The following is a 72,089-nucleotide window of genomic DNA, read 5'->3' as shown; positions in this document are numbered from 1 at the left end:
TTTGTTGTTACGAAGGATTAGTTTGCTAGAAAGGAAAACTTCAAGTATTTATAGACAAGGAAGTTTGGACATCAAGGAATTTCCAAAACCGAAAATATTCTCAAGATATTCGTTAAAGCACAAATTCGGTTTCCATAATTCCTGGAAATGCTCTGTCCAAAATAATGATCGGAATCTCTCGGAAAATCTAATTAGTAAATGCACATTACTAATTCTTGTATTTCCCTACAAAATGAAATTACTAACCTTAATTAAAATATTCATAACTTACTTATGTTTCGTTCCTGGGATTTTCTTCCTTTAGCTATTAAGGAATAACTTTGAAAAATTAAAGAGATAAACATTCACAGCACGTGTTCAAAGTATGTCGACATCTTTACTTTGTAAGTTCTCTTTCACACTTACAACCTTTAATCCGATTTGCCACACTTCCACACAAGTTTAGAATTGGTTTATCTGACTTTCAAGAGCTATGTGATTGATCAAACAAACTTTCAATCACAATCACGGGTTTAACGGTTCTACCAAAACAAGTTTCGGTTCTACCTCCATGTGAGTACTGTGCAAAGTCACACTAGATTTCCAAATATTCGGTTGACTAGGTACTAGGATCGGTTCCCCACATATATATGGTATCTAACTTATATGTGTTGCACATGTCCATAAGATCGGTTCCCCTTTGCCTGAAAACGTGTTGCACATGTCCATAGGATCGGTTCCCCTTTCTTCTATAAACCTTGTTGCACCTCATACAAGGATCGGTTCCCCATTGTGATGTACTGCACCTCTTACTAGGATCGGTTCCCTTTTCCTAAATTTGGTCAGACATAACACAAACCCGATTATACCATCTCAGGTGATTACTTAAGATCGATTTTACTAATAAAAGTCATACCAATACATAAGTCAGGCCTTTGTGAATAGTTCTACCAAGAACACAAACAAGTTGTCAGCGGTTATACTCAATCACGCATATTGGTTGTTCATAAGATATGCAATGAATAACGAAACCAATAACACCTGGAAATTTATCTTTCGGTTCACAAACAAGTTTATGAACTTACTTCCTTAGAACACATGTAAACATTATTCCCTGGGATGAAATCCTCACCTCATACCCATACATAATCACAATAGCATTCAAATGATTATGGCAATGTATTATTTACAAAGTTTAATGGTTAAGCATTAAACCTCGTATTGTATTCCTTAATACTATGTCTATCTAGAGGTCAAATATGCTTCACAGTTATGTTTTCAATATGCACGACTTGAAAGATACGTTAGGGAATGAAACAGTTCAAGTCAAATATCACTAACCTCAAGTGGAAGGATGATTGTTGTCGTTGTAGCTCCTTGCTTCTTCACATATTCAAGTGTTCGCTATACTTGTAATGTCTCATATCCTAATACTTTCAAGCTAACCTATACGAAGTTGGCTCTAGTACATAATCAAGCGACTCTTAACATGAGTTTTGATTCACTAAAATATGACAACCAAACTTGACATACCAACGCTTGGTGGGTTTAACCGAGCAATGCTCTAACAATAAAAAATATCTTATTGATGTTTGTCCTGTTTAGATGATTATTTCTTGGTGGATTAATCACCATCACCACCTCCGCTACCACCACAACTTCCAGCTCCAGCACCAAAATACTCTCGTACAATAATGTTGTACCAAAATTTATATAATGAATAAATAAATTTATTCAACTAATTAAATATTTTGGACTAGGTATTAGTTATGATTCAAATATTTGCCTCCGGAGAGGGGCGACGATAACGATAGAAAGAAGTGGGAAGAAAAGTGAACAGAAAGACTAGAGCAGGTGGCGGAGAAGATAGAGGCGACATTAGAGTTTTAACTTAACACAACCAAACATAGAATAACAAGTTTTGGGGTCCCGGATAGGTGTCTTCTTTTCTCATGATAAGAAAACGTGTCTTAGTGCAAGCGGTCATCTACAGAAGTGCGGCCCAAATTTCTTGACACTGCTAAAGTCATGTTAACCATCAGTAACCACCGTATGTTCTATTTTCTCACAAGTTTCGTACTGTCACGACATGTGGTATACTTTCCGTCCCCTTGCTATTATGGCACGAGCAATCCACTAGTTGAAAATACAACATGCGAAGCTATATTTATAACGCTCTAGTGACTAGACTTGGTCATAGCATTATGATCAAAGTATCAAAGAATTATATTGAATTACGAAATATAACGCTTATCTTTTGAACTTCGTAAATACGACATCAGCATAATCAATGTATATAATTATTTGATTATGTGTGGGATATAGGTGTGATTTCATCCTAGAAAACTATGTATTATTCCATTGGTTTAAGGAAGTAAATGTATGAACTTGTTTCATAATCGAAAGGGAAATCATAAGTGTGTTGGTCCGGTTTTTCATTGAATAATATTTGGATGACCAATGCAAGATGACAAGGTAGAACTTATCTTAACTTATGTTGAGAATCAAGGTAGAACCGGTTATAGCCTATATTGTATGACAAGGTAGGACCGATCCTAACTAGTTTTTGGAATCAGGGTATAACCGGTCATAACCTATATACAATGACATGGTATAACCGATCCTAACTAGTTTTGGGATGCGTCGTATAACCGTTTATAATCTATATTGGGAAGCATGGTATAATCGATCCTAAATTAGTTTGGGAGTCATGGTATAACCGGTCCCAAGAGCAAAAATGAGTTTCCTATATTTACATATTTCTTTATGTTATGTGTGAATTTGGAATTAGGGTTTGCTAAGATAGGAAATTTCTAGATGTCGACATTATTTGAACAAGTGCATGACTCTTATCATTAATTGTTCAAAGATATTCCTTGATGCTCAAGGTGATCCCAAACCGAAATATTGAAAAGCAATTAATTACGATTTTCAATTTTATATGTCTTAATTACCAGCAATTAAAGCATAACCTCCGGAAAGTTAAGGATTATTAGTTAATATGCTAAACTAATAATAAAAAATTTCTAATAGAGATTTCAGGAATATTGTTTGACATTTATTCGAAATAGGAAAACCAAAATTAGATACTTTAATGCATATCTTGAGAAAATTTTTGGATTTGGAATTTCCTTGTTGTCCAAACAACTTTGGTCTATAAACACTTGACTTTGCATTTCTTGTAAACTAACCTAAGAGCCAGGAAAACTTCATTCGTGTTGTTTCTGGTTGATCCATCTATCCGGAGAGGAAAGTACCCTAATTAGGAGAAATCTCTTACGACTTCTCGTTTAAAGACTTTTTTGGGATCAAGAAGCTCTACGAGCACCGTTAGTGGGAAACTAGATAATCGCATTGTTATTTTAGTTTTCGATTATTCATTTGATTGACTAACGATTGTTGAAACTTTGATTGCACCTAGTTTGATTATTCTTGAGAGCCTTCTCTTCTGACATAAGGGTCACTCAAACTAGATGAAAGCATCGACGGGATCTTTAGAACTATTTGTAGATCTAGAGACATCTTGTGATAATCCGTTGTTAACAGACCCCGTTCCGTGTGTGATTGGTCACAAGAGGATTCAAGTTTTTGTATGAAGGTAATTGAAGATGAAGAAGATGAAAAAGATTTTCTTATTAATTTCGTATCTTGTGAATTTGTGCACACATCTTGATCGGCTGGGATCCGACTTAGATTAGATTTATCTAATCAGAAAGTCGTATAGATCAACAACTATCATTTGGTGGTATTCTTCAATACCTGAATCTGATAGTTGTGAATCTGAATCTAAGTTGCTGATTCGGATTGATCTTACCCGACAAAGCAGTTTATTATATTAAACATAAGATCCTTTGTCGACTACTCAACATATCTTTTATACTAAAGATAATTGAAGTGATTACCAAACAGATTTATTCGTTTACTTTATTGAATATGATCTAAAGGAATTAAGCACATAAATACTTTACTTGGTAAAACAACTTGACATATAGTGATTTCTGTCTTGAGATTCACGTGCGCGACCAAAAGGTCGAAGATGCAGGGGTACTAAGGAAACTAAGTAACTAGGGGTAGTTTACTTGGTCTCAACTAGACGAAGTTGACTTTGTTCTTTGTATAGCGGCTTAATTATGAGAGTATTCAAAACTGGACTAGGTCCCGGGGTTTTTATGCATTTGCGGTTTCCTCGTTAATAAAATCTTGTGTTGTGTTATTTACTTTACTTCCGCATTATAATTGTTTTATTAATAAAATAAATTACACTTGTACGTTAATCTGAATTACTTGATATTGATCCTATAGTCAATCGGTTTTATTACCGTAAATATTATCAAGTGAATATATTATTATCGTATTATCTCAATTTCATCCATAGACAATCACACAAGTTATATGACTTATAGGTTGAAATTAAAAGATTGTGGTGTATTTGGGTACCCTCGTCTTTTCAGTTGTTGGTTTCACTTTCTTTCTTTTCCACACAGATACATATGTCTTGCTTTGTCTGAACTAGAAATAACCCGTGCTATAACGGCGGTGGTCAAAACTGAACCAATGTAACGTGTTCTTAATAAATTGGTAGTAGTTTTGTGGGGGAAAATGGTATAAAAAATATAGAAATTCATCTGATGAATGTTCCTTTGATCTGTCCTACAATAATTTTGGCAAGTTACTAAATGGGTATTTGAATTTTTGATATACAGTCTTCAATCAAGTTCGAAATCTAGAATTATAAGAATCTCAAATTACAATATCCAAAGCCATGTGTTCGTCAGTTTGGCTACCACGTTTATTATTTTGAATCAGTAACCTAACAATATTATAAAATGTGAATATAAATAATTTAATAATAATAGGAAAAACTTGACTTAATACCCAGCCCTCAGTCTCAACCAATATTACATATAATTGTTACTGCAAAAATAATTGGACTCCTTCAAAAAATCCTTATAAACTGAGTTGTACTTGGATCAAATTAAAACTCCTTATATTTTTGTCAATATGAGCCAACCGCGAAACCATATGACTTCAAACAACATGCTCGAATTTCTTAAATTAGGTTGTTTATACATTGACTCAGTTCACCGAATAAGTTTATTAAAAATCTACCTAAAGTATGAGTTAGAGATGATTATGAAAATATTGAAGGAACTACTCAATTTGTATAGGTATCTAGTCATTATAGGTAGTTACTTCTGTTTTCCGAGAAATTTCGAACGTTCTTTTTTTTTCTTTTGTGTATATTATTAATAGAAATCAAGCCATTAAATATTGGTCGTTGAAGACAATGAGTTTTAATCCCACTGTTTCTGATTTCTTATAAATATAATCGATGGTAAATATATTTGGTTGATATTGAAGACTTTGTGTTAGCTTAGGCTGCTTATTTATACTGGTGAAATATAGAGTGCAATTTATTAAAAGTTCACATGCCGTGAAGGTATAAAAGTTTGTAAGTGTTAGCACAACCTAATTAAGATCAATATCTTCATAAGAATGCAATAAAAACATATTTTTTGGTCCCATTTAAGTGGCCATTAAGTAAATTAATTTATTTAAAGGGTTAGAAAGATATTTGAATTTATAAAAATAAAGTAAATTAACTAATTAGTCCATTTTCTAGTTTAAAAAATTAAATTAAATATTTAAAAATATTTAAACAAATTAATTTACTTTTAAACTTTAAAGTATTAATAGTTATTTTTTCAAATTAAAAGATTTTTCTAAAATAGAAGTAAAAAAGAAAAGCTCACATATATATAAAAAAAGAATCAGATATTAACAAAAAATTAAAAAAACTTCAACTACTTAAAAAAAAAAAAAAAACTTCGGTGGATTGACCAGTCAGTGACCAGAACCAAAATATACTTGGGAAATGGTGAAGATTTACCCAAATAACTTCAGATTAAGGAACTCGGATCAGAAACAATTTCCTTCCTGAAGAGAATGAGGAACTGCATGGCAAGGCATGATGGTAATTTTAAGATAAACAGCTCACTCTTTCATAGGCTAGAGATTGTTATTCAAAAAGGTGTGGGAGCCCAGCTTGCCGCTAGGTTGTCCACCATCTTTTGTAACCACGATCTTTCTTCTCAATAAAATATCCTTGGGGTGCCATTTATTATTATTATTGTGAAGATCACTGCTTCTTCACCGAGGTCACCTAAAGTGGTAAACACAAACACACTGAAGCCGTAGCCGAGAGCCGTGCATTTATTCAGATACTTCTTGCGTTTGCGAGTGACAGCTCTAGAGATGGCCAGACCCGGAGTAAAATTATGAGCGCCATCACCTGAAAAAGGCGAGACCCCTGTAATATCGATGCACGTGTTGCGACCATTCTCCTAATTATATACCATAATATCCGCTGACCGTTGACTGACTGAATCTCTAAAGCAACTTCTTTGCGAACCGCTACCCCAGATTTGAAGCAAATATCAGCAAGTACGTCCCGAACTAGATCGTGCCTGAACTTGAGCCATACCTCGTTTACACAATGCAATGCGTGGTATCCAAAAGCATCCATCAAACTACCGCAGCAAGGGCAGGGGCTATTTTATTCAAAAAGCGGTATATGCCCAGTCTGTAGCACAAAACAGATCTGAGTTGTCTCCGTCCCATGCACTGATTTAGTCCCTCTATAGGTATGGCCATCAAATAATCCTGGGCGTGAGCACTTTTATTACACTGCCATAGTATTGAATCTCTCTGACAGAGTCTTCATAGAATGTGGGGAAGTTTCATTGATGTGGTGGTTAGAAGAGAGTAAGCCACATACTTGTAGGTATTGCTGTAGCACTTGCTGAGAGATGAGGCTGTTTTCAGGGACAATTGCGCTGTTGATGATAGTTCGCCGCAGAGTTAATATATGAAATTGTGAGGCTATGTAACAGTAATATATAGTGTCGGACATGGTATAGATGACGAGGCCACTGTGCTTGATCGGTAAGGTAGCAATGCGTTGCTGTAGAAGACCAAATCCGACACCATCTCCGGTAATTATCTGTCTCAGATACTGTAGCAGGTGAGTGTCATATCTAACTTGTGCTTGTTGCAGTGCTTTTGGGTGAGTTGTGCGCATGCTGAAATATATCCTGGACACTCTGGAGCAGTTGCACAACAATAAAAGTTTACTTTGAGGATCCTTTAGTTTTCTGATGGTGTCCATTAAAGTGATTGTTTTCTCAACCCTGCATTGTATCATTTCGTCACAAAACTGCATGTCCAAGCTCACAGGACCACCTAGCAGCTTAACTCCCAATGATTGTCTGCTGATGCTGTGGGGGAAGACACCTTCTGCATATCCCGAGGATCAGGTGTTGGCCAAAAAATTCAGTTTTGCCGACACTCAAGTGCAAACCCAAGAGCTTACCATCACACTTTATAATTTGTAGGGCTTTATAGACTTCATTGTGTCACCCACTACGGTGCCATCGTCCAGGTACCATGCCTACAGGTCAAGTGTGCAGTTTCTTCACTAATGGATGTAAAGCCAAGGCAAAGAGTAGAGGTCCAAAGGGATCTCCCTGTTGGACACCTCGAGATAATGACAAGGTGAAGTTGTTATAATACAGTCTTGCATGTTTGATGTAACAAAATTCCACCCACTTAGAGATGGATAGACACTGAATACGCACTTCTTTGATGATATCTAACCTGTCGACGAGGTTGAAGGCATTAGAGAAGTCGATTAACAACATGGACATGTCTGATTGATGTCCTTTGTGCTCCAAGAGTCTGTTAATTGTATGTAAGATGCTTTTTCCACCGTAGAGGATTCCAACACCAAATTGGTGACCTCCCAAGTAAACAGACATTTCTTTGCAGACTGAGGATGCTGCTAGTTTAGAAACTAACATCTCCATATAGTACCCACTACGATGGGCCTAATGCCACCTCCAGGTTTCAATGATGGAGTTAGTGGTGCGCTGGCGATGATTTCACCCAAATCTGTAGGGCGCATCGAGCAACAAGTTAACAACACCGATAATAGAAGATGTTGTGCGGGCAACTCGTCACTTCCACATGAAGTTCCCTTGGGGAAAACTTTGATGGCCTTCAACACAACATCCGTATTGACAGAAACTAATGCAGCCGTAATGGGTTCTGGAGGCAATGTTGGTGGCTGTGCATATGGGTGTTTTTTTTGCAAATCAGTTAAGGTAGCTTCATTAGGAGGTGCTATATCATTTGATGGTAGGATACAGATCGCTGCAGTGTAGTGGCCGTAACTCAACTTCTTTCGACAAGCCTGTAAATTTTGAGTCTCTTGTTTTTTCTTCTTTTGTTGCCTGCCTGCAGGTTTTGTGTTTGATTTCTCCAACAAATTTTGAGCCATAAGAAGGCATCATTTGGTTCACGCCACTTTGAAAAAGCCTGATTAATGAAGGCAACTTGTAACCTATTTATGTTTCCAGATCGTTCCTCCGCAGAGCTTTTAGGAGTATATAAATTGAGGGTGCAGGTTGGAAGCAAAAGTAAGCGTAACCAGACAGATAAGTCCTTAGGGTTTTGGATTACCTTGTCAAGTGTATCTTTCGGAGTACGCGCAAAATTCAATCTGCAGTTAGGGGTATGCAAGCAACAGTTGGGACTTGTTTGATGAAAATTTGGTTAAGTAAGTCCAAGGAGAGGTTGATGGATGTTTCATCAACATGTACTGCAATATCTGACTCAGGGATGTTGGTTGGTGGTCTTGTAATACCGTGAATGAGGAAATCAGCACCGGTGCCGTTGAATGGGCCTGCTGTGACATCACCTGTGTGGAGACGACATGATCTCTTCCATGCATTTAACGCATAGCCACATTTGAAGATGATTCATCTCAAGCATCATAAACCTCGACAATATTGTGCATCCTTTCTCTACAGATTTCCTTAGCCTCCGCTTTTGGACAATGCCTGTCCTTTAAGTGCTTGTAGAAATACGGTATGTCATATCCTCTTCTACCTACACCGTCAGTACTCCCATCATAATTCTTGAAAGGGAAATGACATCTATCACCCTTTGATACGGATGCTGATAGGGTTTGTAATGATGAAGGAGGTCTGGAAGGGGAGAGTTATGTGTTGACATCATTATCCGTTGTAGGATGATTTCTATGAATCACATGTGACTAAGAACGTGTTCTAGGCATGTTACCAAAACCTAGAACAAGTAACTGTCAGTAACTACTACCCAAGTAACTGTTATTATTATTTATTTATTTATTTGTGGTAACTTCCATCAAATAACAATTTCATTATTAAAAAACAAATAAGGATGTTATTACAATGAGTTAGTTGGTAGCCTAGCGACGAGATGGGCACCAACTCCTTTTCTAATAACTATACCTAGTCTATGGAAAAGAAAACGACGCACTCTCTGACTAGCTACACAATTTCTAAATCTCTTCAAGAAGACTACCGTATACTCGATGAGCTCACCCAAATTAGTGAAGGCTAGAGTACCAAAACCTTAAATACTGCCACCCGGGGGTTTTATTGAAAAACAAAGAGTAAATTACACATGAAAGGTTGGGAGACGGGAAAAAATATGTGCACTAATTCCCTTCTGGATAGCCAAACAAATAGGAAAGTAATTACTCGCAAATGGAAGAAGTACTTGGATAAGTGCACGACTCTCGGTTATGGCTTATGTGTGTTTGTTTTCACCACATTAGGTGAACTTAGTGATGATGTGGTAGTTTTTATGAAGAGACTTAAGAATTGTTTGTCGAACCATGATATGAATGACAAGGTAGGAAGGTCTCTTTTTCACAGGTTAGGTATTGTTATTCAAAAGGGTGTGGGAGCTCAGCTTGTTGCGAGACTCCCAATCAGCTTCTTATAAAACTTTATTTTTATTTTACACAATAATAATTAGGGTTATAATAATAATAATATGCCCTCAGTGGTACCATTTCTATTATAAAAAAGGACATCCCAAAGGTATTTTATTAAGAATCGAAATCGAAGTTAAAGAATGTTTTCAAATTTTATTATTGATTAAAGAACATTATTACAAGAAACTAGTTGGAAGCCTAACAAGCTAAGCTCCAACTAGTTAAAGAATTTGGGACGATTTATTGCAAAACAAATAACAAGGTCTTTACACAGTGTTGATTGGTAGCCTGGCAATAATCTGGGTCCCAACACCTTTTTGAATAATAACGCCTAATCTATGGAAGAGTAGGCTGCCTATCTTATAGTTGGCATCGTGGCTGGATAGGCAGTTACTCAGCCTTTTCAGAAAAACAATAAAATCTTCACTTAGTTCGCCTAAAATGGTGAAATCCAGACCCCGAAACCATAAACATTAGAAATACACTTGTCTAAGTATTTGTGTTTCTTACGTGTAACTGCAGCAGTGATGGCCTGACCAGGCACAAAAGAGCGAGTTCTTGCTCTTGCGAATGGAGAGACCCGGTGACATCGAAGCAGACATTTTTCCCGTTTTCCTAGTTATACACTAAGATATCAGCAGGCCAGTTGGATTGTTAGAAAAGAAACCAAGCGAAACCTATTTTCGTGCAGCAACACTGGCCTTGAAGCACATATCGTAAACCCCGTCTCTAACCATATCACGTTTGAATTTAAGGCCCACATCTTTAGCACAATACACGGCGTGATCTCCATAAATGCCCATAGGTTTGGCGCAGCTTGAACATGCGGAGTCTGCTGAAAACATAGGAATGGCTAGACGATATTGGAGGACAGCGCGAAACTTTCTAGGGCTGACATCTTGATTGAGTCCATCGATTGGGATAGCCTTTAAGAAGTCCATAGCGTGTTTGTCCCTATTACACTGCCAAATGAATGACTCATGTTCATTCAAGGTGAAGATTGAAGGTATAGAATCCTTGACAACACCAAAGTAAATTACTGGCAATGACTTCATAAAATGGGGGTTACTGTCGTTGATGTTAAACTCGGATTGTGTTAACCCACAGGCTTGTGTGAATGTGTGCAGTGCATGGTCAAAACAGCGGCTCGAAACGTCAGTAGACGGAAGCTGTAACATTGCGTTCTGCAGGTGCCTAGTTTGAGCAAATGAATCAAGGAAGCAATAAGTGCTGGTGTCAGCCATAGTAAGCACACCTAGTCCACTGTCTTTAATGGGCAGACTGGCAAGCCGTTGCTGCACCAGACCGAACCCTGCTCCATTTCCAAAAATGAGCTGTCGCGGATAATTGAGTAAGTGATGATCAAAGTGCAAGGCTGCAGTGTGTAAAGCATGTGGAATGGTTTTCCTGAGTGTGAAATAAATCTTCGAGACGCCAACACAATAGCGTAGTAGGAGAAGTTCACACTGGGGATCGTGTAATTTTTGTATCTGCTGCATCAATGCAATGGTCTTGTCTACTCTGTTAAGAACGATGTCACTGCTGTACTCGTTGTCTAAGCTGATAGGACCGCCCAACACTTTAACAGATGGCGTAGGTTTGCTGATGTTCGCAGGAAAGACCCCTACTGCGTTTCTTCTAGGGTCAATAACATGCCAAAAGATTTCGGTCTTGCTGAATGATGCTCAATGCTAAATGTAAACCCCTCTTAGGCCCCTCTTGTTGAATGATGCTCAATGCTTTTGCAACTTCTAAAGTGTCACCGGAAATTGTACCATCGTCAAGGTACCAAGAGTGTAGGTCGAGGTGGCACTGCGACGCAATCTGCAGGACAAGGGGGTGTAGTGCAAGAGCAAATGAAAAGGGACCTAATGGGTCCCCCTGTTGAACCCCTTTAGCTGAAGAGATGACAACGTCATTGTAGTATAGGCGAGCAGGCTTAGAGTAGCAAAATTCGACCCATTTGGCGATGCTCAGCACTGTGTACGAACTTCATGGATCAAAGTGGATTTATCTACCAAATTGAAGGCGTTGGAAAAATCAACGAACATCATGGTTAGAATGTTGCAATTACCTTTTAACTCCAGCAATCGATTAGCAGCATGTAGGATGGCCTCGCCACCGCATGGAACACCTACGCCAAATTGATGTGTTGTGTTCCGAGATAAGGTACGATGTCCTTACAGGCGGATGTAGCAGCAAGCTTAAAGCAAAGGCGCCGCCAGATTGTTCCTACAACTATAGGCCTTACACCGCCATCTGGTTTGAGCAGATGGGTTAGATCTGCACTGGCTATATACTCGCCAAGAATGGGAGGGCAGACACCTGATAGCCATAGGTTGACTACCCAGCTATTGACTGAAGTAAATCATCTGCAACAGCCGCGACATTTCCACTCATTGCGTGGAGAAGGTATTGAGCACGAAGCCCATCTCTAACGCATGACGTTCATTTGGGGAAGCTTTTCAAGGCAGCAAGGACAGCCTTTGCATCCACTGATAATGAGGGGAAGAGATGGCTTCAACAGTTATGCGCGGTGGTGGACCATCTGGGTGTTTTTGCTGAAGTTGGTACAATGTATCTGGGTTATGGGGAGCGATACCGTTGGAAGAGAGAATCCTAATGGCGGCGATGTAGTGGCCATAACTTAGTTTCTTCCTACAGGCAGGAACATTGAATGTGTCCTTCTTCTTCTTCTTCTTCTTCTTCTTCTTCTTCTTCTTCTTCTTCTTCTTCTTCTTCTTCTTCTTCTTCTTCTTCTTCTTCTTCTTCTTCTTCTTCTTCTTCTTCGTGCTGGATTGTCTAAGCTTATTGTTTTGTAAGTTCCAGCACTTTCTCAATTAGATTGACGCAACCATTGGGTTCACTCCATTTTTCAATGCGTGGTTAATAGCAGCAGTCTGTAGTTTTCTTCTCATTCTATAACGCTCCTCCATAGAACACTTAGGTACATAGAGGTTTAGGGTGCATGTTGGAAGCTGAAGAAGTTTTATCTATGCATCCAAATTGCTGGGATTGGATAACACATCGTCCAGAGCAGTCTTAAGGGTTCTAGAAAATTGTAAACGACATTGAGGTGGTATACTCACAATGGTTGTGATTTGTTTCTGGAAGACCGTTTTAAGCATATCAATGGTGAGGCCACCAGTTTCCGCAACATCATTAATAGGGGCTTCATCTGAAGTCGGAGAAGGTTGTTGGGGTTTTTCAATGTCCTGTATCAAAAAGTCCGTACCCAGACCATTATACGGACCAACGATGATTTCTGCAGGAAGATGATTCCTACATGATTTTCTCCAAGCATACGTATGCATGCATTTAATGCATAGCCAAGACTGCATGTCATTTAGGCTTTTCCCCTAGGCAATGAAACAATCCAGGTTATTTCGAATTCGATCTCTGCAGGTATCTTTGTATTTCATCGTAGGGAAATGGGCATCAGTTAAGTGTCGATATACTGTACTTCTGGCATATCCCCTCCCTCCAACACCACCGTGACAACCATCATAATTTTTAAAGGGGCAAGGGATTTTATGTTGGGGTATATATTTAAAAACATAGTTTTGTAATAATATGCCAAAGTTAGAGAGATAGTATGGTGGCATTGTTTTGAGCTCCCACACTATAGGCATGGGTTCAATTCCCACCCCACACAATTTCACTAGGGTATATACTATTTATACTATATATTATATTACATTAGTCCGGGAGCGGGGCCTTGGGGGTCTTGGGAGGTCTGCTGATCCAGAAACAATTTTTTTGCTGTTTTTAACTTAAATTTTCAAAACGTATTAAGATAATTATATCATGATTAATTACAGTTAATGTTGAAATTTTAATACGGCCGTTTTTTTGCTGTTACAAAGAAATTTAATTGGCATTTAATCGAAAATTAATTTTCCATTAATTCCATTGATTCTTTTTGATTATAAAAAAAAAAAAAAAACTGGTTTCTGGAAGAAAAGATATAGAACGTTATTTTTATTTCGTCAAGTTTTTCTGAGCAAGTGTTGTTGAAAGAGTTATTATTGATTCGATTTCTCAGTGCAGAGAAATCGAAAGAGATAAGCTGTTTTATCCCATAGGGTTTCGACAAAAAACTGACTGCTAGCACAATCAAGAGGCAGAGTCGCGAAACACCTTAAAGATAGCGACCTAGTACGCGACTCAGCGGTTTCTTTGTGTAATTTGATTATAGTGCTTTGTTTCCAACATTTTACCACCCTGTGAAGATGATGTAGTTGAGGTTTGAGAACACAACGAAGAGCGAGACCGTGGGTCTGAGTCTTCATCATCTTCCTCGACCTGTGTACGCGGGGTGCAAGAGGTGGAAGATCTGGTTGAAGGCATCGTATTTTAACGCCAGGAAACTCTAACCGCAAGTTGAATCTCTCGAATGTTGAAAAACGTTGAATTGAAGGGCATCTATGAATGCATAAAACAATAATAAGGATGAAGGGGAAGAGGATAGGAGAAGATCGAATCAAATTTTCCAAACAACTGGGGGGAAATTCTGGTTTTCAATCACCATAATAAAATCGCCCAAAAATCGTCGGACTCTCTCTCCTCCACCGTTATTTGGTAAAGCCGCATTTTTTTTATTATTATTATGTGATAGAAAAGTACATGAACACCATAGCTACTATTTTGTTGATGAAATCTACCAAATGTTAGTATAATTTAACAATAAAGGGAGGTTATAAATCATACAATCGTCCCATATTTTTGGCTGGAGTGAGACTAGGATGGTCAGATCTAGTGTTTGTCTTTCAAAATATTATCCGTCTAAAGATCAAAAACTCATGTTGCTTTGTATTATAAATTTTTGATATCATTCTCATTTCTATCATAGAGTCTTCTCAAACCTGGCTAGTTTGGAGCAGAGAGAAATTATTTTAGGCCTACCATTTTCTTTACCCACCTAGACTAAGGGGTAAGGGATGTATAAATTGAGTAAAAGTATTAAAACACCCTCACTGTTAAAATATAATCATAATCCTTATCCTTCTAAATTTGAAACCTATTCAAATCCCTCCAAAATTGAAACATATTCAAATCATTACCCTCAAAACTAAAATTAAACCTAACTACATTGATCGTTTTTGAGGAAATTTCATTATATATTATTTATTTATTTTTCAAACTAAATGAAAAAGCGGGGGTCTAACAACCACACCCAATATTACGCTTAGCAACCTATATGGACTAACTCAATAAAATTTCAAGAAAATCAACTAGACAGTCAGACTCAATCTTAAGAAAAGTATATCCAAGAGTAATATCTCAATTTTTCAATTCAATCTGAAATCAAACAAATAGGAATTTACGAGCCTGATTGAATATAAGAAATAACTTGGACGATACCAAAAACCAATATCCAAGTGTCAATTAATTTAATCAACAACCCAAAGGTCGGATTCACAAAATTATTGAACTTACGCACAACCTGTGATATTTCGATTATATAAACAAATATAGTGCGGAAAAGAAATAACACGGACACTAGAAATTTTGTTAACGAGGAAACCGTAAATGCAGAAAAACCCCGGGACCTAGTCCAGATTGAACACACACTGATTATAAGCTGTCACACCAATTTCCTACTACCTATTCGGACTAGATGTAATACCTGCTTCAGCTGTATTCAAGCACTTGTAGAACTCCTAGCAGAACACCGATTCTCTTTTAGGAATTCTTCTCGTATAACTTCTAGCAGAACACAAATTCTCTTTAGAAGTTATTCCCAAAAATCTTCTAGCAGAACAAGGTTCTCTTTAGAAGATACAACAACACGGTTAATACTTTTCGATCTTTTGTTTTCACAAAACACCGAATCGATTTCCCTTTAGATGTAACTCAAGGTTTTGGAAATCTTGTGTTTGTTTTGAGAAAAACAATTACTAGGTAAAAGTAATATCAAAATAAACTTGTAGATTAGGGTTTATTATACTCTTGAAAAATGGAAGAGAAAACCGATTATTCTACAACAAGAACAACTAGAATAAATCTAGAGATATCTTGTTTAAAACTTCTTAAGGATTTTTACGAGATACCTTAATCGAAGTTTTCTTTCTAGCTTCCGATTTCGATTAACAAGTGTTGGTATATATTAGAAGAAAAGACCTTAGAATAGACAAGAGGTGAAAAACCTATATTACAAGTTGTAAAAACAATCACGAAGATTATTATCAACTTGGATTTGTGATCCCCAATACAAAGACTTTTATCTCACTCTTGTTCACGAAGAACAGAAGATGTGGAAAACAACCTGTGAAGCTTACGCCAATTTTCCAAAGGGATGAAAAACGTGTAACACTCACGAACCCTTTATTTATAGTGAACAAGGTATCTTGAAATCTAACCAAAGCTATTTTCCTTTTTCAAGACTCTCCTAATTTTGGGAGTCTTTCCTAAGTTACAACTCTTGCCAAAATAATTAAATAAATCATTAATTTAGCAAATATTGTATTTATGTGAATAAATCACAATTTATCTTAGGAAGGAATCACGAACACTTTAATATGGTAATCAAATGTGTTTGGAGTAATAGCTATCTTTCCTAGATAAGAAAACAACAAATACTTTACTAAAAAAGGCTTCTAGTCACGTAATTAGGCTCAAGTCCGTGAACCGTTACAAACAGTTCATGGATTGTTTCCTACTAACGAACTGTAACAATTACATCAACACTTATAATTGTTACTTTAATAAATCAATCATAACTTCATCGTTATAACTCAGAATTGAGTGATTCTTGGCTTGTTGAATTCGTAAGCTCATTCACTATAACATGAGAACCTTTCCAGGGATATAGGTTATTGTCACAAAAGTCGTGGCTCAAATAACCTCGATTATATATACATAAATGTACAAGTAGAATTGAACAAGAATCCAAATGAAATTAATAACCACATACATTTTTTTTATGAATTTCTTGTTGATGTCTTCTTGTAGTATTCAAACTTCATCCTTCAAGGATAGCTTCGATTCTACTTCTTAGACTTAACCTAGTCCGAAACTATCTTTAGTATACTAAATCAAGAATGCATTTTGAAAACTAAAATTGACAACTGACTTGACATACCAATGCTAGTGGGTTCAACCGAGCAATGCTCTAACACTAAAAATCGTCGATTGCAACTCATTACTCTTAATTATACATGTGATTGGTTTATCCATTTAAAATTGAAAACTATAAACAATCTTAGGTTTCTGTGTTTAACCATAATCGCTCGACGTTCATGTCCATATTTACCGATTACTATGATAATTGGTCGATATTCATGACCAGATCAACCGATTTATTTTGTATGTGTTTTCTGGTTGAAGAACATTGAACCAGAATCGGTCGATGTTCATGCATGTATCGCCTATTTATGGTATGAAAGTAATATCCAGTTTTCTATTTTTTGTTGTTGCTAGAATCAGATTATGTGAATGTTCACATAAACCGATTATATAACCTTTGATTTCTTAATTTCTAACCCTATAACCGGTTCATGCCCACATAAACCGATTCTTAGTGGAAAGTATGCCTAACTATTATGTATAATTTTTAACCTAGAATCGGTTTTTATGAGCACTTGTATGTATCGATTCTTTTAGTACAGTGTTAGGGATTGGTCTATGTGTCTACCGTGCTTAATGTTTCTATACTTGGAATTCGTAAATATACTTTAATTTGGTTATTGTTAATCGTGTATCCGCATACTCTTTAGGGACAACAAGAGAAAGCAAAAGCAAGCCAAAGGAATTGCCTTTGGGGAGTTGGTCAAACGTACTCGGAGGTTGTACTGAGGTGCGAGATTCAAGAATCCGCATACGGAATTATACTATGCAATGCACTAATTTCATAAACTATATAATGTGTTGATTTACAAAAACTATGAATGAATGTTTTTTTATGAAAATATAACATAATTGGTTCATATGTATATTTACAATATTAGTTTCTTACAATCGGGTTATATAGTAAGTATGTGCACCGATACTGATTGTTCTTTGTGAACTAAAATTATCAACCAAGAATCGATCTACGAGTGCATGAACATCCACCAATTCTGGATCGATTTTTTCAAAAAAAAAATTTTTTTTTCATGTTTTGACGATGAATTAATATTATTTGATTTCTAGGTTAACAAAATTAAACATCTTTTAATCAACCAAGTTAATACTAATTAATCAGGGGTAAATTATTCATTAAGGAAAATAGTTGGTTAAGAAGTTTTTCATTTTATTTCAAACTGTCTTATTTTATCTTCTAGTGATATCCCTCAAAAAAATTTCTCTAAGTCAGAAACTAACTAGGTTCTCAAACATATAATTCGTTCAATATTACCATTATTAATGGGTTAATTGATCGTTCACCTAATTCTTGTGGCATGAATGTGGATATAATTATCGCTTTTGATATTTTGCGGATACAATTGTTACAATACTTGTTTAGAGGCACAATGTTTCTCTTTGGTATCTTAATTAGAAATATACCTCATATATTATTCCATTAAACTATCCCACGTTTACAACTTTAATATTCATTTTTTCTCTTAAGGCATATTCATGTGGTCCCACACCGAATCTCAGTTTAGTCCTAATAGAAAATCCCAGATATCTAGTTTCATTATCTACCTCGTTCTTTCAATTATTAGAAGGTTTTTTTCCCATGCCAATGTCCTAAGTTTTTACAATCCTACAACCCTCTTGAATATTCAACTACCTTAGGTGAGGCTCAATACCTACACAACTATTGTAAATCTGTTAAGATGTACTATGCAAACTCCCATGTTGTTGGGAATTATGATGTTCGCTCGAATGCTATTAGATCTCCTGCCTTAAGTCATACTTATAATTTGGCTTGTGATAAATATTTGCCTTCCATGAAATCTGAGTCATGGTTTTCTCAAAAAAATCAGAATCTTCTTGAGATTATCTACCTCCAACATAAGCTTAAACTTCACTATTATAATCTCCTGTCTTGGCTATACTTTAAAACCCCATTATATTGATCATATTTTTAAGGTTTTAACTACCTGGTCTATACCTCAATCGACCAATGTTAGCTGTCACTTGAAATGACTCTTTATACTTACATGTGAAATTAAGTTTTATATAAATTTTGAGCAAAGAACCCTTTTAACATTTGTCTTTACCATTCATTACAACATTATCTTGTACCTAACCAATAATTTCACCTATTTTTTTCATGTAACCCTGGTTAATTACTCTGCATTTTAGGGCTCACCCAAAATTTCAAAGTATGTCCCACTTTTCCGAGAAAGATTTCCAAGACATTTCCTCTCAAATAACTGAGAAACTTGTTTTACTTCCCACCTTACTATCATGTCTCACCGAACCTGTATTTATAGACAAAATTAGGACCGGACATAACCGACTCAGCAAGGAAACGAATTGTGCACCAAACGTTGATTCAACAGTAGAGGAAGGATTTCAAATTTAATAAGCACTGAACCTACGGTCATAAGATTGCACAACTGACCAGTGAAACCGAAACCAATCGATCTCACACGTTTAATCAATAGTCAAAATTTAATTATTTTGGAATCTATGACTAAAAAGGGTACTAAGTTTATTTTTTAGGAAATCATCAATGAGGATACCTAGATCACATGAATAAAATTGTATCAATAGGGATACCTGGATAACAGAGAAAAAAAAAATTCTCGATTAAACAAACATATGTTGTCAAGGAAGAAATGTGTACCTGAATCTCAAGAACACTATCGGGATAATACACATTTTGGCCTGTTAAACTCTAATCTTGGCTGACAACGTGCAATCTTGGAAAAGAAACTTTTTAGTCTGAAGAAGATTCATCTAAAGTATGGGAGTCTTCAGAAAAATAGATTTCTTGTGGAAGTAATCTATTAGTCTGATCTGGTTTGCTTTTCCTTATTTTCTTCAAGTATTATTTTTTAAGCTTTCAGTTTTCCTTGGTTCTTCTCGTTGATTCATTTTTTGATTTTCCCCCCCAAAAGTTTAGTAATCTTCTGATTTAAATCCTATGGAAGGCTAATTTTATTTCTGCAGGATCAGTTGTGTGTCCAGGATACTTATCAGTAGTGGTAGCATGCAGCAATAGTATCATAGTAACAACAGTAGTGCATATAGAGCTTTTCATAAAACAGTGGTGTTTTACTCCATCAAATTGTGTTAATCATGAATTTTGTGGAGAATAGTGTCAAAGTTGCAGCAGTAGTGCTTCCGGCAATCAATTATAGCTATGTGATAACCATTATATGGGATTTTTATCATTGCTTCAATATTGCTAACCATCAATTTGTCAAAGTTAGAAATAACTTCATCAACAATCACAGTATCTCATCTGTTCAAGATCTTTCCTTGAAACTGTTCAAGGATAATTTTGGAAAATTAGCAAACCAAAAGGCGCAATTTCCTCCTGAATTAAAGGCTGATTGTCCTGAGACGTTTACAATCAGTTTCCATCTGTTTTAGGAAAGTATTTCGCTTGAAAGAAGTGTGGAAACCCTAAAAAACATGTTCATATATTCCATCTAGAGTCAAAACCTAAAAACCATTACCCAAAACCTTCAAAGTATCTCTGCAATTGCTCATCAAAAGCTATGGCATCCAGTTCTCAATCTCAATTAATCTCAATGACTAAGAAGTTGAAAGGAACAAATATAAGTGGTGGTTTCTCAATACCACCAAGGAAGACTCTCAATTCTCCGGAGGATGTTAAAGTTGCGTCTGCAAAATGGGCTAATAGTCTTATTGGAAAAATAATCCATGAAGATGAGTTGAAGCTGGACAAAATCAAGAAGGACCTTTACATTTCATGGAGGGGTCTGAAAAAGTGGGAAATGAAGTCAATGGCTACCAATACTTTTGTTTCAAGTTCAAAAGTAAGGAAGATATGGATGAAGTGATGAAGAATGCACCCTGGAATGTCTTGGAGTACTTGATGGTGCTTAAAGAATATGATTCAAATAAGGAGGTATCTGAATATGATTTCACAAAACAAGTTTTTTGTGTAAACTTCTGAAACCTGAAATTGGAGCATTTAGATGATGATACCTACGATAAGATGTGTAAAGAAGTTGGAAGGAAGGTTGATAAGGAACTACCAAATGCAAGACCAAAAGTTGGAAAACAAATGAAAGCTTATATTGAGGTGGATATAACTAAGACTTTGAGAAGAGGCACTTGGTTACTAACAACATCTCTAAAAGAATTATGGGCCATTTATCATTATGAAAAATAACCAAAAAAAATTTGTTCTGAGTGTTATGTAATCCAACATGATGCTGCAAAATGTGATGAATATGCCGACCAACATAGAGTGCTACGAATGACGATGGAGCAATGGAATGCACACTGGGAAAAACATAAGCATCTGGTGGAAGGAGTTGAGAATGAAGAGACTGTTATTGTGCAATCAACTAATGGGCCTGATAATGGGCTGTCAGATAGAAGTAATAATACGGAATACTCGAGAACTGAAGACTCAAAAAACAATTTTGTGTCGAAAGAAGTTCTCACTGCTAGCCAAATCCCTAACCCTATCCTAAATCCTCTCTTCCAGAATAAAATCAAAACTTCTAGCAATATTGAATCATCCGGATCTGGTAATGGTTATCACATAGCTGGTGACACATTCTCTGCTAATGATTGTGATATACTCATGGAAGGAGCAGGAAAAGATGATTATGAAATTGATGCTATGAGCTGTTGTATCCCGGCGAAACAACTTGATTCTGCAAATCAGGTTAGTCTTCTTTTTAATCATATTTCGAAAAACTTTACTACTTAGTCTCCTATTTTCGAAAACTTGGTGTTTTTATTTAAATTTTCACAATTAGGTAAAAGTGAGTTAGGGTTCTTTCGTAGATTTGGTACAAGAATGAAATTGTTAGCTTGGAATGTTCAGGGTTTTGAAAATAAGACAACCAGACAACATCTAAGAGAGTTAATTAGGGAAAATGATCCCGATATCATATTTCTTTCCGAGACTAAAATTAAAGACAGAAAAATGGAAAATTTCACTAAGCCTATGAGCTATCCTAATCATTTGTATGTCAAACCAATAAGTCTCTCTGTTGGCTTATATCTTTTATGGAAAATAGCATATATATTGATTTAGTGGACATGAATAGGAATTTCATTTCTGTTATTGTTAACATAGATGCTAGATCAGGTCATACTCTTTTAAACTGTATGTACGGAGCTTTATCTGAAGAGAGGTGGGTGAACCAATGGGCTTATCTAGATGCTTTGTCCAACAGATATAATTGCCCTTGGATTATACTTGGATACCTAAACTTTATCCTTAGACAGGAAGAAAAATTAGGGGGGAATCTTATAGCCCAATCCCATTTGGATGATGCCAATGACCATGTAGGAAAACTAGATATGAGTAGTGTTAATTTTGTGGGAAATCCCTATACCTGGTCTAATAAAAGAAGTGGTACTGACCTTATTTTGGAGAGACTAGACAGGGCCATGGCTAACACTGAATGGTTTTCTTATTTTCCTAATGTTATTGTATATCACCTTGTTAGTATAGGAAGCAATCATATTCCAATTTTACTTGTTACTTCTAGGAATGATAATCCTACTAGGAAGCCCCAAAGATTTAATAAATGTTGGTTATTGGACCCTTCTTGTATGAATGTTATTAATGAGTCTTGGAATTATGATGATGTTGTTGGTTCCTTTGCTTATAAACATGTTAAATGCCTTCATCATGTGAAACAAAAATTAAGGCTTTGGAATATACATACTTTTGGTAATATCCAAACAAACATAAATAAAATAAAGGGCGAACTTGATGATTTACAACAGCAACAAAATAGCATAGCTACAACTACCCAGATTACTTTGCTAGAAGATAGGCTTAAACATTGGTACAATGCTCAACATGAATATTATCCTCAGAGAGCTAAAGAAGATAGGTTGAAATTTGATGATATGAACACTAAATATTTTCATGACAAGGTTAACTACAGGAAAAGGAGAACCCAAATAGAATCTGTGCAAAACAACCTAGGGATTTGGTTAACTGATAGAAGCATGATAGCTCAGGAACTGAAAGATCATTTTTCGAAAATTAGTAAATCAACAAATCCCCCTGTTGCTACGGATTTTCTGAAAATTTTAAGTCCTTGTATTATTGATGCTGAAAATGAGCTTTTAACTTGTATACCTTCAGATGAGGAAATTAGAAATACCCTTTGGAAGATGCATCCTTGGACTTACCCTGGTCCAGATGGGTACCCTCCAGGGTTTTACCAAACCATGTGGGATCTGGTGGGAAGTGACACTTGTAAAATGGTGAAAGCCTTTTTTCATACTGGCTATCTTCTCAAACAGATGAATCATAGTTTTATTACTCTGATTCCTAAAACTAGTTCTCCTAAAACAGCCACAGACTTCCGACCTATAAGCCTCTCTAATGTGAGTTATAAAATTATCTCCAAGATTTTGGCAAATAGACTTAAAACTGTGGTGGATAAGTTCATTAGTCCTTATCAAGGAGCTTTTTTGTCCTCTAGGCAGATTACTAATAATGTGGTTATTGCTCACGAAATTGTTCATACTATGAGAAACAATAGAAGTAAGTCAGGGCTTATGGCTATTAAACTCGATATGTCAAAGGCCTTCGATAGAATTGAGTGGCCTTTTCTGATTTCCATTCTCAGTCAACTAGGTTTTAATGAATCTTGGTGTGGCTTGATAGAACAATGTGTGTCTACTGTTTTTTATTCCATCTTATTGAATGGATCTCCAGGTGAAGTTTTCTATCCTATAAGGGGTCTTAGGAAGGGATACCCCATGTCTCCATATTTGTTTATTATCTGTATGGATGTGTTGTCGAAAGTTTTGGTTTTAGCTGAGTCCAAAGGGGATATTCAAGGAATTAAAATTACTAATGACTGTCCTTGTCATTCTATTAGCCATCTTTTCTTTGCAGATGACTGTTTGGTATTTGCAAAGGCGTCTGTAAAATGTGCTAGGAATTTGTATGCAATGCTGCAGCAGTTTAGTAAGTATTCTGGCCAGGCTATTAATTTTGATAAGTCAGGTTTAGCCTTTAGTCCTAAAACTGAACCTAGCATCAAGAACCAAATAGGCGACATTCTTCATATTAAGAGACTAGGATTACAAGACAAATATTTAGGTGTTCCACTGCTTATCCAAATAAACAAAATGGAAAACTTTAGTCACCTCATAGATACTTTTGATAATAGGCTTGCACCATGGATTCGTAAATCTGTTAACCAACCAGGGAGGACAGTTTTAACCCAATCTGTATTGGGATCACTAGCTAATCACCACTTGGTTGTATTCCCAATTCCTAAGAAAATTACTGATAGGTTAGACTCAATTCAAATAAGATTTTGGTGGAATAAGCGAAATGGTGGCATAGGTCTCTATCTTAGAAGTTGGGATAATGTAGCCAAACCTATTGTTCTAGGGGGTTAAATATAAAATTGACAAAGCACTTAAAAACTGCCCCCTTAGCCAAATTGGCTTGGAGGATGATAACTGAATCTAATTCTTTGTGGGCTATTATTCTTAAATGCAAATATTTCCCTGATATTAACCCCCTTCATGTAGTAAAAGAGAGTCCTGGATCCTTTATTTGGAAAGGAATTCTTAGAGGTCTTGAAGTTGTGAAAAATAATTATTGTTGGGAGATAGGGATGGCAGGAATTTCTCAATTTGGAAGGAAAAAGGGGTCCCCAATAGAGATGGTCTGGTCAATTCTCGTTTTGTATCTTCTAATACATCTACAGTGGATCAATTGATTGATCAAACTGAAGGTAAGTGGAACATGAACATTTTAAACTCCCTTTTTGATTAACTACAGTTAATGACATTTGTGCAATTAGAATTCCGTATACTGGCATGGATGTTATTAGGTGGACACCTTCTCATAATGGATTACTCTCTGTCAAGTCTGCTTACAGGGTAGTTATTACATTAAACTGGTTATCATCCAAGCAAAATTATTTCAAATTATTTCATTAATTTTATAATTATAAATAAGAATCTATCTTACAAAAATAGATGTGTTTTTCCTGATCCGACGACTTTGAATGGGCCTTTGCCATTGACGACTTTCATTGCTCTCGAACTAGAAAAGATATATTGTGGCTAAAATAATTCAGTTTTTTATTCCCTAATTTAACTTACACAATCGAGCCACGTTAGATTCCTAATCTTCTCTCGCCATAACAATTACTCTCAATCAAAAAGAAAAATGAATTCTCATGCTAATGGAGTCCAAACAATTGGGCCTTGTTAAGCCATTGGCGTCTTTCATTGCTCTCGAACTAGAAAAGATATATTATGGATAAAAGAATTCAATTTTTATGCCCTAATTTAACGTACACAATTGAGCCACGTTAGATTCCTAATCTTCTCTCGCCATAACAATTACTCTCAATCAAAAAGAAAAATAGATACTCATGCTAATGGAATTCAAATAATAATAATTTAAACAAAAGATAAACTTATTGAATTTTGGATACAATCTCCTCCTCAAGCCCTTGCACTCCTTGAACACCACCAACACCAAGTACAGAATAAATATGAGATGTCTCTCTTGTGTATAATTTCTTTCTTTTTATAGACTCAATTCACTTGCTTTCATATCCATTTACGAGTAGAATCCTTGTCCCATAATTAGTCTTATTTCTCCACTTTCCATATACAAGTCAATTTCCTTTAATCTTCAATTTCATCCAAAATCCAAGTCCAAGTCAAATTCACTGTGCCCATAAGCAAAAAAATATCCATTATGTGTGTCAAATTTGGGTCGTCGGATTCTACTTGTCCTCCCCATAATTCGATCAATCCAGAATAGTATTTCCAGCCACTTGTCAAACTAACGTCCGGTCATTAAGATAACGGTCAACTAACGGTCAAAGGGGTCAAGGGAAAGAGTCAACCAGCTTGAGTCGGTCTGTCTTAATCGGGGCTGAGTTGGATGGAGCAGTTGACTCGCTGAGTTAGGGTTTCCCGAGTTAATGAGTCGACTCAGTTTAATGTAATAACTTCGGCAACATTCTGTCAGATTTCTGGCATTCTTAAATCACTCATTCTCTGCATAACTCAGACACGCATTCACTTTATTTATTTCAAACAAATGAAACCCAACCCCCAATTGATTTTCTGCGATCAATTTGTCATTTAATCTTCTTGTTAATCTTACTTCACGACCATTGAATCCGTCATAGCAACCACTACCTCCTCCCTGTTTAATCCACTAAAACTCATCTCAATCATTCTTGTTCTTCAAACAGATTCAAATCCCCTCTTTGAACTCGAGTCTCAGATCTCTATAAGTTCGTAACCAAATCCTGTTTCTTATCGGCCATTAGAAATCTATCTTATATTCTTCCTTCATTTTTCAATCAATCACCACCTTTTTTATCCCTCAATTTCCAACAACTGAAACTAAATCAAAGTTTATTTTAGTATTTTATTCATAAATTCTTTGTATGACTTATAGACACATTTTTGTGTCTGATATAGTCTCAATTGTATATATTGTTAGTGCTCGATTTTGTATTTATTATGGCTTTTTATGTCTTTGCAGGTGCTTTTGAAGAAATAAGCTTTTGCGGAGAAATTGGCTCGAAAAGTGGTCCTAGAAGAATACTACAGGCACCTCGGAAGTATGTTGGAGACGTCCCAGAAAAGTTATATTGACATCCCAAAAGAATTGCTAAAGGGACCCCATCAGTGGATAGGGGGTAACCAAATTACTAAGGGGAGACCACCTGTCTATTCGCACCACTGGTCTGGATAAGGGGTGCTCATCCCCTAGCTTTTAAAAATTCAATTTGGCAGGAAAATTTCCTTCGCGCTGCATAATTAGGGTTCGAGATTTTGGCCTGTTTTACAGAGATTTGTGTTAGGATGGACTCGAACTGACCAAACAAGGTTGGTACATGTGTTTGGATCGATTAGGTTTGGCTGGATCAATGATTTGAAGCGAAACAGAGGTTAGAGAATAACTCGGGTTTTAGTTGTGAATTTCGGGCAAGATTCTGTAGGAGTCTGGCGTAGAAAAGGATTGATATGATCCCGTTAGAGCATCTCCAATAGAAGGTGGAGGACTTATTTTTTAGTGACACATAGGATTTTAGACCTTCGTTTTAACTAAATTCATCTCCAACAGTAGGTCCTACAAAATAGGAGGGATAAAAGACTAATTTCGAAGGTTTTGAAGAAAGTCTTATCTTGATCTCCGGAATGACCTCCATGTCATATTTTTTTTTATTTTTAATAATTAAATAAAATACAATTAAACGGTTAAAATTTCATCGCATAAGGTTTTATAAGGGTCAAACCTCTATACTATTGAAGATGGTTTATCATTCATGGGGTTTTATATTTACTACATGTGCAAATCCTCCTAAATAAGGGTCTTAAAAAAATTCGACGTATGATTTTTAACACCCGCTATTGGAGATGCTCTTAGCATAAAACATGAAAGATATGTATACCAGATTCGAAAAAATAGAGACAAAAAATCGGTTCTAACAAAACAGGGAGGTGGAAATAATATCGGGTCATACAAGGAAGTTTTGGTTCAATAATTGGCAGTTATGTAGAAATCATGGAAATATATCATATGTTTGATTCAATAGAAGGTTAGGGAAGATATTTGACGACTCATGGACGTGGAAAGAGGAAAGAAAATAACATTACTCTCGGGACTTGGCCGAGAAGAAAAAAGGATGAACTGGAGATAGTTTTAGAATTCGTGGACCCTGAGGTGTATATATAGAGTGCTGGGAGGTCTGATAAGAGAGATCGAGTGATTGGGGGTATTTAGGAGGTTGCAGAACGGATAAAGAAGAGTCGCATGAAAGTATTTTGCTGGTGCAGAACTGAAGAACACGAAGAACATTGGACGTCATGTGTCAATCGCATAAATTGTCGCAGAATTAACTACACAAACAACTATTGTTCTCCAGCAGTCTCATCTTTTCTGTTTTCACTGTAACACTCAGTCTGTAACTCTTATAAACTTTGCAGTTAAGCCGCTTTCATTCTTTTTCTCATATTTCTTCAATAAAAACACCTTTTGAGTGATGAATTATTATTTTGAATGTGTTTTCACTATGAAGAGCTAAACCTCAATACTGAGACGACGGAGGAAGCCATTCTTCGCGCGTGTGGTAATTCTATTAATTCTTTTATGACTTATTGCATGGATTTTTATTGAATGATTGTTATTTAAATTGATGGGTCATGCTTTCTTAAGTGTTTGATGTCTCATGCTTTAGATTTGCAGTCATTACTTTCAAAATCTACTTTCGACAATGAATTAAAGTCAATAAATTGTTATTATTTGAGTTATAAATGTCTAGAATTACTAGTTGAAACCACATGATTAAGAGAATTGGTGGAATCCCGAGTTTCAATAACTTCTCGATATTGTGACAATATTTTGTATATATTTTCTAGTGTTAAGTCTAAAATCAATCTCAACAAGTCTGAGTGAACAACAACTTATTTACCACTTCTACAATCACATCAATGGCCTCGTAATAACACCCCCCCCCCCCCCAATTTTTTTATTTTTGTTTTCTTCGTATTTTTATTCTCTTTAAGATGATGATAAGAAATCCTGGATTTAAACGAGTTATTATTGGTCTTCATTTCTTCTCCATTAGCAGACTTCAGTTCCTTGCTCTTTTAAAGAAGGATTAATTGGGGGATATGGAAAGTAATCGGGGGATATTTGACTGTTCATGTCGACACGGTTTTTCCATGCCAATTTTGATTGTTGGCATTGAAAAACCATGCTGACATGAACAGTAAAATATCCCCTAGTTACTTTCCATATCCCCCAATTAATCGTTCCTTTTAAAGTCATTTCCACTTCTTTTGGTTGATTCACCATCAATTGAAAAGGAGAGAGAAACTAGTACGCCACCAACTTTTTTCTTCAAGAACCTATATGGGAAATCCTCGTACAATGTATACGCTCGGTTACGAAACTATATACAAGATTGTTTTAACAAGGTAAACTAGTATGTAACCGAACTGTACACGAACCGAATTACAACGAGAAATAGTCTTCTATCAACATTTCAAGTCGCGAATTTAACAAGAATGAGTCTTGTAGGTCCTTCACGGTTGAGTTAATACTATATATATTTAACGATGTACAACCTATGATATTTCAATTATAAAGAATAATAATAATAAAATACGGAGAAAAAATAATACAGACACCAACATTTTTTGAACGAGAAAACGACGTTCTTATATAAGAACCCCGGGACCTAGTTCATATTGAATACACATTGATTTTAGATGTTACACCAATTAGCTATTACCAGATGTCGGATTTGATGTAATATTTGCATCAGTTGTATTCTTGCACCTGTAAAACTCCTAGGAAAATATCCAATTTTCTTTAGGAATTGCTCTTTTAAATCTTCTAGCAAAACGATAATTTTCTTTAGAATATGCTCGTCTAAATCTTCTACCCGAACATTAAATCTTTTTAGAATATGCTTTTTAACAATTAGGGTTTTCACGTTCCGTAACCTAATTGATTTTACCTCACAAGATCAACTAGAAATTTTCTAGGGATATCTTGATCTATCGAGTTTATCTTTAGAAGAGAAAGACCTTAAGATAGACAAAGATTATAGTAATCACCTAGATACAGGTTCCGTAACTACCAAAGAAGATGATAGCTAACACGTGCTTTACGATCCTCAAGTAAAGTCTTCAAAATCCCACCCTTGTTTGTGAAGAACATCGATTTGGAAAACAACCTTATGCAATACACACACAATTTTCCAAGGTATGGTTTGTCTAACTACATGAAACCTCTTTTTATAGTCAATGACCAAGGCTAAGTTGCTTATAATTCAAACCACCTTGTTTAAAAAAGGAAACATCAAAAACATGACCAAATGGGGATTAACTCACATTTTGCGTTTTAGTTCACGGACTGTCGCTAATAGTACGTGTGCAGTATCTTATTCACGAGCTGAACCTTTAGCAACAATTTTTACTTTAGTAAATTACTCATAACTTCTTCGGTATAACTAGGAATCAAGTGATTCTTGGCTCGCTGGTTTTCATTCACTATACCATGGTGACCTTTCCACGGTCAATGGTTATTCTCATTAAAGTCTTACGCTCAAAATTCCAACGGTGTACATGCAAAAATATATTTAACATCATAGAAATTGTTCCAAATAGTGAGCACTTCGTTTTGATGGATAAATAGATAAAATAAACAAGATAATCAGTTACTTGTTACTAACCTTTCATGAAGTTCTCGATGGATGTCTTCGTCTAGTCTTCAATCTCCCGTCTTGAAGGATAGCTTTAATTCCATATATACTATACTATTTAAACCTAATCTAGTCTGAAACTAGTTTTAGTAGACTAAATCAAAAATACCTTGTGGCATCTAAGTTTGACAACTGACTTGACATACCAACACTAGTGGGTTCAACTGAGCAATGCTCTGGTGATTCATTTGATTTCTCTACTTTGGCGAATGGTGCAAGGTATATTATGGGAGATTATGTTAGTAAAACTTTTTTTTTTGTGTTCCCAATGTTTTTAAAGTCTTTTCCCTAGCTAAAGCTGAGACTCATGCAATTTGGGTTGTTTTAAAGAGGGATTAAATTCACCATTTCATAATTGAAGTGATGCTAAATATTTGGTTAATCAATTTGCAGTTGAAAATTTTGATGATGATCAATGTAAAGATGCTCTTTTCATATAATTTCCTTTTCAATTCTTGTTTGGTTGCTTGTAACTTGTAAATTTACGTGTATTTTTAATAATGTAGCTCACACTACTATCCATTAGGCTAACATAAACTCCGCAATTATGTCTTGGTCTAAATCTTCGATTTGGCTCATATCAATTGTTGAGGCCGATTGGGTGACCTTTTTCAGAGCATTCATTCATTATTAAAAACAAAAAAATCAAAAAACTATGGCTTTCCCTATTCGCCATATGTGCTTTTCCTACTTGCCACTCACATAAATTAGCACCTCCACTTATCCTATTTACCACCCATATAAATTTTTAAAACTTCCTAATTACCACCTCTTGACTAGATGTTTACACCCAACAATAAAATCAACCTAATAACTAAAAAATCGAAAACCCTAAGTTTCGATCTATTTGTTCTTCTCCATCATCACGCAATAAGCACCTTCTGTTACTCCATCATCACCGATCAACACCCAATTTGCCTTGTTTGATTAATAAAAAATTGAATAGAAACACATTTGGAAACTCCACTTAACAATATCGATTTTCAAGTGGACACACGAGTCATGACTTAGAATTTAGGTTCATATACAATACCTTTAGGTATTTCGTTTACCCTGTTTGAAAATTTCGAATGAAAAATTAAAAGGGTTTTGTTATCTTGTGCATGACATGAGGAAGTGTAAAATGCAATAAAATATAAGAGAGAGAATGGTTCTTTGCATTAGAGAGTGCATTTGTAGAGAGAGAAGTTCAAAAATCCATGAACATTTACACTCTCCAATGCAAAGAACCATTCTCTCTCTTATATTTTATTACATTTTACACTTCCCAATGCCAATGATTGGCTTTTATCTTGTGCATTAAAATAAAACCCAAATTAAAAAAAGCAAGGTATTTTGGCATCACTAATGAAATTAATTGGAAGGTCACCATGTTTAGGGGCTTGGGTCAACAAAGCCAAAGTAGCCAACATGATTAGTTCACCCATTTTCTAGGGTTAACAGTTTTTAATTAAGTGGAACTCTAATGTCTAGGGTTAATAATTTTCAATGGTCGTGTAATGAAAATGGTAACCAATGAAGAAGAAGAAAAATGGTGCTCTAGTGAAAAGGAAGATGAAGAAGAAAAATAAGAGTGGTCAACGGTGGTAACAACTGTAGGTGGTAAATAGGAAAGATTAAATTGAAAACTAAAATTACTTTTAATATTATAGAGGTGGTAAATAAAAAAAATATGGGTGACAAATAGGTGAAACCAAAACTATAAAGCCACATCTTCGGCAAGAACTCAGATTTGGATGCCATCCCCAAATATTTTCAAGAACCCATTCACGGGAGTATGGAAGTGGGTGTAAAAGTAATAGAAGTGGGTGTAAAAGTAAAATGTTGTATGGTTATAAGTTATAACCTATCCTGAGATCTTTAGAAAAGCAAGTATATGGGGCGGCTATATCAAATAAACCCTAAAACAGTAAAACCCTAATCAAATTCTCTTTAAAACCACTCCACTACTTCTCATTCTTCGGCTCCTCAGATCCATTCTTCCTTCATTTCTAGTTTCGTAACTTCCTGTTGTATTTCTAAGCGTTTTAGATTTGTTTTGATATTTGATTCACGATGCGATGATGATTTTTTATGCAATCCCAGCTCATTACGAGACCTTACTTTGTGGAAGGTCAGGGAATTAAACCATATCCATTATATATCTGAGCATCCAAATTTATATCTGTCAACTTCTTTGTTTCGTTTCTTTTTTAGGGCTTCAAGATTAGGGCTCTTATCAGGTTTTATGAAAATATTGATTTCCCAGTGATGATTAACTACCATGCTAATTCTGAGATTCCTTTTGATATTAATGAATTGAATCCTTTTGTTTATCCAGAACATCTGAGGGAACTAGTTAGTCTGTTTGTTTAACTGGCCTATTATTTCATTCATTCTCTTTTGTACTTTGTTGATTTTTTACTAAGTTTCTGTTCAATTTCTGTTGAGTTTTTCTGTTCAATTCAATTTCTGTTGAGTTTCCGAATATATTCATGTACGATGAGTAATGGAATAGAAATTAGGGTTTGGAATAAACCTCGAGCTGTTTCGGTTTCTGTTTTATTTCTGAGGTGTTACTTGCTTTTATTTTTGAACTGTTTCATACTTGAAAATGATCTAATGACTAATTTCTCTGCAGAGGATGATTTCTCTATCATGAAATTCAAGATCAAATCTTATGATAATACAGGGAATGATCTTGATCTACTTTAGAAAATTATACCATGTGTCATCTCTTATGAAAAGGTGTTAGCAAACTGTTTAGAATTGTAGACTGGACATTATATGGATTTGAAAAAATGGGCAAAGAGATCGGCCTGTACATCTCTTGTGCAAAGAGCATAAATTAGTTCACGGTATCGGTATATATGCATAATATATCCTTTACTCATTCAGTAGTCTTTGCAAAATATCGGGTGATCTGGATAAAATACAGCTAGTGTAACATATTGTTTGTAAAGATATTTTTACAGTTTTCTTGCTGGCTTATAGTTTGCTGTTGAGGTAACCTTTTGTTTTTGAGGCTAAGGTAGTTTTGTTTGTTGCAAGAATCTACTAATGGGCACTGCTAATGTGGGCTTTGTTAATAGTTTAATTGCCACCACCATGGTTTTATGATTCACATTCTTTGAGCAGTTATTATGTTAACGAATTAAGTAACGAGTGGAAATTCAGGCAGCCCCCTTGCGAATTGAAAAACCATGGTAAGGAGGGTGTTGTTCTACTCGGAAATTATTTTCTTTGGCTCTTCAGATTTGCTGAGAAATTTATTTCTCTGAAGCTGGTCTAGTAAGCTTAAGTACATTTTGTTCTTTCCCAGCTCTTTCTGTAGCTTATGATTTTTGGCAAAATTCAGATATTACAATTTGGAATAGAACTGGTAACACAATATAGATATATGTGGTGCCAATGATGTTAGAAATTGTCCGTACCATCTGAGAATCTACTCTTTGATGAGACTTTTTACATTTTTTCTGAGGCCACATATGTTTATATTGGTCTTAATGAATCGAATCCTTTTGTTTTATCCAGAACATCTGGGGGAACTAGTTAGCTAACTATATCTGTTTGTTTAACTGGCCTATTATTTCATTCATTTTCCTTTTTACTTAGTTGATTTTTTATTATGTTTCTGCTCAATTCAATTTCTGTTCAGTTTCCGAATCGATTCATGTACAATGAGTAATGGAATGGAAATATCAGGGTTTGGAATAAACCTTGAGCTGTTTTGGTTTCTTACTGATTTTTTTTTTTTTTGGAAAATTCCATCATGTTTCAATGGTTTTACAATTGAGGTGTTATTTGCTTTTAACCTATTGCGTTTTCCTTTCATACATGAAAATGATCTAATGACTAATTTCTCTGCAGAGGATGATTTCTCTATCATGAAAATTAATATCAAATCTTCTGTTATAAATACATGGAATGATCTTGATCTACACGATGAGGAGATCATAGTTTTAGAAAATTAAACCACGCGTCATCGCTATGTTGGGTCTTATGAAAAGGTGTTAGCAAACTGTATTTAGAATTGTAGATTCGACATTATATGGATTTGAAAAAAATGGGTGAAGAGATCGGCGTGTTCATCTCTTGTGCAAAGAGCATAAATTAGTTTACGAAATCAGTATATATGCATATCCTTTACTCATTTGGTAGTTTTTGCAAATATTGTGTAACATATTGTTTAACTTTTTTTTTTTTTTGAAGCTAAGGTAGTCTGACCTTTCTTTTGTTTGTTGCAAGGATCTACTAATGGGCACTGCTAGTTTAACTGCCACCAACCATGTTTTTTATGATTCACGTTCTTTGAGTAGGGGCACTGCTAGTTTAACTGCCACCAACCATGTTTTTTATGATTCACGTTCTTTGAGTAGTTAAATATGTTAACGAGAGGAATTCAGGCAGCCCCCTTGTGAATTAAAAAACAACGGTAAGGAGAGTCAGATTTGCTGAGAAATTTCTTTCTCTGAAGTTGGTCTAGTAAGCTTAAGTACAATTTTTCCTTTCCCATTCGCTCTTTTTTTGTAAAAGTGTATCAGGATCTATTTGTAAATTGATATGGGTGTCAAGAATAATTTAAATGTCTTTGGTTTCGGTTTTACAATGATATATTTTTCTACTAATGCTTAGCTTATGATTTTTGGGCAAAATTCAGATTACAATTTGGAGTAGAACTAGTAACAAAATATAGATATATGTGGTGCCAATGATGTTAGAAATTGTCCGTACCATCTGAGAATCTACTCTTTGACGAGACTTTTTACATGTTTCTGTGGCCACATGTTTATCTTGTATTAAATTAGAAAACAATTTCTGATATCTGCGTCTGTTTTCTAAATTTCTAGGCTAATGTATTGTGCTCATTTAACAATGGCGATTTCATGGGTGAATGTTGCCCCTATTTGTTGTCTGCTTTTACTCTTATATATCTGCTATTCATTTCTAGATTTGGGGCAAGGGATTTGGTTTTATTCTTATATATCTGCTATTCATTTCTATATTTGGGGAAGGGATTTGGTTTTATGAAAAAACCAAACACTTCAAAGAAACCAAGTATACCTTACCTTGAGTACCACCTTGAGAGTTTTCATGTTTAGAAAATCTCATAAGCTTATTTGAGTATGTGGTAAGGGAATGTTCTTGGGTCGTCATCTTTGGTTTTGAGAGGACAAGTTAGCAAACAAACTTTGATAAGTTAGCAGGATCAACATCACAAGCTATCCTTCGGTTGTACTTAAGAAGGGGTACCTCAACCAAGTGAATACAAGCGGGAGTAAAAAAATGACGTGCAATTCACCAAACTCTCCCAAAACAACAAAAAATCAAGCTCACGGCACATGAGCAAACCCAAAACAACAAAAATCAAGTTTAGAAAGGCTGAAATAAAGAGTCACCTTGTGTTTGATATTAAAGAGGAAATTATGGCGGGCTATAAGATGGAGCGCTTTGGTTATAGCTACATTTTTGCAATTGCAGTCTGCTTGTTAACATACCAGCCAATGGACACACCTGCGGTAAGATATGACTTTAGTTTGTTCTGCTTTTTTACAGATAAACATTTACCTGCCTTCGGACTTGCTTTCTAAATCAAAAGCCTTGGTTCGACCGACGTATGCTATTTTTGTCAAAATCTGGGAAAAAAAGCAGCCTTTGTGCGTCTTTATGTGTATGATCGTGAGTCATCCTAATTCAACAACCACTTGGACATTGCATGTAAAAGGGACGTTACATTCCAATGAAGCTAGACTCCATTTGTTGTCCTGTAGCTTGTAATTGTCTTATGCACTTTGGATTATCTCTCTCCTCCTGGGTGTTCTTTCCCTTCACCTAATAGTCAGTCCAAACGAAGAAAAAAAGAAAACATCCAAATTTCAAACTTACACTTCCAAGCAAATTCCACTTCATGTAACGCATTTTCCTATTAAGCTTTACTGACTTTGAATGCATGCATCCGTGAAAATTCTAAACAACCACCACTACAGCCAACAGCATAATTAACTCTTCATCAGACCATTAATGCCTTTTGTTCCACCCCTAATTAATCCATACCTTGTCCTCTTTTTCATGCCATTTTCTTTACACTACAAAATGAGTCTTCCTTTGTTACTATGTTAGTATGATCAGACCTTTCCCAACTCTCTCCATCTAGAAAATGAGTCTTCTGGTTTGGTCGGCACTGTTTTCTTCTATTCTTCTCTGTTTCTCTGTTATTGTTTCAGATACAACAACCAACTCTGTCAATCTCAGTGACCAGTTTGAAACCCAAACATACATAATCAGAGTCCAAAACAACTTAAAACCTTCAGTTTTCTCAGATGTTGAACATTGGTATAGTTCTACACTCAAAAGTCTCACTTCTGATCAACTAAAATTAGACCATGAGAAAACCCAAAACAAGAACAGCAAAAATGATTTTCTCCACGTCTACAAGACTGTTTTTCATGGGTTCTCAACAAAATTAAATCAACAACAAGCAGAAGAGATTAAGAATCGTCCTGGTGTTTTAGGTGTTTATATAGACCGAGTTCGGAAAATTCATACAACTCGATCACCTCACTTTCTTGGACTTACTGGTCCCAGCGCTCATAGTGCAAATGGCCTACTTAAGGGTTCAGATTATGGTTCGAATGTTGTAATCGGTATTCTTGATACGGGTATATGGCCTGAACGACGAAGTTTCCATGATCGTGGTCTTGGTCCTATACCTTCCCACTGGAAGGGTGAGTGCATGAAGGAAAAGAGTTTTCTAAAACGCTTTGTAACAAAAAACTAGTCGGGGCAAGGTAAGCTTTAAATATAGGGATTTTTAACGAACTACCACACTTACAAATCCCGATTCAAGAAAATGCCACCGTTTTTTTCAGAATTTATTTAATGCCACGACCGTTATCAATTCCGTCAAGGCCCACGTAATTGGTCAGCCCTTATTGACTTAATTAATTTTGCCCTAAATCAGAAGAGTTTTTGATGAGTAAATTACACAAATATCCTCTAAATTTCTACTACTGCGCACGTTTTTCCTCTTCCGTTTCCATCGAAGTGGCACAAACACAGACTAACTCATAACTTTCTTCTTCCTCTTCTCTTTCTCCGATCGAATAGAAAGAATTAAGTTGTACCAGAAATAGTGATGATGGTGGGTTGTTTAATGCAGTTAAAATTGGTGATTTAGAATGTATTGAGAGTCTTTTAAGAAGAAACCCAAGTTTGATACATCAACTTACTGTTTGTGATAAGCTTTCTTCTCTTCATATTGCTGCCGTTAATGGTCAGATCCAGGTAAAAGACACTAGTTGCAGTTTAACTTTTTGTGAAGTTGTCTGTGAGAGGATTTTTTTTTCCTGATTTTTTGTTAATGGGGTTTTTTTACAGATTGTTTCCATGATGTTGGGGAAATCAGTTAATGTTGATTTTGTTTCCAGATATACTGACTCGAAATAAACAAGTAAGGATCTCTGTTTTGGTGATGATGTGAGCAGTTCTGTTTTGGCCCTTTCGGGGTTTGTTTTGATTGGTGTAGACTCCATTAGAAACGGGGACTTATTGTTGATTGTGTATGATATTTGGTCAGATACTGCTGTTTGATTCGCTAAGTGGAAGAACTTGTTTACATTACGCTGCTTATTATGGTCATTCTGACTGCTTACAAGCCATTCTTTCGGCAGCACAGTCGACCCCAGTTGCAGATTCTTGGTATGCATTACTTTTGATTTTTAACCACTTTTAGAAATGCATTTGATTTTAGGAAAAATATTTCACTGATTTAGCTGATTTGGGGTTAAAATGAAAACAGGGGATTTGCAAGATTCGTAAATGTTAGAGATGGTAAAGGAGCAACTCCACTACATTTAACGGCTCGTCAAAAACGACCTGAATGTGTTTCGCATTTTATTGGACAGTGAATTCCATACTTAGTTGCAGTCAAGTATAAACATGGAGCATGTGCTGCATTGCTAAACCCTTCAGCAGCAGAGCCTCTTGTTTGGTCTTCCCCACTGAAATTCATAAGTGAGCTTAATAGACCCGAGTCAGACAATTTAAGGGTTGAACAGTCTTTTACCAAGACATAATTATTTTCACTTAGACACTAACGGTTGTTAGCTGTTTTTCTAAAAAACGGGATGGAAAAAGTCAAGAGTATGGCATTTAATAAACTCTGAAAAAAACGGTGTCATTTTCAGAAACTGCATATTGGAAGTGTGGCACTTTATTAAAATCCCCTTAAATATACACGGGTGATTTTGTCCAAATTGAGTTCGCCTGTACTGAATTGCATATTCATTATTCATTAATAGCTAATCGTGCCTGATTGTTTTGATTTTGATCATCTAAGTTCATGTGCTGTGCAAATTTTTAGGTACTTCCCTAATGGGTACACAGCCACAGCTGGAATAATTAATGAAACGACAGAATTTAGGTCTCCGAGAGATTCCGATGGACATGGTACTCATACAGCGTCTACAGCGGCTGGACGTCACATACATCATGCATCCTTGTTAGGTTTATCTAGTGGAGTTGTTGCTGGAATTGCACCAAAGGCACGAATTGCAGCCTACAAGATATGTTGGGAAAGAGGTTGTTTCGACTCTGACATACTTGCTGCCATTGACAAAGCCGTTGAAGATGGTGTAGACATCATTTCTCTCTCTGTTGGCTCTGGTGCTGTACCTTACTATCAAGACCCAATTGCCATGGGATCTTTTGGTGCAATGGAAAAGGGTATATTTGTTTCGGCTTCAGCCGGAAACGAAGGTCCGGGAATAATGACAGTAGCCAATATAGCTCCTTGGATAACAACAGTAGGTGCCGGAACTATCGATAGAAGCTTTCCAGCTGATCTTATCTTAGAAGATGGGCGCGTTATCAAAGGAGCTTCTCTTTATAGCGGTCCACCGTTACCTGAGAATACGTTTTTCCCTCTTGTTTATGCCGGCAATTTATCAGCAAATGTGCATAACGGTACCAATACATCCTCGAAAAGCAGTGGGTTTACTTCTGCTATTTGCATGCCGAACTCGTTAGCACAAGAGCTTGTCCGTGTGAAAATTGTTCTCTGTGATCGCGGCGGGGTTCCACGAGTTTCAAAAGGAGTGGTCGTGAAAGATGCTGGCGGGGCGGGGATGATCGTTGCTAATGTGTCGCCTGAAGGATTAGGCTTAGTTGCTGATGCACATGTGCTCCCTGGGTTGGCTGTTACCGAAACTGATGGATATACAATTCATGGTTATATTGCCACTTCAAAGAATCCCCGTGCCAAGTTTGTTTTCCATGGGACTCAGTTGGGCACGAAACCAGCTCCAGTTGTTGCGGGATTTTCATCAAGAGGGCCAAATCTGGAATCGATTTACATCATCAAACCTGATATAATAGCCCCAGGTGTCGATATCTTAGCTGCTTGGCCGGATAACGTGAGTCCTATAGGTTTAGCATCTGATCTCAGACGTACGGAGTTTAACATACAATCTGGTACTTCTATGTCGTGCCCACACGTGTCGGGCCTTTGTGCTCTTCTGAAAGGGGCTCACCCTGATTGGTCACCGGCAAGGATTGGATCATCTTTGATGGCAACGGCTTACATACACGACAGCACAGGGAGAGTTCTTCTAGATGAAGTCAACTACAACACATCAAAGGCTTGGGATATGGGTTCTGGGCACGTAAATCCGGAGAAAGCCCTTGATCCTGGCCTTGTTTACGATGTAATGGTTGATGATTATTTAGATTTCTTATGTGCATCTAATTACACCGCTCGCAACATAAGATCCATAGCTCGTAGACCGGTTGATTGTACCAAGAAAGGATTACAACCTTGGGATTTGAATTATCCGTCAATTTCTGTTGTGGTGGACCGATCCAAACCGTCAAAAATTGAGATTGAAGTAAAAAGAACTGTGACGCATGTTAATGATGGAGCATCAAGTTATACAGTGAAGATAGAGAATCCACCAGGAGTAATCGTGATGGTTGATCCTCCTAAGCTTGAGTTCATTCATAGGGAAGAGAAAAAAAGCTTTGCGGTAAAGATTGTGACGGAGAAATTTGCAATGACACCAGGAAATACTAAGAGTGAATTTGGTAGGTTGACGTGGTCAGATGGTGAACACATGGTTAGCATGCCGATCGCAGTGACATGGCAGGAATCTTACTGAGATGTAAGAGTTTCATGTTCTAATTAGTAATTATCAAGTGTTCATGAGAATGAATATATTCAAGTGACAAATGTATAAGAATTTTCGTTCAAAAACTATCTGGTGTTGAATGGTTATTTCTATCTATATAATGAGAGAACAACTGAATATAATTCTACCTTCGTTCTGCATAAGAGACACTATGCAACTGTTAGGTTAAACTGAAAAGAATAATAATATTTCTTTTGCAAAGATGAAAGGAATATTATCCTTTTTGTGATTTAAATTTTACTTGATGAATATTTGGAGAGATTGTACCCTGCAATAACAAGTCTGGTATGGATTTGGCTGGGTTGGATGTGAAAGAAGAACCAGAAATGTCACAGAGGACAGCGCAAAGAGAGGGTTTTTCAGAAATTCAAATTATGAAGTGGGAAATACGAACAATGCTATAATTCGTTATGACTCAAGAAATAATAGCCAATCTGGGCATGTAACTACCAGATTAAGTGGGATGTACCAAAATTAAGATAAGACAAAACAGGTTTCTATATAGGACAAAACAAGTTTTATCTTGGCTTGGTACACCCCAACTAATCCTGGCACTCCCATTAACAACCTTGGTAACTACTATCACATATCTTTTGTTTCAATAATATCTAGTTCTCTCTTTTGCAAAAAAAAATAATTAAATAAATAAATAACAAGTTTGGTATACCACTATTAAATTCTACACTCTATAAAATTGAAGGGTGGTTTGACTATTATATCCATAAGAATAATTTTTATTTTTATTCTTAGATCCGGAAGTGTAATAATCTTATAAGGCAAAAAGTAAAAAGTAAGAATAATTTTACCTTTGACTAAAGATCAAAAAATTACCAAGCACAAAATAAACATAAAGGACAAGGGGAAATATCGTTTGGTCCTTTTTTAGGTGGTCCCATGTCTGTTTGGTCCTTTTAGAAATCACCTTTTCCATTTGATCCATATTTATTTAAAAATATTAAATGGACCAAAGTACCCTCCCATGTTAATTCCTACTTACTTTTTGTAGAAGTTCATTCTGTGTGATGAATTTCCGAGTTCATTCTTTCAAATGAACACCTAATAAAAACCTAAAAAATTCTGATTACTTATTTTTTTGTAGCATTTCATTCTGTCTGGTGAACTCCGGAGTTCATTCCTTCAAATGAACACCTAATAAATCACATATGAAAAAAATAGAGTTCATTCTGTAAAATGAACACAACACAAAACTTCATTATTCATGATAATAAAACAGAGTTCATTCTTTCAAATGAACACCTGATAAAACCTATATGGAAACAGAGTTCATTCTTTCAAATGAACACCTGATAGAACCTATAAGAAAACAGAGTTCATTCGACAAAATGAACACCTATCAAAAACTAACTAATTCAAACATAGAATTGAGTTCATTCTGTAGATGAACACCTAACAACTCAAGATCTAAAAACATAGTTCATTCTTTAAATGAACCCACAAAAAAATCCATAAAAAGCAGAGTTCATTCTTTAAATGAACCCACAAAAAAATCCATAAACACCTAACTTCATATTCGTCGTCTTCATCTTTCTTCAACACCAGCAGAAAAACATCAAATTCAAGATCTTCAACACGAGCATCAAACATCAAAAAATCAGTATCGTCATCAAATTCAAGATCTTCAACATAAAAAATCAAGATCTTCACAATGAACACGAGCAACAAACATCAAAAAACCGGTTCATCCTTCATAATGAACCTGATTTCATATCTGATTACATCTTCAATTCTTTATCTCAATCTTCATCAGCAGTAAACATCGATATCGTTTCATCATCTTCAACAACATCGTCGTCTTCAACAGCAGCAACATCATCGTCTTCATCATCTTCTTTATCAAGACAGCAGCATAAAAAACCCTAAAAACAGAGTTCATCTCCATCTTCAACACGAGCAGCAGCAGCAACAACATGAGTTCGTCGTCGTCTTCATCAAACAGATTGGGTTCATCATCTTCTTCATCATCTTCAACGAACAACAATAGCAGTTCATTTGTTCTTCGTCGACTTCATCTTCAAAACAGCAGCGGCAGAAAAAAAAAACCCTAAAAATCGTAGATGAACTCATCTTCGCGAACAACAACAACAACAGATGAACTTATCTTTATCTTCAAATCTCTGTTTGTCGTCTTCATCAGCAGAGAAAAAAAAAACCCTAGAAATCGTAGCAGCGGAAGAAAAAGAGAATAAACCGAGAGGAGAGAGAATGTAGATCTGAGAAATGATTTCTCTCTCTTACCAATTGACTATATATATGGTCCTAATCTAAAAGGGTATTTATGCCACCCCACAATGAAAATTACATCATCCATGACGTCACCCTAGGACCAAACCATTATTTCTAAGACCAAATTATAATTTATATTTTCAAAAAGGACCAAACAGACAGTTGACCGAGTCAACTGAACCAAACTCATCCTAATATTTCTAGGACCTATTGATATTTCCTACAAAGGACAAACAAGTTCAACCGAATCAAAATACAAACATACCATGTTACTAAGAAAAGTCCAAAGAGATTGAGAAAAGATCTATGCAAGTCTATGCGAAGTTGTGAACACATGAATGTTTTCATGAAAGTCAACCTACTTAAGCCGAACTTACTATTTCCTTTCCCATAACCTCCACATAAATCAAATTATATGAATACCTGGATTAACACCAAGGCTTACTAGCCACCACCATTAACACCAAGGCTTCCATCTCCACAAAGGGATATATGTTCTTAGACGCCGTTATAGGGAGGTCTTACATTTCGACATATTAAATTATCTTATATTGTTATTTTCTTCCTTTTCATTCTCATTAATCTTGAAAAATTTCTTAATTTAACAGCGTGTTCGTTTCAAGGAATTGAATTCCTTGGAACCCATTTCCTAGGGAATGCGCCCAATTCCTGAACCGGACGGGGTAAATGAACTCTATGAAATTAAGAATTTTAATTCTAAGGAATCATATTCTCTCCAAAATAATATATTGTCATTGCATTGTCCCAATAGTGCAATGGAATTGGATTCTAGGGTAAAAAGAAAGATAATTAAATTACCTCAACCGAACATGAATTTTTAGAATTTGAATCAATTTCTTGGAATCCAATTCCAGGAATTAGATTTCTTAGCTTTCCAATTCTCCTAACCGAACAAGGTGTAAATTCTTTAACTTCTGCTATAATTTTGGTAACATATTTATATGTAGGTTCTTTGTTAAGTTTTATCCACACATTAAATCATGTAATAAGATATGATGTTTTCCGTGCGACCATTAAATCAATGGCCCCAGCCAAAATCCCTTCAATCCATGACTTTATCTTCTTCCCTATTTATCTTATGTTAAATAAATATTCTCTTAAATATACCGATTATCATTGAAAAGACCAGAGCTTATTGTTGGTGTCAATATCCATTTTATAATTCCATTGTTTATTGCAAACTAATAAACCACAATATTTTCGATATCAACCTATGCAGACATACCTAGTATAACCTTGCCGAAATAATAACGACCAAAAGATTATTTCGACAAGGTATACTTGGTAATACCCAGAGCTCGAAACGAATTATCTACGGGATCATCACCAAGTTGATTAACGTACAAGTATGATTAGATAATTATAATGCGTAAAGTAAAGTAATCACACAATACACCAAGATTTTACTAATGATAAAAAACTTCATCGCAGAAAAATTCCGGTACCTAGTCCAGTTTTGAATACTCCCATAATTAAGCCGCTATACAAATTGACTATGCAAGTTCGTACATTGATACCAAGTAAACATTCATTTCCTACTCAGTTCCTTCAGTATCCATGTTCCTACAACCAATCTGGTCTATGCACATGGATACCAAGACAAATTCCACTATATTGAGTTGCTTCACAACCATATTATCAACTTCTTTGGATATATAATATCCCGAAACAACAAAGAATTAAATTTGTTCTAGTAACCAACTCACTTGTCTCTCACCCAAATCCATCTTTAGATTAGTATTAAAGAAGAGTAAAGGATATTCTGTTATTATCAATAAAATCCTTTGGTTAAATATCAAACCAAGACAATGCTTATCGAAATAATCAATCTCAATAAATAAGTTCTATCCAAGCAACTTGATGCAACTAGACAACTGGTTCGATATTTCTGCAAGTGTTATAATTTTAAAGATAAACAACTTATGGATCCTAGGGAATCAAGTGTTAAAATTTTCTACAAGAACTAACACAAATATCAAAGCCAAAATAAAAGTCTTTAAGTCTCTGATCTTCAATTTCAATCTTTTAAAGTAACCATTGTAAACAGCTTGATTCAACTATCGATCAATATACATTAGAACGAAATATGTTAACGTTGATTGATAAACAGTTCTATCAATAGTTCTAGAATCACTTAGATATGTTCTAGTCAATCCCCAGACAAACTTGATAGGCCTTATATCATAAGACAAGGATCATAGAATAAACAAGTTTGATATATCAATTATAACCACACTGTTAGTTCGTAATCAAATAAATAATCAACGAAAACTAAAATAACAATACGATTTAGTTTCCTGTCAACTGTACAACTAAAGTCTTCTTGATCCCAACTTATTATAAGAATACAAGACTGCACTACTTATAGTGTTATAAGAAATACTTTTTGGACACAAGATCTACCAAAATCCTTAAGATATGTGACATATATTTATTTATGAAATTAATAATTACCAATTGTATCCCAACCAATAAACCAATTTCTCTCATAGATACAACTAAGATTATATAGCACACACACATGTACTTTACTAATATAGCAACAAGAGATATACAAATCTCTGGGAGGTGGTAAGTATATAATTCAATATCACAATAGGTATTGAAAAATTGGTTTTCAGGATCTAGCCTTGAGTACCAAAAGAATACTTGAACATAATAAATTAGAGTTTAACACATTTTCAAATCGTTATGTCGACACTTATGAGTATCACTAGTCTAAATCATGTACATCTTTATATTTGCAGAAACCCGAAGATACAGACATATCGAAAATGTAAAAACAAATCAGTCATAGTCAGTATCGGTCATTTCCAGGGATCAGCCCCGAGATTGATCTTAAACATAAAATTAGTACTGAATCCAATTTTGACTACGAAACAAGTTTCACAAGTCTACTTCCTTCAACTATGATTATGATATTTCTTTCAAACATAAATACAAGTGTTGGATTCACCCATAAGTTGAACATACTAAATAATAACATTTTTCCAATGAGTGCAATGTCTAGAACACGAAGTCTGTATATAAACTATACTTCGTATATTTAAGTTGTAGAAACAACTATTGAATCTTATTTCTAAATAATACTTTAATCATAGTATAATGACCAAGTCACCAATACGAAATTCATTGTAACAATCTTAACTTTGCATGTTGTGTTTTTAATGAATATAAAATTGAAAGAACAAAAGATGTAAATAGAGCAAGTCAAGTCTGTATTTACGAACATCGAACTGAAGGACGTTGTCTTTGATACATCTTTAGGTCTTCATGAGTAACTAGACCAATTCTCAACGTTTCTATGTTCATAGTCTAACCTAACGAAGTTGACTTTAGTAATCGATTCAAACAATTCAGGGTTTTGGAAATAATCTTGATAACCAAACTTGGTGTACCCACGCTTGTTAAGCTAAACTGAGCAATTAATGTTCTAAGAAATTTAATCTCGTTAAATGACCAATATATACTTCTCGATCCATATACTCTATCATTTCATTTCTTACTATGCTATTGCCGAACAAGTTTCCATTTCTTTGTTGTTGTTGTTTTCTTTTTTCTAATAATAAAACCATATCAAGAGGCAGATAAAATCAAGACCAAAAGGAACCATTAATGAAAACAAACACATCAGTTGAGTCAAACTAAAGAAATAAGAACTAAAGTCTAATTTCAGTTAAGAACGAAAAAAGAAATTGATCTAATGGAGGAGACGCGGTCGTTGTAAGGAAGGGATAAAGATTTTGGTATTCATCGGATTAAATGCTTTTCCAAGAGGTAAACAATGTAAAAAAACATTCTAACATCTTTGATAAGATTAAGTAACCTCCAGTCTATAGCATTTTCTTCATTGTTAATTGCATTTACTACCACTTTTGCGTCAAGCGCAAAATATACATTCTCCATCTTCAATTATTTAGCCACTTAACAGCCTTCCACAATCTCATACACTCAGCTTACTCCGTACTTCTACCATATGTTAGGTGGATGCATCTGGCTTCCTGTTGCATACCTGTAAATTAAAAAGACTCAACTTACGTATGACTAGACCTATGCCACCCAACTTATTGGAAAATTGAAAAGACTAATCAGAGTTAATAGTATAACGATCTAAAGGAGGAGGTATCTATTGGAGGTTATGCCGAATCATATATTTAGATCTATTAATAACGGGAGAATTTCTGGTTGCATGCTCTTCAATGATTACTATGCATCTCCGGATAATCTTCTCTAGAGTTGGGTTTTTATTCTGGGAAACTTTGTCACACCTCTCAGACCAAATAGTCAAAGCTATGATAGATATCTTAACCACTTCAAACTCTGTTATTTTTCAATTATACATACTTTCAAACCAGCTACAAATCCATGTTGACAAACTATCTTCTTAGCTGACCATACTGAAAAAGAGAAGCAGAATAACATGAAATGGAGATTCAACTTGTTGATCACAGAAAGGGAAATAGTTGTCGTCTCCAGTAATGGCAGGTTTTAGAACATATTTAGTTGGAAGAAAGTTCGAAATATCTTTCCACAGGAATTGGCGTATTCTTGGTAACGTGAGAAGTTTGCAGAGGGTCTTATTTATCTTTTACAATGTTGAGACAACATACTGAGAGAGATGAGATTCTTCATACATCTTACGGTAGTAATACTTGACCGAGAAGTTACCCATTTTTTCAAGAAGTCAGATAATCCTATCTTCATGATCTTTGTGAATTGTTATATGAAGAATGATATTAATAGTATCTGGTTCGAACAGATCTTTTAGGAGATTTATATTCCAAGTAGCATTAATTGAATCAAATAATTGACTGACATGAGTATAATTATTATGTATTGAGTACCCTGTTTTGGAAGTGCTGGAGATTGTATTTATGGAATCCATCGATGCTTCCAAATGAGAAAATACAAGCCATCACCCAAAATCCAACAACTAAATCTCTACACAAATCGAAGTTCTGAGCTAATACTGTTCCATGAACAAGTCGTATTTTTTTTTAAGATTAAATAAATCACCATCTGGATAATGCTTAGCCTGAAGAGATTTTTCCACTATTGAAGTTTTATCTATACATTGCTTTCATGTAGACTTAGCCAGTAATGTTCTTTTAAAGATGTGCAAATATTGAAAACCTAGTCCACCTTCTTCCTTAGGATTACAAGCTTTTCTCCAAGTTACAATACATTTACCCTTATTTGATTTTTTCATTTCTCTAGAATTCTTGTTGAACAAAATTCATTTTTCTGATGGTGGCATCTAGTAATTTGAAGCTTGTCATGTGATGAATTGGTATTACGTTAGTAACATTTCTGATCATAACTGATCTTGCAGCCTCGGACATATTATTAGCATTTTATTTCGAACATCCTTTATCCATCTTGTCAACAAGCACATAGAAAGGTATATTCTTATTTCTGCCAATAAAGAGTGGAAGTCCCAAATACTTTTCCTCTTTGATATCAAGTTGCCTGACCTAGAGAATACCACTCAAGACTTGACAGTCAGCTGGCACCATATTTGAGCTAAAGTAGACTGCAAATTTTCTGAAATTAATTAATTGGCTAGAGCAAGAAATAAATTGATCGATAACTTGAAGCATCTTATTGGTTCGAGAAAAATTTTCCTTACAAAATAAGAGACAATCTTCTGCAAATAAAAGATGATTGATTTATGGGTGCAGATCTTGAAATCTTCTTCTTTTAAAGTTATCTTGTTGCTTCACATCGTGCTAGATATCTAGAGAAGGATTCCATGGATAAAATAAATAAATATGGTGACATAGAGTCACCTTACGAATACCTTTAGTAGGATGAAACACTTTGGCAGGTGAATCATTAAGTAAGGTTTCAATTTCAGTTGTGCTGATGCACTAACAAATCAACTGAAAAAAATTTGACCCAAAACCAAATTTCTCTGAAATATCAATCAATAAAGACCATTCTAGGCGATCAAATGCTTTGGACATGTCCATTTTGACAGCAAGATGACCACCTTTTCCTTCAGTTTTCTTCATTGCTTGGACAATTTCTTGAAGTAAACAAACATTTTCAGATATCATTCTCACTGGTACATATGCAACTTGCATTGGTGAAATCATATTAATAATGTGTTTTTTCAATCTTAGAGCAATAATTTTGGAGATGATCTTGTAAACTGTATTGCACATGGCAATTGGTCTAAAATCTTCAGGTTTATGAGGAGTTTGATTCTTAGAGATCAAAGATACTCTAGTCTTATTGAGCCGCTTTAGAGGAAAACTAGTATGAAATCAAGACTTAATCATTTTACATATATCTTTCTTGACTATCTGCCATTGGGTCTGATAAAATCCTGGTGGAAAACCGTCAGGAGCTGGAGAGGTCCATGGATTCATAGTCATGAGAGCATTGAATATTTCTTGATCAGAAAGAATTTTTATTAGCTCTTGATTATCTTCTTCAGATATACATGAAGGAATATGTTGCACGAAGTAATAGTTATTTGCTGGAGAATATGTGGATATGATCTTTTGAAAATGATTATTGAGAAGCTGTTCTTGAGATTTTCTATCTCTGCACCAACTTCCATCTGGAGATAGTAATGAATCAATTCTGTTATGGGCTCTTCTTTTATTGGCTCTAATATGGAAGTACTTAGAATTATTTTCCATTTTATTATAAAATGGTTCCATTGAATTTTGTCTGTTTGAAGAAGCAACAATATCATTAAGAGAATTGATGTCTTTCTCCAGAGATAGAACTGCAATTGTATTGCTTCCATCTATATCAGAAGCTTGAAGTATATAAATTTACCCTTGTAGTTCTTTGATTTTATTCCGGATATTCCCCAAAGTACTTTTACTCCACTAGATAACACATATCTAGTGTTAGAAAGCTTGTTAGACAACACGTAATCATTAGAACCAGCATTAATAGACCAAGCATTTTTAATTTCCTCGTGACATTTATCATTTTGTAACCAATGTTCAAAGAATTTCTAATTTTATCTGGCGCTGAATTATTTTTGACCATTTGAAACAATATGGGAGTATGATCTAAGCCATTTTGAGAGAGAAGAGTAAGAATTACATCTGGATAAACTAGATATCAGTCACTGTTAACTAGAGCTCTATCTAGTCTAGACTTATATTTACTAGTTCCATGCTTATTGCTAGTCCAGGTAAAAGGACTACCACTAAAGCCCATATCCGATAAATCAGACTCTCTAATGAGAGAAAGAAATTCAGCTGAGGTGATATAGGATGTGTCTAAGTTTTTCTCATATGAATAAATGGTGATGTTTAAGTCACCAGTTAGAACCCGAGGGATTTTAAATGATTTGCTTAAATCATTAATGAAAGACCTTCTGGTTAGTCAGCTCTATAGGAAGTACCATAAACACAAGAAAGAAACCATTCCCCTTTACTAGGGTCATTAGTGGACTGTTATCAGCAATATATAAAGAGAAACTATCTTTTCATAAAAGGATGAGCTCATGATACGTATTGATCTCTGTACCTGGGGTACTATTATTATAAAGGCGAAATTCAGAGTAATAATAGACGAAAACTAGAAAATAGAACACATTAGAAACCAGATTCGAAGAAAATATATTCTCTAGATTATGAACAAGAAAACTATTACAATTCTCTCTTTGTTAAGCTCACAATCTCTCTAAACAGTGGATCAACCTTAAACTGTTTGCTAAGCTTACTTTTGCAATAATCAATTGCCTCACAAACTTCTCTCTAGGTGTGCGTGTTAAACCTCCTTTTCTAGGGGTAAAACCACACTCTCTAGATTTAGGTGTGTATGTATCACAAACTACACTCTAGATGTCTTAGCTATGAGCTGAACATCTCTATTTATATCTTTAACGGTTTCCCAAACCTTCTAGGAATCTATTTCCTTATCTAGGAATAGTTCATTTTCTAGGTATATTACCTTGTCTAGGAAGTATTTCCTTATCTAGGTAAACTTCCTTACTTTGGTTTGGTTTCCCAAACCTCTTAGAAAATTATTTTCCTTTTATAGGAATACTACCTTAAATCAGTAATCCCTCCTAAATTATAATTTTATCCCCAACACGTCTTGAGGATCACTAGTTCCCGGAGAGAGAAATATACACATGTATCATCTCACCATCTGCACCTACAGAAGTTACGTATCTTTTATTTGGCATACAAAAGAAATTAGTGAGCCTCAATATTCTATCATCATTTATTTTGGTTTCTGAAAGATAAATGATGTCAGGAGCATATATATTGTGAAGATGATGAATATGATCTATACTATCCTTTCCTAGAAAGCCTTGACAGTTCCAACTTAAGACTTTCACTTTGTATAAGCAGAACGAGCATTAAAAAAGCACTGAGATGAAGAGAAAAGAGTGCAGAACTTAAAACAAGAACTTAAGTAATTAATGAAAAATAATGAACAAGTAAAGAATGAGTTTTTGAGTAAATGAATATAGTTACCAAATCAGCAGTATCCTCATTCATCTCATAAAAGTACTCCCTTTTGTTTCCTTCTCCTTCATCAATCAAGTCATGCTCCATGCCATCAAACTCAGTCATTGGATGTTTTCCAGTATTTTGGTCAGATACTTTTGTGAATATCAGATTTTGAAGAACAAGTTAAGGAAGTCTCCCAGTGGTTTCAATAGGCTCAGACTCATTATTTCTAGACCTCTAGGATTTCCTAATCTCATCTTGATCTTCAGTTTCTTCCTCCATTTGTCTTCTGCTAGCTTCACAAATCTTTTGTAGCATCAAATACAAGTCATCAGTTATTTCAACTCCATATGCTTTAGCCAGTTCATGAAAATAATTAATATACTTTATATTTTTGCACCTTCTTATTTCTAAATCACCAGCAGTGTTAGGACATTCATCATCATCATGATCTACTATGTAGCATTCTGGAAAAATTTTGTGCGGTTGTCTTTCCCAATGGTATCTTACCCAAGTAACTCCTCCAGCAGATGTGTTCCTCTAACCCCCTCTGTGAAGTGGTTTTTTCAAATTTATTTTAATTCTAGCAGTAATCATAGATCCAAAACTTGGTATATAATTCTCCGGATCAGTCCATACCTTTGGTCCTAGCTCCTTTAATGCTTCATCCACCACCTGCTGAGAATGATGTTCCAGGAGAAGATTTTTAAGTTGAACCTTCCACTCTTGATGAGTAAAAGTTTGATCTTCAACTGCAATAGAAGCATCATATTTTTTGAGATTTAGATGACAATTCTTAACATTCCACGGTTCCTTTTTGAGAACAGCTTCAACAATTTCCTTGGAATTAAACTTGAAGAAAAAAATATTCTTATGCAGAGCTCTAACCTCCCTAGTTCTATATTGATTTCAAAGAACGTTTATTTATTTTCTTATAACATCAGTTTCCATTTGATCTTTTAAGAAGAGTTTTCCAATCAAAGTATTACTTCATTCATCAATAACAACAACAATGGCTCTTGTAGATCATACAATCCGTCTCATCTGCCTGGCACAAATAGCACGTATACTTGCATTTTGTAACTGGTTGGTAATAGCTAGAACTTGGTGATTCAACAAGGAAGCCATAACTTTAGAGTTTGCAAATGTTTGAACGACTAGGGTTGAAGAAGATGTGAAAGACTCAAAGATAGGTTTTCTTTTTTAAAGGGTATTAAAATAACCATTATTAGTTTCATGAGAATAACTAAGAATAACAAACTTAGGAAACAAAATAATTGAAATATATGACAGAATATTTTCAGCATTAAATGGCTTAAAGGTCAATTGAGGAATTACCGGAGGAAACCGTAATTCCTACATTTACGCACCAATAACGGGAGAAATTCTGATTTTTGAAAATTTTAATTTTTTGACTGAAAAGGTTGAATCGGATAACCTGAATCGGAATTAGCAGACTCACAAGTATCATTGAGATCATATACATGATTACCTTGGAGATACTAAAACAAACTTTTTAGATCCATCTTGAGTTTGATAGGTTGCAAAACTGCTGAAGAAACTCACGTCAAAACTACTTTGGATTGAAACAAGACTGTTAAGAAAAGAAGATATTGCATAACTAAAGTCCAACACTGAATGCCTTCCATGGTAAATGAATAATAAGGCCTTACAGAGATCCTTAGGCGTGCATTAGCAAATGATGCATTTCAGACTTTTTAAAATAGACAAAATTTTGAATATCAAGTATTAGAAGCTTATAAAAAACTGAAAGAAAATAAAACAGCAAAAAAAGTAATTTTAAAGAAAAAAGCTAGGAATAGATGGAAGATCAAAGAGCGAGGTGATTGATTCAAGAAAACCAGGGATCATTGTAAAGGTTGTGATGCATTAAGAGATAAACTGGTTAAGATTCATTAAGAAAAAAGAAGGTTTAGACGATTTTTTTATAATATTGAGTCAACTTAGATCCGCCCGATTCCCAGAATTCTTTATCTATTGTTCAACACTAGACCCCCATCCCCAATTGATACTTCTTATAACAATTATTACACACCATTTTTTTAAACAATCATTATACACCATTTTTTGTGCGGATGAGGAACAAAATTTTGATTTTTACGTGCATTTTTACACGCAAAAAGAATGAACAAATTTTGACCCTATAAAAACTTTGGTAAAAATGTCTGTTCTCATATCTGTGTTGCTTTCATGTTGTGATAGGTTGTTTGGAACTACCTCAGTTTAGGTCTGACTTCAATCCCCTGAACAATAAGACCTCCTTTTAGTTGACCACCTTTGACCTCCATTAAACTCATTTTCACTTCTTTATCGTGATCATTTTTTTCATCCCTACTGATGTAAAATTCTCCCAATTCAATTTCCATCCACCCGTCATTTCTGTCACGAAGAACCCTCGTTCCCTTGCCTTGATCTTCTTCCATGACCACCTTAGATCTCATCATTTGCATTCGGTTCGCGAAAAAAAGTTGCTGCATCAGTTGTTTCTTCTTATCATTAGCGTGGCTTAGATAGGCAATCCCTTTGTTACTAGTACTTGAATTGCCATCATTTTCACCTAGCAGCAGTTCAGATGGTATAGAGTCTAACCCGTAGGCCCATTCTTCAAATTTGATGATAAGATAGGCAGCGTAAGTCGTCTCCGGCGAAAGCATGGACGTTTTGATTTTGCCACGGATTTTTAAATTAGTAATACTTCTTAGTGTTATCACTTCTGAAAACCTTGATTCTGGTGCTAATTTCCAGCTCCAACACAATGGATTATTTCCATCAGCAATAGAAAGTTCCCTTGCACCCAACATGTACTGGATTTTTCCAGTTGATTTATCAAGTGAGAAAATCTGCAAGAAATTAATTACAAAGTCAAAAACAATAACCAAAATGATTAGTTTAAGTTTAGTACTTACTTTGGTGCCATTGTCAAGCATAACAGGTTCCCGGCGAAGCCTTAAATATAATTCTTTCTTTGTCAAAAACTCGAAATTATGAGTAGAATAAACTGATCTCAAGAGGATTTGCTTATAATCAGAAGGCAAGAATCTCTCCCAAACAACATCAGAATCTGAGGCCATACGAAATGTAGAAGACACGACCGACGATTTACACGCATCAATGGGAGATGTCAGAGAGAGAATCGTCGAAATACATCCTTCCGGCAAGCTATTAAGATCAAACAGTATTGCTTCTTCACTACCCATCTTTGTTAGCATAAATTTAATAGATAAATGATTGCTATCAAGTACTTAAGAACAGTATATGTGGATGTGCGCTCTTTGTGATAAATCTGATAATAATCAAATCTGTGTACTTGATTTATACAAGTGCACTAAAGGGGTTCTTAGACTATTAGTTGCCCGCGAGATTGAAAAGCTACAAAGATGCTATCATGCTAGTTGCCGCTTCATTATTTATTTATGAGGAAAACCTCTGTTTTGGACCCTCACCGCAACATTTTAAAATCTAGTATCCACCACGAATGAGTTTAATCCTGGATTGACTCGAGATTTTTATTTGTTTGTTTAACGGTAATACTGGATAATTAGCTGACTCAAGATTTGGTCATAGCCATCAAGAATGACCCCAAAAAAGAACGATTAAATATGCGTAGGCATGGAAAACGGCCAAACCTAAAAAGGAGAAGAAATCCACCCATAGATTCTGCTACTTTCACACACGTTTACTACGAGCTTTATTTATTCTGCGATAGGATTATAGTGTATGTTTTTATTGATGGAAAACATGTCGCTTACTTGCTGTTTAAAATGTAATTGAGATGTCCCAGCACTAGTAAAGAATAGTTAGGATGTCCACGACTCCATGTGCGGCATAAAACCACCTTATTATTAATAAGATACCAGTTTCCTGGGGAAGGTACCAACTCCAATAGAAGATAGTGGACTTTGTTGTACATTAAAGGCACGATGGATCATGGTTTTTTATTCTCCAAGGGTCTATTTGCAGTTCATGGTTTCAGGGACAGATTGGGCAGTTTAACCTGAAACCAGGAAGTCTACTAGGGATTATTGCATTTTCTTTGGAGCTAATCCTATTTTTTGGTCAAGTAAAAGGCACAATGGTGTTGCAAAGGTCAAATATAGAAGCTTAGCTAATTCTGCTGTAGAGGTAATGTGGATTTGTCAGTTAGTATTAAATAGGTGCATGTAAGCTGTGAAAAGCAATTAGGGATTCTATCCAGGAGGAAGACGTCGGTCGTTTTTCCGAGTAGGACTGAGCACAAAATACTCAGACGTACAGAACGGATTTTATTATCTAGGAAATATTGGTTTACATGGCAAGAACTACACAAATGAAGTAGACTGAAACATGGCAAGAATTACACAAGGGATTTTATTATCTAGGAAATGCTGGTTTACACCTCTAGATTCAGACATAAGCCAAACATTACCCCATTTATGTTAAATTCGTATAGATTAACTCCATTTTCGACAGAGGGCATGAACTTTTGCTAGGGCAGCCATGTAATCATCGGCCCTATAAAAGAGAATAGATTGATTGTCTGGTCAGCTCTTAATAGTTTCGCTATCTATCTGCAATGAGAAAATATAGACAACGTTTTAACAATGCAAACCTTGATCCATAAGGGGACTGACATGCAGCAAGTATATGAACTTTTGCAGCTTCAGGATTGTTCTGCACCAATGATAATCGTTACTTTGTGATTGATCTTTTTCTTATGCAAACTGAGCCTAATTAAATTAAAAGCTTCACAGAACCTGAGACTCGTAGTAAAGCCCAGCATACAAAGAGGCATAGAAACGTTCATGCTCCTTTCCACGCAAAAATGCAGAAGCTAACTGTCAAATGTAGATAACAGACATGTAACTGAAATTCAGAATTGATAAATTGTGTCTAATGGTGTGACATGTCGGGTGTTGGATATTGTTTGCTTATATTGGTACAGATATGTGGACAGACACCTCCTATTACTTGAGGTTGCTCATATGACTAGTTAACATTTTATCGAAGCTTAACCACTTAGATACCAAGTTTCCATACCATATATAGAGGTCGAAAACAAAAAGGGGCGCCTTAAATCAAAGTGGAAATACTTTCACGCCAATTGATATTTGTAGACGGGGGAAATCCATCTAAATAGAGAAAATAATCAAATATAGTGGTATACTGATTTCAAAGAAAAGAAAAGTGAGAAACAAAGTCCTGCACCTTTTCTGGATCGCCGCCATCCTTAAACATGCTATACGCCTGACGCATGACAGGCCGTGGATCAACACCAACCTGCAGATCAGGAAAAAACACTAGCGATCAATAATCCATATGAAGAACTATAAAACCTCAAGGCCCTGTTAGCAAAACGGGGCTGGAGGCACGGATTCAAGGACTCCTCACTTTGGCACAACATAATCACATCAAAATTTGGGGTCCAGCTCCCATGTTGGGCACCTCAACAGCTTCACCTTACGGTGCTCCTTATGGAAAAATATTGCCATGCAAGTTCACATAGTTATAACAAACTCAGAAATAACAAATAGGCACTGGGGAAGCAACTGCTTTTTGGCTCGATAAGTGGACTGCAGAGAGTTTGTGTTTGAGATACTCATATCCAGCTTTATTGAGGATCGCAGCACTCAAGCATGGCTCTCTTCTACTGGTGGGACCAGCTGCCTATTCGCTTCAAAAGAAACCTAAAAGTGGCAGAGATTACACAACTGGCTAGTAGACATATCATCCCAACCTCCCCACCTGCTCCCAGTGCTCTACTAGATTCATGATCATGGAGTCCCTCACCTACAGCTGCAGGTAACTTCTATAAAGTCCACCAACGGATTAGCTCACGGGGCCAATAAATTGAACTTCCCCGTACAAGCACGTCTCCCACCCTAAAATCAGCTTCTTTTATTGGTGTGCTGCGCTTAATTAACACGATTTCCTCCCAGGACTCACAAGTTTAGAACTAGCCAGAAGGTGCCCACTCTGCAATGTGAAACTGAATCAACTATACACCTACTTTGGAGCTATCAATTTGCCATGAAAGTTTGGTTGCTGCTAACACCCAGCTACTGTCTTTGAACATCACGATCTTCTGTCATGCAGTTGGCCTCAGCATGATCTAAAAACGGTAAAAGGTTCTAGGCTGTGTAGTAAAGAAATTTGGGACTTGCTGCATGCAGCTGCCTTATGGATGCTCTGGGGAGAGTGAAACAGGAGAATCTTTCAAGAAAAAGAAAGATCTATCAAGCTAGTGGTGAAGCTAAAGCTGCCTTAGTCATGAAGTAATGCCTTTGAAAGGAAGTTCATGGAATATGGATAGATTAGACTGGTGCATATCCTCATGGGAAAGTTTATTCTACTAAGCTGGATTATGTGCGGTCTCTCTATGTACACGAAATTCATTACTACACTACCACTGGAGCATTGAAACATACAGTTAGCATTGCATTATACGAAAATCTATAGTTGTACCGACTTACCTCTAGGAATTTCTTTCTAGCTTCATCTTCCCCATATAATTGAGCTTCACAAAGGAAACACCATATTGACTCCTCTGTGTCATTAGGATTTTGTGCAACATCTAGGCGAAACTGCTCTGCCCCTTCTTCAAACCTACAAAAACACCAAATTTTCAAACTATCTCTCACCATGTTTGCTACATTTATCCAGAGAGAGAGATCGCCTAAAGAAATGAAAACAATTAATATTCCAGGAGCCGAGTACTACCTATTTAGGTAATACAACGTAAGTCCCCTTTGCCAGAGATCTAATAACATACACAAATGCAAAACCGAATATTACCCAATCGACAAATGTAGTGAAACAGTTGCATAGAGAATATCAGTAGACGTTACATGCTTTCTGGCGAGGATCCAACTCAATAGCTCTATCGAACTCGGCTAACGATCCCAAAACATCACCCTTAATCACCATCAAATGGACTATCAGAACGTAAACAAACAATAGTGAAAAGATTTCCAGTACAAAAGTTGGGGGATATCTGGACTTCTTTGTACCTGTCTGAAGAGATCCATTCCTTTTCGAGTGGCAATAATGGCTTCGCGGGAAGAATTACCACCGGTCAAAGCATCAAAGATTCCTGAAATTCTTGGTGTGAAAGACTGGCGAGATAGTAATGGTGCTATGGTTTGTTGCTGATGAGGATACTTTGCACTGGAAGTAGAGTATCCTTCATTGAATAGTAATTTGTTAGGTGTTCTGAGACTGAATGGAGTTGAGGAAGGAGAAGAAGAGCGATGGAAACATGAGGTGCCCGAAGGCTGAAACTGCAACATCAACTGAGAAAGTGTAGTGGTCATGGGGATTTCTGTGGGAGAGTCACAAGGACCGAAACTTTTATGAGTGGAGATAAGGTTTTAAAATGTACTTCGTGAGTGCCGAGTCTACTCATGTTATTCCTGCTAGTTGGTGCGGGACTTGATCCTTTTGTTCACGGCCTTAAACAAGTTGAGCGTACTGTGGATAAATTTGGGGTGAAATGAGTCCGACGACTAGAGCTGGCAAACAAGCTGAAACCCGCGGATTAACCCGTACCCGGCCCGTGAAAACCCGAGCCCGGCTTGGCTTGGTCCTAAACAAGCCGGGCGCGGGTTGGAGAAATAGCGGCTTGTGAGAAAACGGGTTTATCCGTCCCGGCCCGTAAACCCGCGGGTTAAACCCGTCAACCCGTCTACAACACCTAATTAATAAGTTATATTTAATCCCTACCGTCAGATTATTCTAGGGTTAATCTTATCCGTACGTTAAAGGTATAAAAGGATATATACCCGCAGTGGGGTCGTATGAGGATGTAATTTTCACCAAAAGAGCTAGACTTCGTCAGCGGCAGGCGGCAAGAATCAAGCGTGACAAAGCCCAGAAACAAAGGGGTGATAATGTGGAACCTACGGTGAAGCCTGAGTCCCTTGTCCCAGTTGCTCGGTTTCAGGGCTCTCGTCTTGCTTCTGCTCCGTTGCCTTCTCCATATGAACGAACAGGAAAGGTGGCAAGACACACTTATTCAGGGGGATCTGTCGGTGCAGCCATTGTTGAGGCTGAAAATAGCTTAGAGCTGGAGACACGTGACAACAAAGAGGAGCTGAAGGCGAAGCTTAAAGACTTAATTCGTGAGAAGTCAGACCTTTTGAATAGAGATGACCAAGAAGAAGACAAGGTGAGATTGGGTGAGGATGGGTGGAAGGAAAGGTACTACAAGGAAAAGTTCTCAGTTGAAACCTTTGATGATATTGAAGCAGTACGAAAAGATGTTGTTCTAAAATACGTACAAGGCTTGTGCTGGGTGATGGAATATTATTATGAAGGTGTTTTTCCAGCTGCAAGTTCCCATGCGCTACCTGAGCATTATAGGAAATTGATGGCTGGCCCAACTTCACCGATTATTGATTTTTATCCGACTGATTTTGAAGTTGACATGAATGGCAAGCGGTTTGCATGGAAGGGTATCGCTAAATTACCATTCATTGATAAAAGTCGTCTTCTTGCTGAGATAAAAAAAGTGGAACATACTTTGACAGAGGAGGAAGCAAAAAGAAACAGCTTCATGGAAAATATGTTGTTCATCTCGACATCTAACTCGCTCTCTCCATACATATTTTGCCTCGCTGATCAGTTGTCTAACAAAAAAGGGGCTGAAGTGAAAGAAAAAATTGACCCCAAGGCCAGTGGCGGGATGAATGGATATATATCTCTTTGTAATGGAGATCGTTGCCCACCGGTCTTTCAATCGCCTGTTCCCGGAATGGACGATATTATGAATAATCAAGTCATCTGTGCTATTTACAGACTTCCTGATGCACATACTCATGTCGCTCGACCTTCAGCTGGTGTTATCTTCTCAAAGAGGATGGTCGAAGTAGAAGATTTGAAGCCACCACCTACTTTATGGCATGAAGATAATGGAAGGAAACCATGGGAAAATGTCAGGAAAAACAACCACCACGGAAATGGAAGGGGTTCTGGTCGACATCTTGGGGAGGCAGCACATAAATTTGTCAATAACAGTTTACAGTTTAAGATAGACCATAAACGGGTTAACCCGTAAACCCGCAGGTTTAACCCGTTACGGGTGCGGGTTGAAGAAATGACCACCCGTGAAGAATATCAACCCGCGGGTTTTGATCCGTGTTAACCCGAACCCGTGTAACCCGTAACAAGCCAGCCCCGGCCCGCCCGTTTGCCAGCTCTACCGACGACCTTGACTGTTACTGTTAGGGCATCCAGTGGATAGGTAACTGCTTGGATGGCCAAATCGGCACACTGGATAGGTAACTGCTCAAATTTGGGCATTTGCATATTGCCAATTAATATTTAGTCCAGAAAACCCGACCTGGATTACTGGCTGGTCCAGCGGGATATAATAATTAATGGCTAGTCCAATAAAGTTTAAAAACATGTTATTTTACCTATATGCCCTGGACCACGTGATGTGTACAGTTTCCGTCCGTTTTCTTTTCATTTTTTTTCCAGTTGCATTCTCTATCTCTTCTGCAACCTAACTCTCAATTGAAAAATGCAAACTGCTTCGTCTTTCTTCACATTCAGAAAACTGCTCCCGTCTCTCTTCTGCAACCTAACTCAATTAATCACCATTATCAGAAAAAGATCGAAAAATCACCATTATCAGAAACAGAAACTGCTTCTTCTTTCAGTATCTGACCTAATTTTCATTAAATTCAATTGAAGAAGAAATGGGTACAAGTAGAAAAATTAAGAGGACGATTACAGAAGAAATTACTGAAGTATCTCCATCACCAGTGAAAAGAAGAAAGAAATCTGACGATGATTCACCAACAGAAGCGTCCCCTGCTTCTAAATCTCCTACACTATTGAAAAGAAGAAGCAAATCTGTCGATGATTCAGCAACAGAAACCTCCCCTACTGCTAAATCTCGTACACCAGTGAAAAGAAGAAGGAAGTCTACCGATGATTCACCAACAGGAACCTCCCCTACTGCTAAATCTCCTACACTATTGAAAAGAAGAAGCAAATCTGTCGATGATTCAGCAACAGAAACCTCCCCTACTGCTAAATCTCGTACACCAGTGAAAAGAAGAAGGAAGTCTACCGATGATTCACCAACAGGAACCTCCCCTACTGCTAAATCTCCAACAACAAGAAGTATGAGTAAGGTTCCTCAGGAAATAGGTAAATCAAATCAAAAACAAAGCCAAATATGTACTTCATATTGACATGCAATATTCCCAAAACCTAAAATATGTATTGTTACATATTGAAATGTAGTGTTGTTTAACTAATACATACTAAAATTTAGTATGTCAATTTATATGTGTAGTACATATCAATATGTTGTCTGCAATTTGTACTTCATTTTGACAAGTTATATGTTGTACCATACTGATATGTAATGTGTACAAAACTTTTTGATATGTAGTCTGCAATTTGTACTTCATTTTGACAAGTTATATGAGTAAGGTTCCTCAGGAAAAAAGTAAATCAAATCAAAAACAAAGTCTAATATGTACTTCATATTGACATGCAATATTCCCAAAACCTAAAATATGTACTGTTACATATTGAAATGTATTGTTGTTTAACTAATACATACTAGAATTTAGTATGTCAATTTATATGTGTACTACATATCAATATGTTGTCTGCAATTTGTACTTCATTTTTACAAGTTATATGTTGTACCATACTGATATGTAATGTGTACAAAACTTTTGGTTTATAAAAACAGCAAAAACCAAGGGAAAGAAAGCAGATGATGCTCCTGAAGCAAAAATAAAAAGAAAAACAGCAGCGGCAACTATTAAAGCAAAAGGAAAAAAAGTGACAAAGGCTGCTACTCCTTCACCACCAGCAAAGGGGAACAAAGCACTTGTCCTGAGAGCTGCTACTCCTTCTCCAAAAGGAAAGGGAAAAGCAAAAAGGGGGAAAGCAAAAGCGCTCATGAAGGAAGGTTTGTAATGTTAAAACTGAAGATAATTCTTAATAATACTAGTATGTTGTGGTTATAAAATTACCAGTATGTTGTGGTATTTGATATGTAGTTGTTTCATGTTCATGGTAGATACATTAACTACGTATTTGATATGGTGTAGGGGAAGAGAAGGGGAAGAAAGCAGTTGCCTTGAGAGCTGCTACTCCTTCACCAAAAACAAAATGGGGGAAAGCAAATGTAGAAGGTATGTAGTACAACTACATATAAGAACAAAGCGTATGAATAATATGTATCCTTAATAACATATGTTTATGAGTATGTAATGATGCATTTTTGTGCTTGTTTTTGGTATTACATTTTACTGTATCAAAGCAGATACATATGCCATACGTACTATTACAAATTGATATGTAGTTAAAATAATACGTAGTGGTATCTACTATTATATATCAATATGTAGAGGTAAATACTTATACTCTGATAGCATATTACATATAAATATGTAGAGGTAGATACTAATATTCTCGTATGTACTGTTAATAATATGTAGTTTCAAGACTTGGTAGATATTACAACTACATATTAATGATGTAACTACATATTTGATATACCATATTGATATGTACTGTAATAATTTTTGGTTCTTGTTATTGCTTAGGTGCTAATAAGCGTAAGAAAGGAGATGGAAAACCACGAAGTTTATACCGTGGCGGTTTCAAGGGCTTGTGGGGGCTTGCGAAGACTATTAGGACTACTAAGAAGGCTATTGCGAAGTCCACTGAAAACCTTGAATTGAGTGAGCTGCAGCTGAAGATGATTTCTGAAGCATCATTCGGTAACCTGTTCCTAATGTTCTGGTACACAAGATTTGAGTTGGAACATTGGTTGAAGATTGAAGATGCAATGACGAAAATGTTACGCTGTTACGTTAGGGGTCAAGATCCAAACAAGCTTAGATTTGTCTTTAAAAGGCATGGCCAACCGAATGAGCTAGTATCCACACCAGAAGAAATGGCACTTATTTATGGGATGCCGAGAATTCCAAATAGGGAATATCTTGATTATAGGCTTACACAAGTCAATAAAAAAAGTGGATGGCGTGAAACAGAACAAATAATGCATAATGTCTTATGCATCTAAAAAAACTGATGCATAACCAGAACAAGTGAGAAAAGTAATGCATAAGACATTATGCAGCTAAAACAAAATAATGTATAATGTCTTATGCATCTAAAAAAAAACTGATGCATAACCAGAAAAGTGAGAAAAGTAATGCATAAGACATTATGCAGCTAAAACAAAATAATGCATAATGTCTTATGCATCTAAAAAAAACTGATGCATAACCAGAAAAGTGAAAAAAAGTAATGCATAAGACATTATGCAGCTAAAACAAAAATAATGCATAATGTATTATGCATCTAAAAAAAACTGATGCATAACCAGAAAAGTGAAAAAAAAGTAATGCATAAGACATTATGCAGCTAAAACAAAATAATGCATAATGTCTTGCACTAAAACAAAATGATGCAGAAGACATTATGCACGTGCATAAAAATCCATAAATCAGAAAAGTGAAAAAAGTAATGCATAAGACAATATGCAGCTAAAACAAAATAATGCATAATGTCTTATGCATCTAAAAAAACTGATGCATAACCAGAAAAAGTGAGAAAAGTAATGCATAAGACATTATGCAGCAAAAAAAAATTAATGCATAATGTCTTATGCATCTAAAAAAAACTGATGCATAACCAGAAAAGTGAGAAAAGTAATGCATAAGACATTATGCAGCTAAAACAAAATAATGCATAATGTCTTATGCATCTAAAAAAAACTGACATAACCAGAAAAGTGAAAAAAAGTAATGCATAAGACATTATGCAGCTAAACAAAAATAATGCATAATGTATTATGCATCTAAAAAAAACTGATGCATAACCAGAAAATACTTCAGTATGTAAATACTTCACTACTGGTGATAGATACTGACATTTTGATAGACTTAACATATTTCATTATTCGAAAATAACTACAATAACTACATTTTGATAGACTTAATGTTTCAAAAACCAAAAGATGTTCTAAGAAACAAAAACAGTATTTTCAGTACACTTGTAATGTATGTACTGTAAATGAAATGCTTATTAACCAAATTCAGTTGGTACTGACAAAATCAAAAAGAAAAACGGTAGAATAGAACAAGGGCTAGAGGAAAGAATTGTGGAAAAGGAATCTGGCAACATCATCGATATAACATTCTGCTGCACGTTAAAGCCTGTGATAAAAGAAAAAGAGAAATCAGAACACTACTTGCTTAAAAGTACATTGTATTGTATCAAACTTACTTAATTAAGACATTAATATGTATCTGACTGAAATACATACCTGACACAAAATCATTCTTCAGAAAGTTCATACTGTCGGATAAGATTGCATGTTGCCTTGTTGTGATGAGTCTTCAAATTACAGTTTGAACACTTGACAGATTTTCTACTAGTCTCATATGCAGACTTAATACGTTTCCCCTTTTTCCCGCCTGGTGGAGACCTAATTACTTCTGCTGGGAGAACGATATCATCTACGTGATACTCATCGGGCCTGTGAGAAAAAAACGGTATCATATAAATGGAATGAACCACAACTACATATGAATATGTACACGGTATATTGTTCCTGAAAAACAAATATAAAAAAATGTAGTGGTATCTACCATTACATATCAGTATGTAACATCCATATGTAAGTAGGTTTATGTTGACAGTTTCAATTGCTATTACATGTGTAAGTGGTATCTACCATTACATATTGTTATGCAAAATATGAAAATGTACTGATTAAAGACACATACCTGTCGTGGTTAGGAACGGGTCTAATAGCTATAGAATATAGCTTACTAAAAGTGGTAACTTTGAAATAATCTTCAACGTAATCAAGAATCCTTCCTCCATATCTAGTAATAGCTGCAGTAGCGTGTGAGCATGGAAAACCATAAACGCGTCATCGTTGGCAAGTACAAGTTTTTATCTCTAGATCTACCATATGAGATTTGCACAGTACATATTCATATGTTATTTTTTAGTACACCTAATATACACAGTACATATTTATATGCTCACAGAAACATGGTACTTAAAAAAAAGAAAGAGAAAATAAATAACATTCAGATGATATAGATTAGGGGTAAACGCTAACCTTGGAGAATGCACTTCATAACGATTAGCATCTGACTGGCTAACTTTCCAGGGACGACCAATTTGGATGTGTAGTTCAAGCAAGGCTTGATACGTAGGGGTTAGCAGTTCTGGGTCCATCAAGAGACTCTCTTCACGACTTTCTGACATCATTTCCATCATACGTATCCTACACGACAAGGGGATAGCAAGTATGTTATACCAAAAATATACGTAGATTAACAGAACATATATGCTAATACTGTTACAAAAAGAAAACTAATATAAGTTTGTACTGTGACTAAGGAAACTGATACAAACCTGATCGAGTCAACGAAGGCACACGCAGGTAATTTCTTCTCTTTGTTAATCCATCTATTGAACGATTCAGCAACGCTAGATGAAGTGTAACCATAACTACAGCCCTTGAAGAAAGCACTTGACCACTTTTCTTTTGGAATGTTGCGGCAGTAGTCAGCAACAGAAGGCCTTCCCAAATTAACCATTTCTTGAAGACCTTCCTCGTATGTTGCAGGAGAAAGAGCATGTCTCCTTTCGGAAAGCATCAGTCACTTCCTTATACTTTTCGTCAGACTTTGCGATAGGTAAGTTTTTTTCCAAATGGAAGTAACAATATCTTTGATGGGAATCAGGGAACTCTTTGGGAATATATTTAACCAACCCTTCACCTCGGTCAGTCATAAAAGTGATTGGGCGATCATCATTCAAAGCCTCCTTCAGTTTCTTGAAAAACCATTCCCAGCTGATATTGTCTTCACCAGGTACTAAAGCAAACGCAAGCGGATAAAATCCCGAAAAAAGGAATTACTAGTTATGTTAAGCAACTAATATTGACACTACATATTGACATGCAGTTGGTTTACCTCTTTGTTGATATGTGAAAACCTGACACTACATAATAACATGTTAAGCAACTGATTGACACTACATTTTCACATGCAGTATGGTTTATCTCATACTCAGTAAGATCAATATGTAGTATGAAGTATGGTCAATACTCATTGTCAGATAGTGAAGTAAGGTCAATATGAGTGATCTAACTACCACACACTACATATCAAAAAAAAAAGAACCAGTTACCTTGATTGACATTAAGACATGTTGCTGCCATGAGACCTCCTTTAAAAGTTCCAGTGAGAAATGTACAGTCACAGAAAATCATGGGACGACATAGTTTATATCCCTCTATACAAGCTCCAAAGAAAACAAAAAGTCTATTGAATCTTTTTGTAGCATCATTGAAATCGAAATCAATAAATGACCCAGGGTTTATTTCCCTAACAGCATTCACCCACTAAGCAAGTTCAGTGTACGACTTCACATCATTACCAAAAATCTGTTTATGCGACAACTCAATTGCATGATATGCGTGGTGATACTGGATTTCAATGCCACCACCAACTTTAAGATAATCTATGATCTCTGCTGGTGTTATGCGAGGGTTGTGCCTGACCATCTCATGAATTAGACTGTTCATGAGTTTTTTTTGTAACTCTTGGATTCTTCAACATATAACCACCGCCACAGGTGTGCCTTCCCACATATTCCTTTATCTTAAAAACATCAATAGAACTACCAATGGCAGTTACGTGAAGCTTCCATGAACAACCTTTCACACTACATACGGCGGTGAATCTCTCAAGGTCATTCTTCTTCTTAATTACCTCATATCCAGTTCTCATGCAGTATTTTTGGCATGCTATACGTACGGCATCAACACCACCATAGAATAATTGATATGTATCATCAAAAATCTTATCCCAACCATCTGGAAAAAAACACTCTTGGGGCTTCTTTACCTTCTTTCAAATAACTATTCTTTGCACTGACAACTAAGTTTGCATTACTGTAAACTTCCATACGCCTAGACGCGCCATTTGAAATTACATCCACGTGCAAATCAAAGAAAGCTGATTGCTTTGAAGAATGTAATGCAGAGATGCCCTGGAGTGTTACATCGGCAAGAATAGGAACTATCGCTTGATTCTGGAAATAGTTAACCAGAATAGTCGATGGAGTCAACCAGCTCCACATATTACAGATGCAAAATTTCAAATCCTCTAAAGTTGAAAACGATGTAACCTCATATGCAAAATGATATTGCTTATGGTATACATGAGAATAGATGGAGAAGTCTGGTTTGGGAGCAACGTCAGACATGTTAACCCTGTAAATGATCAAAAAATTAACTAAGTCTCTGAATGGATATAAGTTATACATATTGATATGTATTGGCATCTACTGTATTGCACGATACATACTAAGAGCGCAGGCTATATGTAGTACGTATTGGTATGTAACATGTAGAATAACTAAGTCTCTGAATTCCTATACGTTATACATATTGATATGTATTGGCATCTACTGTATTTTAGTAATATATATTTGCAGGCTATATGCAGTACGTATTGGTATGTAACATGTAGAATATATTTTACAACATATCAATATGTTTTGAGTTTCATCTTCTATAAATAGAAGAACTGCAGCTATATCAAAAAGAGAATACAAAATTATTACACGATCTATCTAACAAAACAAACCTATATCAAAAAATACAGTAAAACAAACCTATATCAGATTACAAAGAAACTAAAACAGAACAGCAGCAGAGAAAAGGTGATTATAGTAACATACCTTGTTCGAATCTGAGATTAACCTAATTCGATTTTAAGATACCTAATTGAAACACACAAAAATCACAATGTAAATCGAACGGACACTGAATTGAACAATATAAATCATCACAAAACTGAAATCATAAAAGAAAGATAAACAATGTACATCATAGACAACTATTCTGATAGAAATCGGATCAGAATAAACTTAATTATTCATCAACATTCCAAGAACAACAACAGAGGAAGATGATTTACGAGATAAATACCTTGTTCGAATCTGATTCCGAAGCACAGATGATTTATGAGATAATAGCTGTGATGATCTTAATTGAAAGACGCTACCAGATACTGTGATGAACCAAAACGCAGGAGCATAGAAAACCAAAGAGAAACAAATCTGAGATGAAAAAAGAGAGAAAGAAACTGAATTTGATTTGTTCGTGGAGTTGCAGAAAGGGTATTTTTGGTACTTTTGAAAAACTTGTCTTGTGTGACCCGCACGTTTTGGACTAGGGAATAAATATTCTGGTCCAAAAACATGTTTTTGGACCAGCGGATAATTTTATTCTAGGGGTGGATTAGAGAGTAACCGGTACTGGGTTTCCTGGACTACCTAGTAATTCCTAGTAGGACTAATTTGTTAGAGTGCAACAAAAAGGGTATCTCTAAAGGTCACTACTTATTTGGAGGGTACTTTATCAAAAATTCCGGTAGGTAATTTTGTTGGCCTGGGTATAGGCAAACCAACGGGGGACGACATAAATTTAAATGAATTTAGAAAATATGTTATAGGGGAGGTAAAGCGATGTAATATTATCTTAATGTCCTTGTCAAAATTTCTCTTTATTTTTATCAAAATTAGTTTATGGCATTTTCTTTCTAATCGACCTGACCATTCTCTCCTCTCCCCTCTTCATTGTTTTCAGACGAAAAAATTCGTCGAATTTGTGAACGTTAATGCGAGAACTCCATCGTCGATTAGTTCTTTCAAACAAGAATCGTATGAAACAAACTACTAGAAAACCTACTGGTCACCCTCAAGTTGGAAAGGAAATGCAACAATTTCAAACGTTAAAAAAATCAGTTGGTGAAGAAGAAATCACTGAAAGTAAAAAAACGAAGAAATAGCGAGAATGAGAGAGTAAGTGATGACATAAACTCAATCAAGTATTTTATTTATTTTTTGAATGGCATGTTAGTCAGAAAAATCTAAATTGTTCATTGTAGTTGTATTGTCGTCATGGTATCTCTTCAACTACCCTGACGACTGTTAATGTTTATCTTTGGTTGTCATAGTTGTAGAACGAGTAGCATGACAAGTTTTCAAAATGTTTTCATTTCTGAAAGTCAACATTGACATGGCCGTCACGGTCTTCAACATCTTTACAATTACTCAACTACTGGTGTAGTATGACCAATCGTCAAGTTTTGAAAAGCCGAACCAAAACGACTAATAACTGCCAAAAAATTAAAAAAATTGTGTCCAATTTTGTTATTAGTCGTCATGGTTTTGAAAAAATAGCTTGACGACTGTTGATACATGAAAATTATTCCCCTTAGCAGGGTTAGAGAGCCCCTAAAGGGGAGGTAAGCCCAACATAAAACATGGGGGACTTGGGGACTAAGACCCAAGTCCACTAGAAGGTATCCATATGATAGAAAGGACGAGGGATGAATTAATGAAAAAGAGAAGATTGCATTAGAGAATGAGTGACATTAGTGGTAATTAAGGAGGTTTATGGACATGTGGCATGATGTCATAAAAGGAAGGGCTTTTGGAAAAGTCTATAAAATGAGGTGCATAGTACAATGGAAAGCAGGTTCTCTCTCATACCATTTCTAGAAAATGTTGTCATTAGGTGTGACTAGGACGGGTAGAACCAATATCATATTCACCCTTCAACCTTTGGTGATCACACTCAGAGGATCGTGCCTAGCCCACCATGACGCACCAAGGAAGCACTAGCTCGGGCGCGTTAGAGAATCAGTTGATCAATCAGTCGCCCAACCTGGAAGGCGAGAGAGTGGGAATTGAAAAAGCGGTGGTCTAACAACCACACCCAATATTTCGCTTAGCAATTTGTATGGACTAACTCCAATATACTTTCAAGAGAATCAACTAGACAGTCAGACTCAATCTTAAGAACAGTATATCAAAGAGTTATATCTCTATTTCTTAATGTAATCAGCAAATCAAACAGATAGAAATCCGTGAGCCTGATTATTATAAGTAACAACTTGGACGGTATCAAAAACAAATATCCAAGTGTCAATCAATTTAATCAACAACCAAAGGTTGGATTCACAATTGATTGAACTTATGCACTACCTGTGATATTTCAATTATATAAACAAATATAATGTGGAAAAGAAATAACACAGATACCAGAAGTTTTGTTAACGAGGAAACCGCAAGTACAGAAAAACCCTGGGACTTAGTTCAAATTTGAACACCACAATGTATTAAGCCGCTACATACATTTGCCTACTCCAAGTTAACTTCGGATTGGAATGTAGTTGAGCCCTAACCAATCCCACAGTGATCAAGGTATAGTCACGTTCCTTACGCCTCTAGAAACACGCAAGATTTTGCACACTTGATTCCCGTAGCTGATCTTACCCACAACTAAGAGTTGCTATGACCCAAAGTCGAAGACTTGATAAACCAATATGTCTCACACAGAAAAGTCTATTGAATAGATAAATCTGTCTCCCACATATATACCTATGAGATTTATTCCGTCTTTTGATAAATCAAGGTGAACATGAACCAACTGATATACCAGATTTATATTCACAAAGAACAGAATAGAAATATCAATCACATCACAATAATATTAATCGTATGGTAGCGAAACAAGATATTGTGGAATCAAAAACGATGAGACGAAGATGTTTGTGACTACTTTTTATCTTGCCTATCGGAGATTAAATCTCGAGCAAATCTTAGAGAAGATAGTACTTAATGACGATAGAAAACAGCTGATAAGCATGTATATGCTAAATTTTATACCCATATTTACATTATCTATGATACAATATTTTAGTTATTAATAATATTTTAGTAATTTTGTAGAAAGTACAAGTGAATTCGATCATCCAGCGAATAAACAACAAAATATGAGACTTAATGGTGTTTGCGACGAAAATGGAAAAATGTGGTTAGCCTGGTGCTTCCATATATCAGCAACCAAAATGATGAGATGTGGTTGTCCTGGTATTTCCATGTATCAGCAACCACAATGATCAATTATGCTGTCCTGGTATTTCTATATATCAGCAGCACTTATTATGGTGGCTTGGTATTTCCATATATCAGCAGCCGGGTTGGCCTGGTATTTCCATGTATCAGCAACCACGATTATGAAATGGGGTTGGCCTAGTATTTCCATATATCAGCAACCACAATGATGAAATGAGGTTGGCCTGGTATTTCCATATATCAGCAACCACAATGAAAAAAATGACAAAATGTAGCTGGCCTGGTATCTCCATATATATCAGCAGCATAAATTTGTTTCATAAGCGAGGCACAAACGCAACAAAGGAATTGAAATCAAAATGGGGTTGGCACATGCAAACTGAAAATGAGAAGTATTTTATCTTTCTTACTTTATTACAAATATATTCCACCGGGAAAGATAATTTATTTGCCATGTAAAGAATTAATTGAGGAATATTTGCGCGTGAGATTATTTTGAAAATAAACTTTCTTCATTTGGGAGATTTTGAAAATAAGGAGAGTTTATTATTTCACTGGAAGAACGGGGTGGGAATACTATTTGGGGAAAGATACTGATGACGATATCAACTTGTGTGCAAGTATTTCATAGAATAATTTATTTTGATACTTTGTTTAATGAAATAAAAGAAAGGGAAGGTGTATAAGAAGGATATGGAATATTTCAGAGAGGAGGCAGCCGGCCATAGGGACGCAAGGAAGGAAGGGTTTTGAAGTTTTTTTTCGATTCTTCATTTTTCATTAGCTAGAGTTTAATTTTAATATGTTTATGGCTTTTGAGAAAGCCATTTCTAGCTAGTGTTATGTTACGGTTTAGGTAGAAACCAATAAATTGTGTAAACTCTATATTTATATGCTTAATAATGATTTGAATGACTAGTAATTTTTCCTCATATAGCTTGGTATTTTATTGTTCATGTGATTTCACTGATTATTTATGCTTTTCAATTGATATGGCGTTCTTTGGTTAAGTCCCTTGACGTGATATGCTTTAGGATTGATAGGTAATGCTTTAGAATCACTACCCATAAAGCGAAGAAATTACAGCGGAGAAACAGTATTTGAAAAGGCATGAAATATGTTTTTAACGATTAGTAGAATTTGCATAATTAATTGGTGGAAACTGAAAATCCTAATA

General features: G+C 35.7%; 3 protein-coding genes, 4 non-coding genes and 2 pseudogenes across 7 annotated transcripts; 7 read left to right on the top strand and 2 right to left on the bottom strand.

Moving 5' to 3' along the window:
- Positions 1-32,170: 32,170 nt before the first annotated feature.
- On the top strand, positions 32,171-32,276 carry LOC113354855 (annotated as a pseudogene).
- Positions 32,277-32,362: 86 nt separating this feature from the next.
- Positions 32,363-32,454, top strand: LOC113354850. Its single transcript, XR_003362057.1, has one exon. It is a non-coding gene; the product is annotated as a small nucleolar RNA U6-53/MBII-28 (small nucleolar RNA).
- Positions 32,455-33,274: 820 nt separating this feature from the next.
- Positions 33,275-33,407, top strand: LOC113354877. The gene has a single exon (XR_003362080.1). It is a non-coding gene; the product is annotated as a small nucleolar RNA snoR77 (small nucleolar RNA).
- A 98-nt stretch (positions 33,408-33,505) lies between these two features.
- Positions 33,506-33,584, top strand: LOC113354891. The gene has a single exon (XR_003362092.1). It is a non-coding gene; the product is annotated as a small nucleolar RNA snoR117 (small nucleolar RNA).
- Positions 33,585-34,805: 1,221 nt separating this feature from the next.
- On the top strand, positions 34,806-34,883 carry LOC113354892. The gene has a single exon (XR_003362093.1). It is a non-coding gene; the product is annotated as a small nucleolar RNA snoR117 (small nucleolar RNA).
- Positions 34,884-36,225: 1,342 nt separating this feature from the next.
- On the top strand, positions 36,226-40,353 carry LOC113348873 (annotated as a pseudogene).
- Positions 40,354-53,002: 12,649 nt separating this feature from the next.
- LOC113348872 (F-box protein VBF-like) lies at positions 53,003-54,377 on the bottom strand. Its single transcript, XM_026592765.1, has 2 exons — positions 53,908-54,377; positions 53,003-53,841 (listed from the first exon to the last, which is right to left on the bottom strand). The coding sequence occupies exons 1-2, from the start codon at positions 54,208-54,210 to the stop codon at positions 53,215-53,217; spliced, it is 930 nt and encodes a 309-aa protein (XP_026448550.1). The 5' UTR covers positions 54,211-54,377; the 3' UTR covers positions 53,003-53,214.
- Positions 54,378-55,210: 833 nt separating this feature from the next.
- Positions 55,211-58,335, bottom strand: LOC113348871. Its single transcript, XM_026592764.1, has 8 exons — positions 57,988-58,335; positions 57,826-57,892; positions 57,698-57,737; positions 57,451-57,583; positions 56,186-56,257; positions 55,735-55,815; positions 55,590-55,651; positions 55,211-55,492 (listed from the first exon to the last, which is right to left on the bottom strand). The coding sequence occupies exons 1-8, from the start codon at positions 58,288-58,290 to the stop codon at positions 55,432-55,434; spliced, it is 819 nt and encodes a 272-aa protein (XP_026448549.1). The 5' UTR covers positions 58,291-58,335; the 3' UTR covers positions 55,211-55,431.
- Positions 58,336-58,733: 398 nt separating this feature from the next.
- Positions 58,734-60,136, top strand: LOC113351789 (5'-3' exoribonuclease 3-like; the record flags this gene model as incomplete). The annotated part of the gene is made up of 1 exon (XM_026595722.1): positions 58,734-60,136. A coding segment is annotated over one exon (1,299 nt), but the record flags the coding sequence as incomplete, so codon positions are not given.
- Between the last annotated feature and the right edge of the window lie 11,953 nt (positions 60,137-72,089).

The sequence above is a fragment of the Papaver somniferum genome, chromosome 2, assembly GCF_003573695.1.
Source record: "Papaver somniferum cultivar HN1 chromosome 2, ASM357369v1, whole genome shotgun sequence".
NCBI classification, from domain to species: Eukaryota; Viridiplantae; Streptophyta; class Magnoliopsida; order Ranunculales; family Papaveraceae; genus Papaver; species Papaver somniferum.
This window is presented reverse-complemented; position numbering and strand designations above follow the sequence as displayed.

Excerpts from the sequence above, each read along its gene's own strand:
- LOC113348872 (XM_026592765.1), bottom strand. The coding sequence starts at position 54,210 with ATGCTAACAAAGATGGGTAGTGAAGAAGCAATACTGTTTGATCTTAAT. Across the intron at positions 53,842-53,907 it reads TGCTTGACAATGGCACCAAA|ATTTTCTCACTTGATAAATC; the intron begins GTAAGTACTAAA and ends AATTTCTTGCAG.
- LOC113348871 (XM_026592764.1), bottom strand. The coding sequence starts at position 58,290 with ATGACCACTACACTTTCTCAGTTGATGTTGCAGTTTCAGCCTTCGGGC. Across the intron at positions 57,584-57,697 it reads ACGTTGTATTACCTAAATAG|GTTTGAAGAAGGGGCAGAGC; the intron begins GTAGTACTCGGC and ends GTGTTTTTGTAG. Across the intron at positions 56,258-57,450 it reads CTAGAAAGAAATTCCTAGAG|GTTGGTGTTGATCCACGGCC; the intron begins GTAAGTCGGTAC and ends CCTGATCTGCAG.